General features: G+C 36.2%; 8 protein-coding genes across 12 annotated transcripts; 4 read left to right on the top strand and 4 right to left on the bottom strand.

Annotated features, from left to right (window-relative positions):
• Positions 1 to 28,607: 28,607 nt before the first annotated feature.
• On the bottom strand, positions 28,608 to 35,575 carry LOC106131134 (calumenin-B). Its single transcript, XM_013330130.2, has 7 exons — positions 35,355 to 35,575; positions 35,055 to 35,279; positions 32,356 to 32,515; positions 31,517 to 31,643; positions 31,139 to 31,260; positions 30,513 to 30,628; positions 28,608 to 29,916 (listed from the first exon to the last, which is right to left on the bottom strand). Exons 2-7 carry the CDS (start codon positions 35,270 to 35,272, stop codon positions 29,691 to 29,693), a joined length of 969 nt encoding a protein of 322 aa, XP_013185584.1. The 5' UTR covers positions 35,273 to 35,279; positions 35,355 to 35,575; the 3' UTR covers positions 28,608 to 29,690.
• Positions 35,576 to 35,657: 82 nt separating this feature from the next.
• LOC106131146 (ubiquitin carboxyl-terminal hydrolase 46) lies at positions 35,658 to 39,677 on the top strand. Of its 2 annotated transcripts, none has more exons than XM_013330142.2 (8): positions 35,658 to 35,895; positions 36,071 to 36,151; positions 36,225 to 36,441; positions 36,810 to 36,890; positions 37,598 to 37,791; positions 38,051 to 38,308; positions 38,694 to 38,852; positions 39,368 to 39,677. In XM_013330142.2, the coding sequence occupies exons 1-8, from the start codon at positions 35,851 to 35,853 to the stop codon at positions 39,476 to 39,478; spliced, it is 1,146 nt and encodes a 381-aa protein (XP_013185596.1). In that variant the 5' UTR covers positions 35,658 to 35,850; the 3' UTR covers positions 39,479 to 39,677. The 2 variants fall into 2 exon arrangements, with proteins under 2 accessions (XP_013185596.1, XP_013185597.1); XM_013330143.2 differs by having other exon boundaries at positions 35,659 to 35,895; positions 38,709 to 38,852.
• Positions 39,678 to 40,930: 1,253 nt separating this feature from the next.
• Positions 40,931 to 42,190, bottom strand: LOC106131155 (large ribosomal subunit protein eL21). Of its 2 annotated transcripts, none has more exons than XM_013330153.2 (3): positions 42,035 to 42,190; positions 41,701 to 41,838; positions 40,931 to 41,307 (listed from the first exon to the last, which is right to left on the bottom strand). In XM_013330153.2, exons 2-3 carry the CDS (start codon positions 41,827 to 41,829, stop codon positions 40,957 to 40,959), a joined length of 480 nt encoding a protein of 159 aa, XP_013185607.1. In that variant the 5' UTR covers positions 41,830 to 41,838; positions 42,035 to 42,190; the 3' UTR covers positions 40,931 to 40,956. The 2 variants fall into 2 exon arrangements, with proteins under 2 accessions (XP_013185607.1, XP_013185608.1); XM_013330154.2 differs by having other exon boundaries at positions 41,987 to 42,093.
• A 781-nt stretch (positions 42,191 to 42,971) lies between these two features.
• On the top strand, positions 42,972 to 50,511 carry LOC106131229 (uncharacterized). 2 transcript variants are annotated; one of them, XM_013330245.2, is made up of 8 exons: positions 42,972 to 43,159; positions 43,235 to 43,710; positions 44,368 to 44,445; positions 46,213 to 46,335; positions 46,906 to 47,029; positions 47,214 to 47,333; positions 47,747 to 48,000; positions 48,338 to 50,511. In XM_013330245.2, exons 1-8 carry the CDS (start codon positions 43,076 to 43,078, stop codon positions 49,485 to 49,487), a joined length of 2,409 nt encoding a protein of 802 aa, XP_013185699.2. In that variant the 5' UTR covers positions 42,972 to 43,075; the 3' UTR covers positions 49,488 to 50,511. The 2 variants fall into 2 exon arrangements, with proteins under 2 accessions (XP_013185699.2, XP_013185700.2); XM_013330246.2 differs by lacking the exon at positions 47,214 to 47,333.
• A 1,156-nt stretch (positions 50,512 to 51,667) lies between these two features.
• Positions 51,668 to 54,034, bottom strand: LOC106131228 (nitric oxide synthase-interacting protein homolog). Its single transcript, XM_013330244.2, has 2 exons — positions 53,197 to 54,034; positions 51,668 to 51,919 (listed from the first exon to the last, which is right to left on the bottom strand). The coding sequence occupies exons 1-2, from the start codon at positions 53,886 to 53,888 to the stop codon at positions 51,733 to 51,735; spliced, it is 879 nt and encodes a 292-aa protein (XP_013185698.1). The 5' UTR covers positions 53,889 to 54,034; the 3' UTR covers positions 51,668 to 51,732.
• A 993-nt stretch (positions 54,035 to 55,027) lies between these two features.
• On the top strand, positions 55,028 to 57,746 carry LOC106131227 (uncharacterized). Of its 2 annotated transcripts, none has more exons than XM_013330242.2 (2): positions 55,028 to 55,130; positions 55,709 to 57,746. In XM_013330242.2, exons 1-2 carry the CDS (start codon positions 55,046 to 55,048, stop codon positions 56,986 to 56,988), a joined length of 1,365 nt encoding a protein of 454 aa, XP_013185696.1. In that variant the 5' UTR covers positions 55,028 to 55,045; the 3' UTR covers positions 56,989 to 57,746. The 2 variants fall into 2 exon arrangements, with proteins under 2 accessions (XP_013185696.1, XP_013185697.1); XM_013330243.2 differs by lacking the exon at positions 55,028 to 55,130 and adding an exon at positions 55,221 to 55,546.
• A 780-nt stretch (positions 57,747 to 58,526) lies between these two features.
• Positions 58,527 to 60,900, bottom strand: LOC106131226 (large ribosomal subunit protein uL15). The gene is made up of 5 exons (XM_013330240.2): positions 60,766 to 60,900; positions 60,536 to 60,599; positions 60,276 to 60,373; positions 59,444 to 59,596; positions 58,527 to 58,685 (listed from the first exon to the last, which is right to left on the bottom strand). Exons 1-5 carry the CDS (start codon positions 60,766 to 60,768, stop codon positions 58,557 to 58,559), a joined length of 447 nt encoding a protein of 148 aa, XP_013185694.1. The 5' UTR covers positions 60,769 to 60,900; the 3' UTR covers positions 58,527 to 58,556.
• Positions 60,901 to 62,546: 1,646 nt separating this feature from the next.
• On the top strand, positions 62,547 to 67,933 carry LOC106131225 (protein SPT2 homolog). Its single transcript, XM_013330239.2, has 9 exons — positions 62,547 to 62,766; positions 62,969 to 63,365; positions 63,811 to 63,921; positions 64,417 to 64,612; positions 64,980 to 65,080; positions 65,394 to 66,320; positions 66,710 to 66,830; positions 66,965 to 67,053; positions 67,406 to 67,933. Exons 1-9 carry the CDS (start codon positions 62,710 to 62,712, stop codon positions 67,489 to 67,491), a joined length of 2,085 nt encoding a protein of 694 aa, XP_013185693.2. The 5' UTR covers positions 62,547 to 62,709; the 3' UTR covers positions 67,492 to 67,933.
• The last annotated feature ends 2,329 nt before the right edge of the window (positions 67,934 to 70,262 follow it).

Genomic DNA, 70,262 nt, shown 5'->3' with positions numbered 1-70,262 from the left:
TTATGAATTTTTATCAATTTCATTTCTTGATCATGAAAAATTGTGAAACCTCTTTTTTGAAGCTGGTCAAAACGCTGTGACGCGTCGCCTGCTGTCCGCCGCTTCAACTTTTCTCGTTTAAACTTATTTCCTTTTATCTGGCCGCTCGAGGTGCCGCGGGGGAACCAGCAAGGGCTGGGAACGTTTCGTGCATGAATAATATTTTTTAATAAATAGTTGTGTGTGTGGAGTACACGCCTGTCACACTTTCCATCATGTCTCTTATATCGGCTCTGGTGGAAGAAATGATTTCTTTTTGAAATAATCAGAACCTACTCGTATGTAATTTTGTTTCTAGTGTTTAACATTCTCGATGTTTTCTGTGTACATAAATTAGTAAATAAAATAAAAAATTGTTTCTAGTTTATGCAAATAGGAGAAGTAAAAATAAGTAGTTGATTGCAGTAGGAATACAGCACATATTAAATGAATTGCTTGTTTTATGTGAGAATTACATTAGATTTATAGAAAGTGCTTAACATATAATATTGAATACTAAATTTAACATCTGCATATAAAATTATCTCATCGAGTCTATCGCCAGATACATTGGATTAAATTTCGAATGCACGAATCGCTCTCAACCTCAATGATGTCCATTCAACTTATCGTCGCTTTATTAAATTACTTGATAATTCCAATCCCTTACGCTTCCATGCTGCTTTTCTTTAGTAGCCTAAAACATTTTCACGATTTTTTTACTCTTTAATTTTATAACAAAATAATGTCAACAAATATTTAAACAACAGTATTGTAAGTCGAAATTCAACTGTTTTTTGCGACAACAACAAGCTGAGTAATGCAATTTATGTAGACAAGTTACACGAGTACTTGACTGACGACAAAAAAAGAGTGTCGTGCGTTTGTTAAAAATGTCGACGTATTTTCAGCGGACACAGATTAATGTTCCCATGTCGCAGAAGCGGGGCGGGAACCATGGCACAATTAGGGTTAGAACTTAAGGTCGAATGCAGGTAATGTCAAAGCTTTTTTCACATTCTATCGTAATCCTACGTCATTAAAAAATGGAAATGTTATGAAAACATGGCCGCCGTAAAATTCGGTTCCGATTACTTCTTGGTTACCACTGGAACTGCCTTCATGACTGACATCGACGACACTCCCGTAAAAAGAAAAATCCCGTTAATTGCATTCCCGCGAGAAATTCCAGTTCTGTTCTGTTAGTTTGTTTTGTTCTGTTTATTCTGTTAGTATACCCACCAAATAAGGAGCTCACATGCCAAATTTAAATTTTCTAGACCCAGCGGTTTGGACTGTGCGTTGTGTGTAAATCACTCAAGAACGGAAGAGTTTTGTATATATTTCTTAAAAAATAACAATATCTACGTTGTTGCATACCTACATGAGAAATCGCCTTACGCGTCGCAGCCATATTTTCTACGTGACTAAATTGATTTGCATACATTTGACAAATCGGCTTCCATAACGACGGAGTCGGGTGGGAGAATACGAGTAGATCTAGTTTTCCTAAGCTTGCACCTTATATTATGCAGACACGACATTTTCTACATACAATTTCTATTCTAGCATAACTTTGAATTGTGATGTATCTATTTGCACAGAAATCCAAATAATAAATTAGATTTTTGTAAGTTACACAAATAATGGGATATTACAATTGTTTACAAATTACTTGACAACATTAATTAGTTCCCTAAGCTCGTGTTTCCGGTACTAGCACTTAAATTTGAATTTTTTGAGAAACAATTCTTCATCAAGCAAAAAAAAATTGTACCGAGCAACACAGACAAGGTTATAGAGATTTGATACCAACTCAACTATAGAATTTTTACAATTAATATTGATATAGATGAACAACCAAAACCAAGGGCAATCAGAAATAAACCGCCACAATACCAATAGATTTTGCTGATATAATTTGTCATACACGAGCAGATGGATGGAACCTGCGACCTTCCGAGGCACGAACACAACCACTGTGCCAAACACAATGTCAAGTAGTTCAAAAAGAAAATTCAACATTTTTATTCATTATTTATTCATTATTAAGGAATGCCGTGTGGTTCCCGGCACCATTACAAAAGAATAGGACCACTCCATCTCTTTCCCACGGATGTCGTAAGAGCCGACTAAGGGATAGACTTGGGATTCCTCTTTAATGTAAATCCCTGCCAATCTAAGGTCTGCCGCGCCGATGGATGCATGGCTAGGGGCGAGCCTAGTCTCGAGCGTGCCACTTCCGCCATGGGGTTGGGCGACCCCCAGGTAATGGCTAGCCTTACCCTGGCATGCGGGGCTCTGCTGGGGCGGACAAAATTTTTCCCTAGCGTCTCGTGGGAATCGCATTATGAACCTTAAAAAGCATATAAATGGCGGCGATGGTGTCCGCACCCCATCACGTCTCGTTCCCGGCGGGAGCGGTATGCGGTCTGCTGAAAGCCGCTTTGCGACGATGAATGTAAGAGGAGGAATGAAGGATAAGATTGAGGAAGTATGCCAGATGATGGATGAAAGACGTTTGGATGTGTTGTGCGTGAATGAAACGAAGCGGAAAGGATGCGACGCGACGCAGCACGGCCCTTACACGGCGTATTGGTCTGGAATTTCCAGTACCAGCCGAGGCTGTCAAGGGGTCGGTCTAATTCTTTCTGCACGAATGGCTGAGTGCGTGAATGAGTATGAGTGTGTCAGCCCTCGTCTTCTATGGATTAGGCTGAAAGTTGGAATCACTCGGATCTTCGTTCTAGGTGTTTATGCACCTTGGGATGTGGGTTCGAGGGGTACAACATCAGCAAAAAGCGAAAACGAGGAGTTCTGGAATAGTGTAAGAGAAGTATTGAAAGTTACCAAGCCAAATGAGAAGATTATTATGTTAGGTGATTTTAATAGATGGGTGGGTGTAAAGCGTGATGGATATGAAAAGGTGCTTGGTGCGTTTGGTGACGAAAAGGTGAATGATAATGGAAGAAGTGTATTAGAAATTTGTCTAGAGTGGGATCTTTTTGTGTCGAACTCAATGTTTCAACATAAAGAGATCCACACCTACACAAGAGTGGAAGGTATTTTAAAAAGTATGATAGACTTTGTGATTGTAGATGAAAGATTGAAGAACAAAGTGCTGGATACCCGTGCATATCGCGGTGCTGGCATTGACTCGGACCATTTACTGGTGATATCCCGGATAAGGGGTATCTTCAATCGCTGGCGGCACAGGGTAAGGGAGCAAACCAGCGCTTTGGAAAGAGTAAAAGTGGAAAATTTGCAAGATATGGATGTAGGTAAGAAGTATATTAATAGACTGAAGGATGAATTTGAAGATTTAGATGAAATGAGCGATATTGAAGATGGATGGAAGGAACTTAAAGAAAGAATTGTGAAAGTAGCTGTTGAAGTGTGTGGTGTAAGTAGAAGAAGGAAAGGAAAAAATCACAAAAATGCGTGGATGAGTAAAGATGTGCAAGAACTTGTGCGATTAAAGAAGAAAGCATGGCTGGATTTGTTAGCAGCAAAAGCTAACTTAAGAATGCAAGAGGTTATAGATGAAGATGTGAATGAAGCACGTAAGGAATATAAGAAAATGAAAGATTTGGTTAAGAAAGCTGTGATTAGAAAGAAAGAAGAGTATAAAGAGGATTTTGATAAAAGGCTATCAGAAGACTTTCAGTCAAATCTGAAAGTATTCTGGAAATCCGTAAGGTCAGCCCGAGGAAATACTATAACCAGAGAGCTGACTAGGATCAGATGCCAGGATGGTAGCGTTGTGAAAGGAGAAGAATGTGTACTAAAGATATGGAAGGACTATTTTGAAAGTTTATTTGAAAAAAAGGAAGGAAATAAGAAAGATTTCTGCTATAGCGAAGAAAAAGAGAATGAGATGGAAGGCGAAATTGAAATGTTCGAAATTGTGGAAGCACTTAAGAGTATGAAAGCGGGAAAGGCTGCTGGGTGTGATAGAGTGTCGGTCGAGATGCTTAAAGCAGGAAAAGGCGTAGTAGCTAGTCAGTTGTACTGCCTTTTCAATTTGTGTTGGAGAAGCGGCCGAGTACCAAAAGATTGGTGTAAGGCTGTTATCGTGCCACTTTACAAAGGAAAAGGGTCACAGCTGGACTGCAAAAATTATCGTGGTATAAGCCTGCTTAGCGTCGTCGGCAAATTGTATGCTAAGGTATTGATTAATAGAGTCAGGAATGAAACTGATGACAAAATATGGGATGCTCAAGCGGGATTTCGAAAGGGAATGGGATGTACTGATCAGGTCTTTTCCTTGCGGTGCATAGCCGAAAAGTTTTTGGCCAAGAGTCAAAAAGTCTATTGCACATTCGTAGATCTGGAAAAGGCCTATGACAGAGTTGAGAGGAATGAATTGTGGTCAGCACTTTCTATGCATGGGGTGAGCAGTCTCTTAATACGAGCACTGAAATCCTTATATGAGGATTCGAGTGCTTGTGTCAGGATAAACGGAGCGCACACTGAGTGGTTTAAGATTGAGAAAGGCGTTAGGCAAGGATGTGTTGCGTCACCGTGGCTGTTCAACCTATTTATGGATAGCTGTTTGACAGATTTGAAAGAGTCTAAAAGTGGATTAAGGATGAATGAGTTACTCGTCAAATGTCTGCTCTATGCCGACGATCAGGTTATACTGGCGTCATCAGCGGAGGAGTTACAGGAGATGGTAAACTGTATGCACGAAGCTTTAAAAGAGAAAGGAATGAAAGTGAACGTAAGTAAAACTAAAACACTGGTTTTTGAAATGGAGAAAGAAATGACAGCATGTAATATTTTGATTGGAGGAGAAAAAGTGGAGCAAGTGAAAGAGTTTGTATATCTAGGATCAAAGTTTACATCAGATGGCAAGTATGATAGTGATATTGAAAGGAGAGTGAACGCGGGGAACATGGTGAATGGAGCTTTGCATGCCTTTATGAGCAGTCAGAAACTATCCAAAAAGGCTCGACTGGCTGTGCACAGGGGCGTGTTGGTCCCGACATTAATGTATGGGAGTGAAAGTTGGGTATGGCAAAAGAAGCATGAAAGCAGAATAAATGCAGTGGAAATGAGAGCGTTAAGGAGTATGATGGGTGTGAAATTGAGTGACAGGATAAGGAACAGCGTGATAAGGGAATGTTGTGATGTGAAAGAAGATGTAGTTACAGGAATAGAAAAGGGTATGTTAAGATGGTTCGGTCATGTGGAGAGGATGAATGAAAGCAGGTTGACTAAGCAGATATACAAGGAGAGTGTGGAGGGAAAGGTCGGAGTGGGAAGACCTAGACGAACGTATCTTGATCAAATTAAGGACGTCCTGGTAAAGGGTCAGGTCAAAAGTACCCGAAACCGCCGAGCTTGTATGACGAGAGTTATGAATGTGGACGAAGCGAAAGAAGTATGCAGAGATCGTGGCAAGTGGAAAGAGGTAGTCTCTGCCTACCCCTCCGGGAAAGAGGCGTGATTTTATGTATGTATGTATGTATTAAAGGATACTCCATATCGCTTAATAATTGTCATATCTTTTGGTTTCACATCATTGGTTGACGTTAAATAAATTACTTAAAACTAACTTTACTGCCGCTTCCAAAGCGTCAGTGCACAAGAAGCGGTAACAAACGGCACTGCAGCGTTTTCTTCAACGTCAACTTCACAACTATTCAAACTTAGAATAGAAATGCGGACCAGAGAATACATTGTTCAGATTAATTTATTTATGAGATTTTAATAATAAATAATATAATAGTAATATACTCGTAATACCTGCCAATCTGACGATTCCAAAAGGCTCAATTAGTTCCCCGATTATCTTTCGATCACAAAGTAAATCCCTCGATATTGAAACGGAATTTTATCTTCAACTCTTAAAGACTTTATAATGGGACTTCGCGAACTCAAACGATTGATCAGCCCACAATTACAGTATGAGCAAACTTTTAATATCTCGCTTGTCTGGACTCTTTTGACCATCGAACTGTTTGTACGATAAATGGTATGACTTTTCAACTAGTTGGAATTTCCGTTTCAAATTCTCGACTCTGTGATAGTATTTCTTTCTTAATGAAAGTTAAATTGAGTGATAAGAAAGAGCCGTCGGCGCTTGTTGTTATTGGTTACTTTTTTAAAGTCTCATATTATTTAGTTATATACTTATATTACACTGAGTAGATTCTTTCTCTCTCTTTCATTTTTGAATCGTATGCCTTAAGTCATCGAACCCTATGTTTTAATGGGATTTGAGTGCGATTGACCTCAATCTACCTGATAGTAAGTGGGATAATATTTGAGGTCAAGTAATGCCTGTTTCAATTTTTACCGTATGGGTTATTGGTTATTCGTTCTTCCCTAGATGTTTCTCTAAGCATTTATTAATTTTTATCAAAAATACATACATACATATAATAAATAATATATCCATTGCGGGGTAATCAAAGCCGTCTTCAAAAGACTAATAGGCCACCTTCAGCTGTTTGGCTTAATGATACAATTTTAAATTCAATTATTGTCAGGTTGCAAGCCCATCACCTTCAAGAGGAAACAAGTAGTCCTATTATTTTTTGCTGGGAACCACACGGCATAGAACAAAAATACAATCACAGAAATATAATAATACAAACACTATGTCTTTAATAATATACGTATAGAGTGATTATATAACATGGAGTATGATATTGCAGACCTACAGCATTACGCCCAACTTGATATGCGGGCTTAGTAACAGATTACAGATAATATCCATTTATTTCCCTTGACCTCCGTTTATGCCGCTTCGTGACTACAATGATGGAGTTCATTTCTCTTTACATAGTCCATCTTTTCCCTCATTTATAAATACTTTACGTGGGTGTTTCGACTTATTGCCAAGACAATAGATTCTTTAGCCGAGTGCAAAGAAACAACTAAGAAGTGCATTGCATACATCACGTCTATATTGTAAAGTACTTCAACTATTGTAGTCAAATTGAAATAAATAACGATCACTGTGTATTCCTTCCTCCTGAGTAATCCCTTTTAATCCCGGTTACATCTTCACCAATCTGGAGAGGAGCCCCGGGTATGCCTTTGACCATAGATCCTGGATTGGGTGAGTCAGGTTTTTACACGAAGCTACTTCCGTCTGACCTCCGCAACCTTTGCAGGGGAACCTCACGCGTATTGAATCGGTCATGGTAACACATCCAGTTGCCTGAATGTGCAGGTTTCCTTACGATGTTTCCCCTCACCGTAAGAGCATCGGTTTGTATTCAAACTAATTTACATAACTGCGAAAATAGTCTATATAGGTACTTGGCCGAGGTGGGATTCGAACTTTTGCCTTTTTGCACCACACGCATTTTGACCGGGCACCTTACCGACTTCACCACTGACGCTCTAACTGTATGCTCTAAATATTTTTTCATAATCAGCTTTCGTGAAAACACTGCATAACCCAATTCCTACATAATCCAGATTGAGTACTGTCATCACAGAGACTAAATACATTCAGAAAGAATTCTCCAAATCGAATTACACTTTTTCCGACAGTGTTTTTTAGATTGAGCCCGTCACAGGCGTCGGATAGTAAAATTAGAGCATACCCCTTAATTGTTTGAAGCGAACCCGTTGGTGCCAACCCTATTCAACTTTGCGGCATAGAATATTCTTACTTACGCCTTCAATAATAAGGTGTAGGTTGAGTGAAAGGTTAAGTTGGTGTTAGCAAACAGAATTAGAACAAAGGGTTGTCACCGGTAGGACGCCGCTCAATAAAGTTTAATCAGGGGCGACAAGCAAGTGTAGAGTTCCAAGTACATACGTAGTACTTATTTGCACTGATTTGAATATAATACGCTGGTTGAGATTTGTCTTCGAAATTTAATTTTATGCACCACACCGATACTGTAGTTAGCAATGTCAATAAGGGCATTACTTTTTGTTTTATGGAGCAGTGCTCCAGTCAGAAAATCTCTATTTTTATGAAATTACTTTAATAATAATGGAAAAACAACTATATTTTATACACACCAAGTAAGTAACCAAACTGAAATGACTGAATACCAATGGTTTGTTCAGCACATGTGAATTATTCAGATCAGTGTAATTGCCTACAGTTTATATAATATCACATGTTGTATAATTAAGCAAAATGGCTCATCTGGTTAAGATGACGGAGACATTTAATTAGGCATATCTTCAGCCTTTATTTTATTTTCTATTACAATCGGACGCAGCTGTTTTCTAAATTCTATTTGTTCTTTAGTCAATGTATTGTTTAATTTTGTTTAACACGTGTGCGTATTATGTAATATATGTACATAATACGCACACGTGTTATTGAATTACATCATCAGGCATTGATATTATGACCATAAGACCAAGTAAGTAAGTAAACCTGTATTCTTAAAATTTTTAAAATCCACTCTCACATATTCAGCACACACACACTCAATATATTCAAGCAAGATAACAATTATTTCACCTAAATGTGGTTAGCCTCAAACCAAATAAAGATATCCACAAACCAGCGGTCAAAGCCCTTCAGCGAGGCGTACGGCAAACAGAACCACATCAGACATTCACAGGGACTTTGTCAACGGCTACAAATGTCGTTACCCAGTGGTAACCAAACATAGCACGCAAATTGACATGGCATGACAGACCTTGTGTATTCAAGGTGTAGGGTGTGGTATGATTTACGTAGAATTATTTTTAGGGAAATTACAATTATTCTAACTTAACCATTGTTGGTATGAAACCTAATGAAGATAGCCACAAATAGTCATTATGCAAACAGAACTACATCAGACATTCACAGCGACTTTATCAACGGCTACAAACGTCGTTACCCAGTGGAAGTTGGTTTGGACATGGCACGCAAATTGACATGACGTGATAGACCTTGTGTGTTTAAGATAGGGGGTGTGGTATAACTAACATAGAATTTATTTTAAGGTAATCACAATTATTCTACAATTACCATGGTTGTTATGAAACCTAATGAAGATAGCCACAAGTAACTGAGGTAGCCACAAGTACTAACTTAAATTTATATTTATAGCACATAAAGACAAAAACAGATCAAAACCCATAATTGCGACCAATCCCCATAATATTCAAAGTCAATACGAGTAATAATTTTTTCTCCTAGATTTCAATAGAAATAGTTTAGTTCACTTCTAATTAGCCATAAGTCGAAGTAGAAACAAACTACTGATTTTAAGCCACCACTTTTTTAAATATTGCAAATAAGCCCAAGCCCTATATCACGAAAGCACTGACTCTGTATTTGGACTGAAAAAGGTCATCAAACTTCATCGATTCACTGCGGTTACTTCACCCAAGAAAGCAAAAATAGAATATACTCGGCGACTACAAAACATCGACCAACCAAGATATAACAAAAGCCAATTTCCAAGCGAATTGTTCCGAATGAGAACTTCTAGATACAGATGATTAATTAAAATTTTAATATAAGTTCGCCGAGTCGAAATCTCCCATCGAGGCGGAGCGGAGGTGGGCGCAAAAGCAATCAGATACTGATTTCGCTCAAACAATGATGGAAAATTAGAAAGCGATTCGTGCGTGAAATGTCGACCGTTTCGGGAAAATTCGGGGTCGCCGATAGGTGGCGGTGGGATCGCGCACGAAAAATGTAATGATAGGATTTTTCGGCATGTTTTGTAATGGAATTCGCGGATAACTGGCCGGAGTTGATACGGAATTTAGTTTGGGAATAAGTGGTCTGCGTCGGGGAAATTGTATGATATTTTTTAAAGGAATTCCCGTCTAACTTTGATTTATTTACAGAGCTTTTTTATGTGTTTTAATATTTATACGATTTTGTACTTTAATAAATCGAGTAATTTTGTGATACGAGGTTTTGTTACACATAGGTAGGTACTTTGTTTCATTTTGTTCTTACTTAGATACTCGTAAAGAACAGTTTATCTTGAGTGGACTAAAATACGCCCCTTTATTACTTGTATGACAATTATATTATGCCAAGATTTTGAGTAATGATAAGGAATGCAAAACTTCTCGTTACAGCTAATATTTAAATAATGTCAACAACGAAAAGCAATCAACGCCTGCTTTCCTAACTGCGCTTGATCGATTTTTCCACAATTTTTAAGAGACACAATTTTATCTTTCCTCGCAGACCTTTTTAGAGAAATTACAAGTTTTCGAGTAATGATAAGGAATGCAAAACTTCTCTTTACAGCTAATATTTAAATAATGTCAACAACGAAAAGCAATCAACGCCTGCTTTCCTAACTGCGCTTGATCGATTTTTCCACAATTTTTAAGAGACACAATTTTATCTTTCCTCGCAGACCAGCTTAGAAGAATAAATTGATCGGCTCGGGTTGGTCGTTGTGTTGAGTCGAGCAGAATGACGTTGTAAGTATATAAGTTACGCCGCTAAGCTCAAGTTATGAGCGCAAGTTAGCTCCACTTTGATTGGATTCGCTCGCTTTAGCGGCAGATTATTATATCTTGTCTGCGGGCTTTAAGTACGACTTAGTCGATTCGGCAATACCGCTTGTATTCAACTATCGAACTTAGTTTTGGTGAAGCTGGTTTAGCTGTTGTATTGGATTTAAATATAAAATAGATTGAATTGAATTGTTTTGTACCAATACAGGCGAATCTCCGTAGCCTTTAGAGTCAGGATAACATCGTTCATGTACCGATTTTCAAATAAAGCCCCAGACCCGAAGCATGCAAAATGAGGGAGAACACCCATTTAAAAAAAAGACCGATATAATTTATACAAACATTTGATCGCCATAATCATCAAACATCAGGCTATTTTCATTAATATTTCTTACGCAAAATGCTACTTGTATAAGTACGAATTTGAATTTCATCATTAAGCCATCCAGCTGAACACGGCTTTCATCTATCTTGTGACTTGGATGATGATGAGAAGAATAAGAATTTAATAAAGTTCTGTTCGGTATCTCTATGCCTATTTGTACACGCCAATCCTTGGTAAAAATAACTATCTACTTATCGGATTTTGATAAAATTTCCTTGATACATGCCTGAGCAACATGTAGGGTACAATTTATTTAGCAAGTAAAACACGACTTAGGGAATGGCTCATAAACACGGGATTCATCTTGTAGGCGATGGGCTTGCAACCTCACGTCTTTACAAGACGGTAGGCCCTGTCTACCCCGCAAGGAATTTACACGTGATTGTATGCATGTGTCCTTGGGAAAATTCTTGTTAAATCGCGGATAACAGCCAGTATAAAATTACAATGAATGGACTATCCTAGGTAAACTACAATCTAGACACACTAGGTAATCCCCTATACTGTGTCGTCCTCACAGCCTGTTTCACAACAATTTGTACTCGGCCTATCTGATATCAGTGGCTTCGTCTATTGTACGTCCGAACTTAATCTCACAGAGTAACAGAAGTACAGAGATTTAAATTTAAGTAGATAGCGAATAGATTTATTATGAACAAGTTTAATGTAACTTTAAGTCATAGAAATCATTATAATAATTAAGAATCTAATTGATTAAAATGTAATTAACGTTTTGAATTATTTCGATTCTTTGGTTAAAATGTTTTAATTTGTATAATATTCCACATCCATATAAATCTTAGTATTTATGTGGCAATATATCGCGATAACTTAAATCGCTAAATCGCGGCGGTGAAGTTGTGATACTTGTAGCTCTGTCTACTCCACAAGGGGTAAGCACATGATATTTGTATGTATGAATTTATTCGGGTGGAAAGAGAAAAGTATGGAAGCGGACCCTAGACCCCGAAGCTTGATAGTGGAGAGTGCTGAGAGAACGCCAAGATTTTGACACCATCAGATATTTTATTCTAAGAGTTTGTCCCAGTTGCGTCTACCTGGGGGAGGAGCCCAGGGTCCTCCTGGGACCTATACGACCACAATTCCCATCCGAGATCTATTTGTAAACACATCTATGTTTTATATCTATGCACAGAATTCCAACAGAAGATCCCTGATGTTCTAAATGTTGATGCTGCCATAACCTTTGAACACCTGGCTTAGACAAATTCTCAAAACCAATTTCTTTTATATTGACAACGAGTTGTTAAGACTATTATCCAATATATAGGGTAAATCCTTTAATTTATCCATTCCATCCATATATACATATATATATATATATCTTATAATTATAGGGTATCCTTTTAACGGTTTAAGAAAAAACGATGCAATAAAAGGATTTGTTAAAAAATACAAATTTTCTCTTAGATCAAATTTCGTAGCATGTTCGTAGCACTGTCGTAGAGTGTCTACGAGACAGAGAAAGAAATTTATTTAATCGATTCGCAATCATTGTAAATTCAATAAGTTTCCGTTTATTTTTTAGGTTCGTTAGCCCATCTGTCACTGTGAATCTCAACTCCGTCGTTAAACCATCCAACTGAACATGGCGTTCAAGACTATGAGACTGTTAGCTCTGCCTATCCTGTAAGGGATAAAGACGTGATATGATACATATAATATGTATTTATTTGAAGACACTCTTACTTCACCCACAAGTAAGCAAGGAAGCCCTCAACCCACCACTTCAAATAAATTTCAGAAATGTATGTCCTACTATTCGCACCTTTATAAATATGTATAAAGTGTACCTTAATATTATATACATTTTATTTTTGTTCTGGTCTCCGATGTGTCACCCATATCATCTAAATGAGACTTACCTACAGGTAAGTCTCATAAATAGGAATACATTCCTGAATATTGCTATAAATTGTCGCAGTTTCTTAGCATAACGCAATGAATTTAAAAGAGTCATATCTCAAAATTATTGATAATGTATCATTTCTACTTTACAAGGGATATAGAAGTGATTATATATACGTATGTTTACTAGAGAAATATGAATTTAAAGTTCTGCGTAATAAGCCGTTTGGAATTGACTTCAAGTCACAGTTGAATAATAATCAGAAAAAAAATTAAGTACATGGTTAAACTTAAGCATAAATACAAACTGATTTCAGGATTTTTCGACGAACAATACAAAGTAGACAATTCATAATTTGATCACTGAATCGAAAACACCACACGTCTAAAAACTTTCAATAGCTTTATATTTTGCAACCTTTACCGTTCATTGAATAAAGTATGATTTGTCACGAGAAATGCACGTTTTTCGACGTGACAACGAAACTCCATTACCAGATTACTTGGAACGTTTAAATAACCATATTAATTAATATATTTTAATTGCGCTCGACTCCGCCGCGTCATTTTTGTCATCCCTCGGGCCTTGGTGGTGCATTAATTTAATAACTTGTTCGATTTAATCAGTCTACATCATTCACGTTTCCGAATATATGTTATGATCATTATAACTTTAATTCATATATAAAATCACGCCTTTTTCCCTAGAGGGGAAGACAGGAACTCCATTTCTTTACTTGCATACTTTCCCTTCAACCACGTTAAACTCAAGTCTTCTTGTGAGCTCGTAGAGAACATTGACCAACGGGAATCTTAAATCAACACTTTTAAAAGAGTCATTTGTTGTATACTCATTCTTACAAATCATTTAAAAATATATTAAATCTGCTAAGAAAAATCTTCACCGGTCTTTCACTCCACGACGGCAAATTCATATAATTATTTTCTTTTGTTACATACATACATACATAAAATCACGCCTCTTTCCCGGAGGGGTAGGCAGAGACTACCTCTTTCCACTTGCCACGATCTCTGCATACTTCTTTCGCTTCGTCCACATTCATAACTCTCTTCATACAAGCTCGGCGGTTTCGGGTACTTTTGACCTGACCCTTTACCAGGACGTCCTTAATTTGATCAAGATACGTTCGTCTAGGTCTTCCCACTCCGACCTTTCCCTCCACACTCTCCTTGTATATCTGCTTAGTCAACCTGCTTTCATTCATCCTCTCCACATGACCGAACCATCTTAACATACCCTTTTCTATTCCTGTAACTACATCTTCTTTCACATCACAACATTCCCTTATCACGCTGTTCCTTATCCTGTCACTCAATTTCACACCCATCATACTCCTTAACGCTCTCATTTCCACTGCATTTATTCTGCTTTCATGCTTCTTTTGCCATACCCAACTTTCACTCCCATACATTAATGTCGGGACCAACACGCCCCTGTGCACAGCCAGTCGAGCCTTTTTGGATAGTTTCTGACTGCTCATAAAGGCATGCAAAGCTCCATTCACCATGTTCCCCGCGTTCACTCTCCTTTCAATATCACTATCATACTTGCCATCTGATGTAAACTTTGATCCTAGATATACAAACTCTTTCACTTGCTCCACTTTTTCTCCTGCAATCAAAATATTACATGCTGTCATTTCTTTCTCCATTTCAAAAACCAGTGTTTTAGTTTTACTTACGTTCACTTTCAATCCTTTCTCTTTTAAAGCTTCATGCATACAGTTTACCATCTCCTGTAACTCCTCCGCTGATGACGCCAGTATAACCTGATCGTCGGCATAGAGCAGACATTTGACGAGTAACTCATTCATCCTTAATCCACTTTTAGACTCTTTCAAATCTGTCAAACAGCTATCCATAAATAGGTTGAACAGCCACGGTGACGCAACACATCCTTGCCTAACGCCTTTCTCAATCTTAAACCACTCAGTGTGCGCTCCGTTTATCCTGACACAAGCACTCGAATCCTCATATAAGGATTTCAGTGCTCGTATTAAGAGACTGCTCACCCCATGCATAGAAAGTGCTGACCACAATTCATTCCTCTCAACTCTGTCATAGGCCTTTTCCAGATCTACGAATGTGCAATAGACTTTTTGACTCTTGGCCAAAAACTTTTCGGCTATGCACCGCAAGGAAAAGACCTGATCAGTACATCCCATTCCCTTTCGAAATCCCGCTTGAGCATCCCATATTTTGTCATCAGTTTCATTCCTGACTCTATTAATCAATACCTTAGCATACAATTTGCCGACGACGCTAAGCAGGCTTATACCACGATAATTTTTGCAGTCCAGCTGTGACCCTTTTCCTTTGTAAAGTGGCACGATAACAGCCTTACACCAATCTTTTGGTACTCGGCCGCTTCTCCAACACAAATTGAAAAGGCAGTACAACTGACTAGCTACTACGCCTTTTCCTGCTTTAAGCATCTCGACCGACACTCTATCACACCCAGCAGCCTTTCCCGCTTTCATACTCTTAAGTGCTTCCACAATTTCGAACATTTCAATTTCGCCTTCCATCTCATTCTCTTTTTCTTCGCTATAGCAGAAATCTTTCTTATTTCCTTCCTTTTTTTCAAATAAACTTTCAAAATAGTCCTTCCATATCTTTAGTACACATTCTTCTCCTTTCACAACGCTACCATCCTGGCATCTGATCCTAGTCAGCTCTCTGGTTTCTTTTGTTACTTTAGTAAATTCTTTGTTATTTCTTAGAATCCTTATTCGAAACTCGCTGATCACCAATTATCTACTCTTATTAATTAATTACTAACGCAGTAATAATTATTGGTTAGTTAATATTATGTCGCCTTTAGCTTTTTCAATACTGTTACACTGTTAAGGACATAATTATATAAAATGTGGGCCGTGTGGTTCCCCGCACCAATACAAATAAGAATAGGATCGCTCCATCTCTTTCCCATGGATGTTATGATGTAAAAGGCGACTAAGGGACAGGCTTACAAACTTGGGATTCTTTTTTAGTCTCAATTCTATAATTAAGTCAAATAGCTGAACGTGGCCATTCAGCCTTTTCAAGACTGTTGGCTCTGTCTACCCCGCAAGGGATATGTAGGACGTAACCATATGTATTTATGTATGTATATAAAATGCATGTATGTATAGACTACATATAATAAAATTCCCACTGATCCCTTGATCGAGTTATAATATAAACCGTGTTAGCCTAACCATAAGAATACATAAATTAATATCGTTAAGATCACCCGAAACATTGCACTTCAGTTGGGATGATTTTTAATCTAAATTCCTCCAGCCTCCCTTTGTTCCAGAGCCCGTGATCAGTCCACATTATATTGGATCCGATGAATTCGTTCCACCCGACTGATTCTCCACACTTTTAAGAAATTTCGACCAACTTCAATGGTTGAGATTGTTCCTTTAAATATCCCATAGAGTTGAACATCAAAGATGCGGTTTGAAAGAAGTATAAAAAAAATATTTTCCTTTGATAACCTACTAGCTTTTGCTACGGCTCTGGCCCGTTTAAAACCTTTATATCTTTAAACTCGTCACTATATGTATGCTTGATGTATGTATGCAACATTTCGTGACGATAGTATTAATGATATAACTGTGATAAGACAAACAAATAAACTTTAAAATTAGTACAGATTTCGTCCACTACGTGTTATTGTCATTCAATGTATTCCAACTTCGTACACTTTGGTTCGTAACCTTTTCGCAAAAAACAAAAACGAATTCGTTTTTGTTTTCAGATACTGTACGTTCATACTAAATTGTTTTTTGTACATAATTCTTTTGTTGTACATTAAATTGCCATAGGTAGAACAAAAATTCCAACAGGGGGCGTTGTGGCAGAGTACAACATTAATAATTGGGTTGCCTAGCTTTTAGTAAAAAAAAAATACCATATGTACTCCTTAATGTATTTCACAGTGTATTTTATATTTAAACGAATATTTAATTTTTCACAGGCCATGCCCCACTACAATGTCCAAACTTGTATTCACAAAACAGCAAAATAAATAACTTTGCTGCAAATGCACACTGAGTTTAATTTCCTAGAGGAGTTGAAAAATAAAGTCCACGCTCTAACTTTTCATATTTTCATATACGAAAATTGAAATATTTATTTACGAGCGAAAGTTGGGAGTGAGTGACCTCCGTCAAAACCTAAGGAATGTACAGAACTAATCTACTATTAATTCTAATCTATTATAAAAAAATGTTCGTATTGCTGTTGCAATACAGCGCGGGAATGCTCTGACTGAGTGGTATTTTAAAAATAGATTTAAATAATATTTTTTTCGCTCATATTTAAAAATAGTTTTACAGTGGTTATATACTCTTTCTAGGTTTCTTTTTTTCCTTTAGTTTATTATATCGTTCGCCCATAGAGACAGTATTTTGTACACTTAGAATGAAGATTATTAATGAAAGTTTTCTTTTTGCATTTTACAAGAATTTGAAGAATGTGATGTTACTGAACTCTGTCATTCTATCGTCATAAATTTCGAATAATATATGAAAATATTCCAATTTCTATGCACACAGAAGCCTCGTTATTAAGGTTTCGTCGTGATTATTCATTAAGTAATTACAATTGATCAAATCTGAGACATCCTTGCAAAATGTCAGGTCAATTTACATGAACACACATATACATGTAACAACGTCCTTATCTCATGCGGGGAAGACAGAGCCAAAAGTTTTGAAAAAAGGCGATAAGCCACGTTCAGCATTTTGGCTTAGTGAAAGAATTGAGATTAAAATAGTGATAAGTTGCAAGTCGTTCCCATCGCCTAAAATAAGTATCCCAAGGTTATGAGCTTATCCCTTAGTCGCCTTTTATGACATCCATGCGAAAGAGATGGAGTGGTCCTATTCTTTATTCTGTTTCTGCCGATAACCTCACGGAACAACTTGCATGAAGAGAGTAATAAATGTGGGTGAAGCGAAATAAAGTATGCGGGGATCGTGGCAATAAATGATGAAGTCTCTACCTACCCCACAAGATGGCGCGTCATTTTGTATCTTTGTATAATAATAATTGAGACGTCAAAGCAAAGTAATTCTTCTTAACCCTCACTATTTTGTCTCTATCTTAGAAATACTTGAGGGAATGACTTGAAGACGTTACGAACAACAATAAATTTTAAAGTAAATGTGGTGGTTTACTTTGATAATAAAATCTATATTTAGTTCATTGCCGCGATGCTATTGTTTGTGAGGAGCATGAAAGATATTGCTTACTTTTTCCCGGGACGTCACTTTTGGGGGAATTTTCACGCTATATCATCATAACTTTCTGTGTGAATATAGCCTAGATTTTTTGAAGTAAGAGTAGTCCTTTAAGCGATCTAAGCGTGCACTAAAAAGACCGTACGTAATTTGGTTAATCATATTCATACACAATTTTATCAACATCGGCCTTACGGTTTAACTGTGAAATCGTAACAGACTTTCACATTTTTAAATATTAATAAGAAATATGCAGGTCTAGTAAATGGAATTATGTAACTACCTACTCCTCCAGGAAAGTGGTGTAATTTCATGTATGTAAATATTAACAAACATATAGTATGTTTTTTTGTACAAAAAAAGTTAGTCAACACGCTTTAATCTGTTTCCTCATTCATTTTCCAGTTTCAACAAACTAAGCTTCGCAACGAAACATTTACGCAAGAATTAAATTTAATTTGGCGGGCGAGGTGTTCGTAAACATTCGCTGTAATGAGTTCCCAACTTCATCTCTTTGTAAGATTACCCCAAAAATTGTGAAGTTCGCGCTGCCGTCCCTCGGGGAGTGTCGTTTGACATACATACCAACTGGGCCACTCGCCGGAGAAGTTTCTTGTACTTACTTTTTACTTATGTACCTACGCTTATAGGATACTGGAATACGCCTGCGGCTCCGCTTGTTATTTTGGGGTAATCCTCTCTCAGTGCGGCCCTAGACCACATAAGGAACTAAGAAGACAAAATTTAAGTCTCTAGAGCCAGCGATTTGGATTGCGCGTTGATATATCAGTCATTAAGTAAGTGAATAAATGCTCTTACTAAGAAGTAAATTTGCATTTCAAACATGGTTCTAATTTAATTTGCCATTCAGAAGTTCAGAAATCGATCATTTAAAAAAAATTGTACATTTAACATATGTTAAATATTTAAACAACCTATTTTAGACAAAAGAGACAAAAGCAGACAAAGAATTCTTTCTATACTTTATAACTCTTTTTCTTTAATAAATAGAGATAATAAAAAATAAACTGTTTCTATGTAAGACAATATCCTAAACTTAGATTTCTCTCTATTCCAAAATACTTTGTCTAGAAGACATTCCAAAGAAAACGTGATTGCGTACTAAACGACGACGCCTAGACGTTGTATTCTTAGCTTTTCAACGGCTCCTAGTTTAGCCTTACTGGAGCTGAACTCTAATGTGTTTCAGCTAACTTGATTTTCTTCACCTAACTTAAAAGTGTTTTACAGACGATATCTTTGTATACGTTCTTACATACGTTACCCTTGCAGGATAGACACTGTATGGCTTTTGAGGTTCAAATAGTGACAGGTTGCTAGCCCATTGCATGTCCACATACATACGCACACATATCTGACAAGTTAGTGAAACAGAACAGATAGTCACAAGACTCAAATATGGATTTTCATCTTTTGTCTCAATTTTGAGATCAAAGAAAGAAAGTTGCGTGTAATGCAAGAATAAAGTTCTCATAACAATCTGGAACTTCTATTGTCTGGAAATTCCGATTTCTATGCTTCGAACTAATTCGGGTTCACGCTTGGCAGATACACTAACTGTTCTGAGCAAAACCCTATTATTGGATTACGTTATAGCTCATTTAATTGAGATAATTAACTGAACAACGTTATTGCATGCCGATGTTGCAGTAATAATCGTGTTATTAAATTAATGCCGTAATACGACTTTATCATTACGGGTACACTTTGAGAGTCATAAACCAGAATAGTGCTTTAACCCTTGACGCAAATAGTGAAGTTAAATAATATACCCCTCTCTTCATACTGGATACAACCTGAGTCTGACCTTTCTGAAGATGAGCCTAGGGTAAGTAGGGTTTTTACACCCCAGCAACCTTGTTGCAAATAATGTCACATGAAGCATATTTCACCTTTAATTGATTTTTTTCATTCCAGATTGTTACTTAAAGGAGAAACTAAGCTTAAATTACCGAACATTTTAACTCAAACTAATTAGATTTTACAGAAACAATTGAAGCCCAAATGCATGGTTAGGTTGAACAGCGAAGTTTTTGTTTGGGTTGGGAAGTTTCATAAAACACTATTAAATTTTATTTAGCAAACTTAGACTTGAATAACCACTGACAGCTGAATTACGAGCAACGCGTTATTTAATTAAATTTGGGACCCGGAACATACAAGCTCGAATTATGAGAAATGAGGTTCTAGCAAAATTACAACAGAATGTTTTAAAATCCTTTAGGCGAAACAAATATTTAACGTTTACTGGGAGATTTCATTAAGGCTTGCTAATTAAAAGGAGTGTTGTGGGCAAAATTCGCGAGAATATAAGGGTCAGTTCTGTTGGTGCGCATGGTACAAATTATATATCTGTATTGCGCAACGACTAAAGCGCATTTCAAATGGTTTGTAGATTGGGCGAAAAGGTTAACTTAAATGTAAAATAAAGCTTTTACTTATCTTTTTTAAAATAAAGACTTTACTTATTTATCTTTACGTTTCAATTTCTCCTTTATAAAATTCATGGAAAATTTGTTCCTTTATTTGAGAATAAATGATTTCTTGTCTTTAGCAGTCTTTAGCGACAATATTTATTATCATACATTTGTTAATCGTTAAATTTCCATTTCAATATACAGATAAATTAAAAATTTATACATGATCTCTATGAAATCTTTATACATGGAAAAACTTAACGACATAATCTCTGCAGCAAGCCCGTACAGATTGTAAGCGGCTACGGATTTACACCTTAAATGCGGAACCATAGCTACTGCGGCTACGGCGGCTATGGAAACAAACATATTCATGTAGTGCTAATGAGAGAACTAAAAACGGCTCTGTCCGTTACTGTTTCAATTAGGTGGCTTTATGCGATTTGTGTCCAAATTAAGTTACCGTTGTTTCGTTCACTAGCGCGCACCCGCGTTGTTGTGACTTTAGTATAAGATCGGATATAAATAAGCGAGCTTTGGTGGAAGAGTGGACAAAGTATCGGACTCATAAGTAAGAGGTATCCGTCTTCGAATAAAATTTTTATTCTTTACGGTGTAGACAGGGCCATCAGTTTTGGAAACACCCAAAGGTCCTTATGGCTTAATTATGGATTTAAATTGGAAGATGCGAATTTGTAGTGATTTTAGGTATATTGATGATGTGTTACCCGCCCACGAAACTGAAGTCTGAATTGGCATTATTTGCATTAAGAGACGAGCTTGCATAAAAAGAGAATGTGGTTGAAGGGAAAAAGGAAACAAGTAACGTAGCAAGTGAAAAAATGTAGTCTCTGCCTACTCCCAGGAAATAGTCGTGAGTTTATTGTACTTATCAAGTACACTAAGAAAACATTTCAAAAAGATTCTGTACACTGATTCTTCCGTCTGAGCGCCTGAAGCACGTATCTGGTTAAATTGCGGCGACAGATATAAATATAAAGCATAACTCTTGGAAAAGTAAAGCGATCTCGTACAACAAAGGGGATTTAATTTCTACACAGTGGAAATTAATTGTACAGCTTACTGCGAGCTTGGGAGGACTCGTGTTTTCTATAGTTTTCTGTTCATGATGTAACTAACTCAATGAATATCAATACATATAGGTAATAAAACAGTTTTTTTGTTTATTATATAGCTATAAAACTAGGCAATATATAGCGTAAAATACATTTTAGTAACTTGAACACCTGATGTTACTGCCATGATATACCTACTCTTTCACGCGTACCAAATCGCAGGGAACAGTTAGTGTGAAATATTTTGTTATTTTAAATATTTTATGAGTTAATGAGATGATATCTAAAAAGAGTAGCGAAAATTTTAACATTACAAATAGGTATATGCTTTCTTCAAGTAACGGATATGAGCATTTCTGACACACATTATTAGCATTGAGTTATTTATTATTTACTGTTCCTGCTTTTTGATTCTTCTAAACGGGCAACCTATTTGTTCTGTCTAATTCTATTTACGTCTGCCGCATTAGCTCACAACGCTAAAATGCTTGCGTTATTAGCGAACGCTCTTAGGGCAGGGCAGACGTGATATTATTAGAACCGTTCACCAGAGATTTTGAGAAAGGTTTGCAGAATAGTAACAAGATTTAATCTAGGTGAATGCTGATCAAGCCGAGGTTAGGTTACTAAGTTTTCTAGTATTGATTCAATATTTTTAATGAAACGGAAGACGCTCCTGTAGCTCCTGACTTAAAAAAAAAAGAGGGAAGTTTAGAAGATTATAGTAAGAAGTCTAATGTAAGACCATTAATGTCATTACCTCATTATCTCACTGAAGAGGAGCTCGAGGTACGCCTGTTACCACGATCATGAATTTGTTAAGTCAGATTTCTCTCATGTTGTCTCCGCAACCTTGGCAGAGAAAGCTAACCCATATTGGCATATTGTTTCACTGAATGTGCAATTCTTCATTACGATATCTTCCGTCACCGTAATTGCATCGGTCAATAATCATACCAAATGTAAGTAAGTAATAAGTATCTTTAGCTCCAAAATCGCATAAAAAAGTGGCATGTCTACCATAACCTGTACTTGGAGTAATAACTCTGAAGTTGTCTCTCATTGTGCACTCCGCAACTTCACACTCCGGCGCTCCCAGGTGGGAAATTGTGAAGTTATAACTTGAAAACTTAGCGCTACCATCAAATTAAAACGGACTTTTGATTTATGAATTGTTTCTTATTTGTGTTGATGCTAACTGGTTACCTCAGCCGTTCAAACTTCCTGCGAGGCTAGGCCATTAATTAAATAAAATGTTAAATGAGAAAGACGTTGAAAGTTGATGACAGTTGGATAAAGGTAGCTTAAGAGTTCTGCTTCGATTTATTGAATAAATTTCGACGGTTGTTTCGAGCGGTAATCAATTAAAAGTCTTCTACAAAACTGGAAGTCAGTTTCTTAAGATATAATACCACATATCTAGATCAAAGAGGAACCTAGGAAACGCCTTAACTACTAAACTATTTGCCGAAAACGTTTCCGATGTAGGTATGTTACCAGGGATGATAATGATACTAAATCTTAACAATCGCGCTGCTTTTGTGGTATTGAACCTATGTGGAAATCATTGAAGTTTATTTGTATTTGAGTTGCTGAAAAAGTCGACAGAGATTAATTAGTTCGATCGTAAATAACTCGATTTGCCGGTTTTGAGTCACGATCCCAAAAATATAACCCCTGGCGATAAATGAAAGACGGAAAAATTAAATTGTACCGCAACACAGTTCGCAAACTCGTCCATTTGACGTGGACGAGTCTGGCAGTTGTAATTGTATTTCACAGGTTTGCAACCTAACCGGCTATGTTAATTTTGTTTACAGTGGACCAATGGTGGAACGAGTATGTATTAGCAGTATATCTGTCGAAAACAGAAATCAGAAGAATACAGGGCTAATTATTTATACTTCTAATATCGTAAACTAAAGTAAAAACATTTCGAAACACTTAATTAATGATTTCACAGTCGCAGTTTGATAGGATTACAGATTTTTACAATCTATTTATTATCATAGGAATAAATTATAAAATCATAAATATGCTCCTGGCGTTATCCTTTTTTTGTTAAATCCTTTTTACGGACTACCCCCCGGGTCTTCACACGAGAGAGTGTGTGACTCCCAGCACCTAATGTACCAGCCTACTCACTAAAACCCCTCCGTGCGCCCTTCTTGCCATATTAAGGGCATCATGGGATCGCAGGCATTTCACCACGATTCCCTCTGGCTCCTGGCTTTAGCCTGACATGCCATAAACAGCCTATGAACACGATCCTCAGGTTTTTATACGAAGCGACTTCCGTCTCACCTCCGCAACCTTTTGCAAAGCAACTTAAACCATATTTAATCATGGTCACACACACATCCAGATATCATATCAGAACATGCAGATTTCATAAGCATTTTTCATTGATCATCGATTAGCTAAAACGAAAATTAATGTAAATATATAACTTGAAACAGTCGTTGGTATAAGGCTGTAGTCAGATTTCAAATTTTTTAAGCTTTTTTTTCTGTTCCACCAGCGACGCTCTTAAGGTTTCAGAACAGGTTAACTTCAGAAAAAAACTGGTGCGAAGTGATAGAGATGACAACGACTTTCAAATAATAAATACTATGTTCTTAAAAAAAGAAAGTTCACTGTTTCATGTTCAAGAGACGAACCTAATTTTATCTGTCCCGTAATTTTAATGAAATTACTCAAAAAACATTACAAATATGATTTTGACCACAAAATTGATCGCACCGCCAGTACCCCGACTTGAAAATTGCGTTTCTGATCTCCTAAGCGTGTTATCATTGACTTTGGTAAGTTAATCCACCCTTATTAAGTTAATAGAGGATCTTGGAAATGTCCCCCCACCATAATCAAATCAGGAAAAAGTTAAGATGATCAAGATGAATGCGTGTTGACGTTTTGTTAAGGCCTGATTCTCACTGGTAAATTAAATTAAATAGGTAGATAAAACATTTTATTTTTTATGAAAAATGCACCCTGATTACATTAACATATACATATATACATGTAATCACGTCTATATCCCTTGCGGGGTAGACAGAGCCAAGAGTCTTGAAAATACTAATAGGCCACGTTCAGCTGTTGTTTGATGTTATGATAGAATTGAGATTCAAATAGTGATAGTTTGCCAGCCTATCGCCTGAAAGAAGAATCTCAAGTTTACAAGCCTATCCCTTATTCGCATTTTACTACATTCATGGGGAAAAGATGTAGTGGTCCTATTCTTTTTTGTATTGGTGCCGGGAACCACACGGCATTAGAAGCATGTTAAATACAGGCCACAGCGAGACTGACCAATTACACCCTTGTTAAGCCTTTTTGTTGTTACATTTTAAAGTTCTTAAATCGCTGCTTACGGCTCTAACTAGACCCTTAAATGACATGCTGTCTAACGGCTCGTCAAAATATATTTATGGCCTAGACAAACGTACCTCTATCAAATCGGAGACGTCCTAACAAGAGGTCAGGTAAAGTGTACCCGAAACCGAGGCCTTGTATGCAGGAATCGTGGCAGTGGAAAGATGTAGCCTACCTATCCCGGAAAAAGGCGTGATTTTATGTATGTACTTAAATTATGTATAAAAATGTATGTATTCACACATATATTCCAAATTCCAATCTGCAATAACTCTTGTTAGTCTAAAGAAATAGTTACACCCTCTTAACAGGAAATCCCGCGCCTCGCATAAAAAGAAACAAATGAATCGACAAGCGTGGTTTACGACACAGTGCCTAGATAAAAAAAATGGCAAAGACATAACACAGAAACCGCCTCGGGGCTTTCAGTTAAGCAGCTCATATTTACTGTTACTGATATTGATATAGCCGAGACAATTACCTTCTGTATGTTTAGATATTCTAGAAGCGATAAGTCAAACGGTGTGATGTTTTTTTAGGGTTCTGTACCTATAAGGTAAATACGGGACCGTATTACTAAGCCTCCGCTATCTGTCTGTCCATCCGTCAGTAGGCTGTATCTAATAAACCGTTATAGCTATATTTATTTCCCTTGTCGCTAAAACGACAAATACTAAAAATAGAAATTTTAAATTATTTCCATTCAACAAAAGCAATTTTATTATACCTAGACAATGCTACGGAACTTACCACCACTCGCACTTGGCCGGTTATTTATTTAATGAGAGCTATATGGAATTAAAGAAAATGTAGAACAAAACACATAAACCAACTAAGCATAGTACAGACCTGCGTTACTTAAATCAATGCACGTGAACTTTTCACCATCAGTCTATCTGTTTATTGTGTAAACATAGGTACCTACTTCTTTCATATCATAACATGAATGGTATGAATAATTGATATACCCTACAACCCACTTCTAGGACTAGCATCCCGAACTAGGATCCCTGTCACCTCCAAACCGAGTGGCAACGCAGCCGAATTTCCCAAGAGTGCTATCCACAACACGCCACAAGAAGAATAACCTAGCGAATGCAAAATGAAAATTATCATACAAATTCTCTTTCTTATATGAACCGAGGTATTACTGTCGCAGGATAAGTATGCAAAAATATGGAACGAGCGCCTCCTTTGCCTTCCCGGTGTAAAGACGAAAATACGCGCCGAATATTGGCTACATATTTCGCACCCGTAAATTTTGAGCGTTCGTAATTTGCATTTGTTATGTAAATAATTTGCGGATGATTTCGGTGATTTCGCCGCGTTACTGGATTAATTCAGACGTTTTATATTTTTAATAAAGTGTGCTGGCAACCCGAGACATTTTAAAAGGGAAAAGAACAAACATGGAACGAATAAGAAAAACATGTTTTGTCTGTTACGGCTAAACCCCGAAGTGCTGCTAAACACAGGTTGTTACACTTAGGTATAGCCGCCTTGTCTCCGGCTAAACCTAGGTTCAGCCGTCATCAGTGTCAGATTAATAATTTTTCTTATAGTTTCTTATGCAATATAAGAAACTATAAGAAAAATTAATAACGCCTAAGCGTTACCTAATTTTGGCATAATTTGGCATAATCTAGTTCTCTGTAAGACTATCTAAATAATAATGATATGCCCTCATCCACGCCATAACATAAGGTATGTATAGATAAAAAAAAATATTAAGAAAATTACAGAAAAAACAAAAACATTAAGCTCCCGGTTTAGTTGACATACCAATAATAAACTATAGCAGCAAATCGATCACGGGAGACCGGAAATGGGACCAGTATAAACCTATATTGTACGTACTACATGATCCGGCCTCCGCCAGTCAAGATCGGCTGTGCGCTTGACTGGGCCGTGTGCCAGGCCGTGTGCCAGGGCTGTCAGCACGTAAACCTATAATAATATTAAGTTTTCAAAGGACTAAGTAGAAAAATCTATATTGTGCTATCGATTTAATTACTAAATTTACTCCACACAATTCACTGAAATTCAATAGTGAAAGGTAAAACGATTAATAAAAGCAAGTTTAAAAAGCAAAATGGCCGCATTCAACCAGTTTTAAAAAGTTGGCACACTATACAATCAATAGTTATCATCCTTCTCCTTAGCTTGCTGCTAAGGAGAAGGATGTTGATGATGACGTTACGTAAAAGATGCGGAGAGGATAAATGAAGGCAGGTTGAAATAACAAACATACAAGGAGAGGCGTAGACGACCGTACCTTGATCAAGAAGTTGGAGAGGATCCCGGTAAAAAGAAGTTCAAAAGTACCCGAAACCGCCGAGCTTGCGTGAAGAGAGTTATGAATGTGGATGTAGCGAAAAGAGTATCTAGGGATCGTGGCAAGTGGAAAAATGTAGTCTCTGCCTACCCCGTGGGGTGATTTTATTCATGTACGGTCGGCTCAGGCAATAGCTGAGCCCCCTTGCCTTGATTGGAATAAGGGAGGTGGCCCAGGTATCTCCTGAGCCGTGTGTACCACACGCCAGTCCTCCTTCGTAGCGAGGTTCATAAATTTTTATGTTAACCAGTATATTTATGCTGGCTAACGTTCGCTTCCCTCTTCTTTGGTAGAGCTGCCAGCCCTACTCGAGCGAGCAAATGAGCGAGAAACTCGATAGTGGAATCAACGAGCATACAGAAACCTGGCGTCTCCATAGCTCCGCTAATGGTGATCGCTGGCCTGAGAAATATTCAACATCAAACATTAATTAGTGCTGTTCGTTTGATGTCGAGTCTGAGGGCCGCTCTATTAATTTTCACGCTTGTTTACCGTGATCAAGAGTCTAGGTTTAACTTTGTACGTAGGTTGAATATTAAATACCTGCGTATACCGAGAATTGTTTTTGGTGCCAGCGCCATCCTCTCTTATTATGATTCCCAACTTAATTTTCAATATTTCAACGGTAGGTTGGAGTTAGTTAAGCAGCCGACCAAAAATACCATATACCTAATACCTACATTTTTCCAAATACTTTTAAGCATGTTTTCCATGCTGACTCAATCTTATCTCTAATCTTTTGTGTATCTAATAATTTAAAGCAAACGGTTCGTTGAATGATACTTCAACGAACCCCTCTCGATAATTTTCTATAGACCTACTGAGTTATAGTTATGGCAGCAAAGGTACTAATAAATTATTAAAAGGAAAATCTACCACGCACACGGCTAAACCGCTAAACCCTTTTTTATTGTGAATATATTAATTACACCAAGTCAAACAAAAGCTAATTTTTTTCTTAAAATTCCTACGAGGACAGGAAAATGGGAATTGGCTACGTGAAAAGACTAGGTACATAAACGAATACTATTGCGAGGTCATCTAATTGTAACTTCTATAGATAAGAAAATACGTGAATATTTTCATTTGAAGACTGGTAATAAAGTATCAAGTTCCAAACTGCTGACAATTATAAAGTATAAAGTACTTACTAGATAACCCACCATTTTTGACTACAAGAAGAATCCCAAGTTTAATAGTCATTCAAATGCCAAAAATAAAAGAATTATTCTTGTAAAAACTCATTTATTAATGATCCATAAAGCTTACCTACTACATTTTATTGCAACGAAGTAAATTACCACAACTTTTGTAATACGTTAATAAATTTTATACAAGAATATCGAAAAATGGCCGTTAAAAATTTATCAATAGGCATATAAGTACATTTTCGTATTAAAATAAATGCAATTAATAATAATAATCACTTTAAATGTTACATACGTCTGGTACAAATGGAAGCATTAATTAGATTTTTTAATTTTTATATAGACTATGTTACCTATATTAATATCATATTGGAAAGGATATAAACGGAAATAGCTTTGGTATAATCTATAATCACTAATGTTAAAAACTAAAATATATCTTAAATAATTACTGATGGAGAGATTCTACGAATATGGCAAAAGACATAGTTAACATGAATATATCTTAAAAATAACTTTAAAACAATGTTGCCAGGTTAAATTATATTGAACCTCATAACCAATGTATGTATATGGGGGAATACAAAGTGTTTAAAGCCTGTCTTATAAATACCAATTCAACCCAAAAATTTAGCAATTTTAATGTTTGTTTATTCCAATTTTGCTTGTTTTGTGCGTCTCATTTATCTGAACATAAATCACTACACCAAAAGGTATCATGGCGTTAAAACTTTTTAAGGCAACCAGCTAATGTATATATAAGAAGTAGCTAATCATGTAATGGCAGAACTTTTAAAAAATAACACCCTATACTTTTTTTTTGTATAGTATTTTTTTCTGGATAGTCGTGTTAACTGATATAACACCAATTCAAAATTGTTTTCAAGTACTTTTTCAGCTACTTTTAATAGCGGTACAAAATTATTTTCTGCAGCAGGTTTTAAGTAAGAAATTAATAAAATATGTAAAGAAATACTTTAGTACTTAATGTAGGTAATTAATAAACAGACCTACATATTGATACTGAAGTCAAATGACAACAATGAGACGGCTAAGAGACATTCACGCGGACCAAAAAAAAATTAAGACTATTGTATCCTTTACCGTAAAGGATACAATAGTCTTATTTTTTTCTAATGTCTAATGAATTTCTCATGTGTTTCTCGCATACATATCAAATTTAAACAATAAATTAATATATATGACAAAAAAATAGTTTCACTGGCCCAAACCTAGGTTATGATAAAAATCCATTACCTGGAAAGTAGCAAACCAGTTCTTATTTTCTCCAATCCTCTTTTATTTTCTTGTTAACATCGGAGCCTGCCTCAAAGCTGTCACTTAAGTTAAAAATGTTATACTGAACGTTTCAATATTAACATCGAAATAACTAAAACTCATCATGCCTAGCCAGCGCCTCGCCAAAGTCCGTCGCTTGGGACCCTACGAAGAGGTCGTATTTGTCCAGAACTTCTGCTTTTGTGAGTTTCTCGTCCGCGTCGGAGTCTGCCTCGAAGATGAGGTGCCTCGCCTCGGCCTCGGCGTGGTCGAACTCCGGGGGCGCGATCCAATCGCGTACCTCGTTCTCGTCCATGTAACCGTTTTTGTCTGTATCTCTGGAATTAAATGATAAAAGTCGATAAATAAATTAGACCGACATAGCCCAGTGAAAGTGAAGTAACCAATGAATCAAGCAAAAAAGGGTCTCGTCCTTTTTCGTCTTAGCGTCAGTACCGGTTATATTGTCACCTCTCTGGGAGGGAGCCCGATGTGTACTTTTTGACCATGACCCTGGATTAGATAAGTCAGGTATTTACACAAAGCGACCTCCGCCTGATCTCCACAACTTTCACAGGGGAACCTACCCCATATTGGATAATGGCAAAAACTGCGCTAGATGACGGCGCCTATTCCCTTAATAGCTTTATACGACATCCGTGGGCAAGAGATGGAGATAAGCACTTTCAACTATATCAGCAACAGATTCCGATGACAAGAAGGTCACGGAGGTCAGACGACAGTCTCTGGTAATCACCAGTTTTGGCCCTTACTTTTGTTCCAGGTAAATCCGTTTTAAATAAAGAAGATAGAAAACACCAAAAATACTTAAAGATGCGATGCCCGTTGACCACATTTTTTAATATTGTCTTATTTTATTTACTAAGAAACAAAGATTTATCCCGTTTTTAACTAGGCAAGAAGGAATCCTCACCTGTAGCCGGTGAACTGGTCGCGTTCCTGCTTGACCCAGTCTGGTTCCTCGCCGTCCTCGCCGTCTTCGGGTTTGTACATGTCTCCGATGTACTCCTCTAAAGATATCTTGCCGTCCTGCCGATAATATAATAACGCAGGTTTTGATTTCGTGAAAAAAAATCATTTTCACGATCGATTCAATATTTTCGAAGATTAGCCTTTACAAACAGCAATTAAATATACAAACTTTATATCTTTATAATATTAGTATAGATTATTCAATGAGTTTGAAATGTTCATTCAATCATCAAACATATGATCTATGTATTGTTACAAACCCATAAACGTTTCGCCAATGTCCTTAACCCATAATAGGACGTGAAGGGGGTAAAGATTCTGTTTTTCAACAATACATGGATCAATCGAATGGTGATCAAAAAATTTCACTCTTAGTCAATATGTCTAATTATATAATATAATTAATATAATAAATAATAAATACCCTTTGATTTACAGTGGGCTACGGATTTCCTTTATCAGAAAGAGGTATGAAGCTTACTCGATTTTACAGTTCGGCATTTTCAGTACTTTCATCTTATTTCCATAAAAATGCGCTTTTATTTTGTTAAATACTAAAATACTAACATTATCTTTGTCGATATCTTCCAACGTCTCCAAGACGACCACGTTTCTCATCTCGCCGTGGTCTTCAGGATGAAGGAACGCAGCAAACTCAGTTCGGTTCAACGCATCATTCTGATCCGCATCTGAAATCGAGGAATTAAAAATATAAGTTTAAAAATCACACTCGCACTGGCCATTATGGCACAAAAAAGAATAAGAATGGTGCGATTTCAAATTATATGAAACAAAAGACAATTTGGTGGAGCTTGCCAGTAAAAAGTTTTTATTGATTTAACCATGAAACGCACACTTCACTGCGTCGTTACAATATGCTACCACCCGTGACTTGACAACCTGTCAAGTCTTATCTATTTTTTTAAATATTTCTGTGGTACCAACCAGCAAAATGCCACCTCCTTCTATCTCTCTTCATAAGAGCAGCGAATGTGAACGCTTCACTGTCGTGTGTCTTCAGGTCCTTGTGGTCCATGTCATCCATGAAACCATAAACATTTTTCTTATAATCCTGAAAACAGAAAAATAAGTAAATTAAATTTTATCAAAGGGTTCTTTCACCTCTGAGGTAGACCCCTCATGGCTGTATGAAGCATTTCTTCAATGGTCCAACTTAGTTTTGCTTACTTTGCATGGTATAGCTCTATAGCTACTCTACTATAGAGTTTAAACATTATGTGTGTGTGTATGTATCCTCCATACAACTAGGTAAAGAATGCTAATTACAGTGATATTTGAATGGTACAAGGCGTAGGTGACGCAATCATTGACGGACGTTTAACCGGCTACGGGGAATTGGTTTTTAAAACCAAATCCTTTGGGGGCCTAGTATATCTGCAGGCGACTGTACGTGCAAGGGAGAGATAACGAAATTACTGTAACTTTTTAACCGACTTTTCTCTAATATCAAGAGAAAAGTTTTTCAGCTCTAATAGTTTAATCGTAGAAACGGCCTCTGAGGTGCAGCGGCAGTGTGCTTGTCTCTGACATAGTAAGTCCCGGGTTCGAATCCCGTCCAAGGCCTATAATAAGATACGATCTTTTTCTGACAAGCCTAGGTCTTGGAAGTTTATCTATATAAATAGAAAGTTATTATAAAATATAGTACCTATCGATGAGTTAGTACGTACGAAGTTAGTTCGTAACGAGTCTCGCAATTACTTGTAATTTGCCCCGTACATACTTATAAAAAACTACCAGCCACAATGTAATCTAATCCTTACCTCCCACGTAATAGTGTCCTCATTATTAGGGTTGTGCTGCTTCCAGTGCCGCTCGACATCCTCATCAATATACCGCCTCTGCGTGTACCTTATCCAGTCTTTCAGTTCCACCGGGTTGATGTACCCATCCTTGTCCGCGTCGATTTTGTCCACGATGATTCTGGAAGCCAATTTATCGGTTTAGTGATAAATAAGACCGCTGACCTCCGGTAGAATATGATTTTTATAACGTTTATCGAATTTCATTAAGCTGAAGTTAGTCTCTCAGTATTTTCGAGACTGTCGGCTCTGCCGCGTAAAGAGGTGATTATAAAAAGTAGGTTATCGTTATCTCAAACTAATTATATATTCGCTGACTGATAAATGAGATATCTCCATTCCATCTGACAAAAGCACTTTCAAATTCGTTACCAAAACTATTCATAGCACTTTATTGTTACAGAAAAACATCTAATATTTTTATCTAAAACAATCGAGTAAATGTTCCTATTCTTCTCTACCGAAAAGGTCAAATACAAATCAACAACTACAAAACATTTACAAATAAAGGGCAATATTTTTTTTTATTACATTAATTAACTAGAGGATAGTCCTCTGGTTAATTAATCTAATAAAAAAAACAGAACTTCGCAAAATCTCAATAAAAATCTTGTCTTAATAATAAGACTTTCAACCCAGATTATTTAGAGAAAATATTTGTTTAATATAACTCACGCACGTTGTGTTATTTTAGGATTTTTTTTGTATAACAAATTAAAAATATGCTAAACAACCGTCATAAAGGATTAAGAATTGATATTAGTATTAGTGTTTGGGTAAATACTATTAACTATCATTTAAAAACCGGCCTAGTCAGAGTCTGACACGCGCACGATGGGTTCCGTACCATCATCATGATTGTTACTTAAATATAAATTTACTTACTATATTTGCGTTTGTACCTGTTTATTAATAATATGGGCCCTCTTGTAATAATTACTTTATTATTTATTTATTTTGAAAGATAATATACTAGGAGGGAAAGGTCGGAGTGGGAAGACCTAGACGAACGTATCTTGATCAAATTAAGGACGTCCTGGTAAAGGGTCAGGTCAAAAGTATCTGAAACCGCCGAGCTTGCATGAAGAGAGAAGAGATTATGAATGTGGATGAAGCAAAGGAAGTATGCAGAGATTGTGGCAAGTGGAAAGATGTAGTCTCTGCCTACCCCTCCGGAAAAGAGGCGTGATTTTATGTATGTATGTACATATGTATAATAAACAAGTAAATATTCTGTGAAAATTTTAAGCATATACCTATAACAGTCAGTCAAAATTACTTTCACATGTAGGAAAAAAGGGATAGTACATACATACCATCACGCCTGTTTCCCACTGGGTCAGCATGGATTTCTACTTACTGCGATACTTACAGACCTCAATGTAATAATACATTATCATAATTATTTATAAAAGGGATAGTAAGGAAGTATAATAATAGTTACATACATATTTGAACCATTCCAACTATAGATCCATAAAACAATTTACCCTAGCATTTTATCTTAATAAAGCTATTGTTCAGTTTATCTAACCCACAAAGAGTGGGCAGATAACACCACTAAGATGAAGGAAATTATTTCATGTTGATATGGCAAATATAGGATGTAGGTTAATGACGCCTAGTTAGAGTTCACTGAAATTTTATTATGCCACACAATCTTCTAGAAGTTCTACTTATATGAAGGAAACTTTGAAAATTAGTATCATATTTATTTTTAATCAAGGGAAAAGCTAATAAACTTGTGACTCTTCTTTTAGGCGATGGGCTAGCAAACTGTCATTTAAACTTATCACTGCCTATTTAAATCTCAATCCCATCATAATGATATACAGAACAGCTGAATATCAGTCTAATCAGCACATGGCTCTGACTGGCCCATAAGGACTAATGATGTATTCACATGTATGTAATATTTTTTTTTAATATAAGTATATTTATTCAAACAAAATAAAAACTACAACCCACTATTAAAGAATGCAATTGTTAAATTATTAAGTTCAAATCAATGCAAAAGATTTTTTAATTTATTATGGAGAGACCTTAGTAAACCATAACAAATATGTTGTGTATGCCACAAAGCTTCCACTACTGGCCATAAATATTAAAAGAAATATAAAAGAAACAATACAGAATTACAGCAGTATTGATGAAGAAAGCTAAATTAAGTGTATTTAATCAGTTGTACTCATTGAGTAACCAATATGATTCAATATGGGGTTTCATTAAGAAACATGAATATAAAGCATGTACAGTCAACAAACTTTCAAGGATTGAATATGGTCACCGTGTAATTGATTTGCATTGTCTACTAATGATACAGACAATACAGCAAAATTATTAAATATTTATTTTAAAATATTACAATGAAATGATGATGATGAATGATACTATTTTTAAATACTACAGAGATATTTTTCTTTATACACTAAATCATTTAGGTGTGTATGATTATATTGAGAGTACATATTTAAATGTTCCATTTCCACATAAAAAACATAACATGGGAAATGATATGAAATATTGACTGAGATAGTATAGTGGGCTCAGGAGATAGCTGTGCCACCTCGCCCTACTTGGTGTATGAAGGGTGGCCCAGATATCTTCTGTACTGTGTGAACCATATTGTACAATAAATATTAAAGTAATAGGTTACTTACCCTAGTCTTCTTTTACTTTCCTCAGGAGGCAATTGATCAAATGTTTTGGCCTGATCTTCACCAAGAAAAGCATCATGGTCAAATTGTTTATTGTGGTGTTCATTCTTGAAGTGCTCGGCGTCCGAAAGATGATCCATCATCCTTTTTGTCTCCTCACTTGTAGGCAATCCGGCGAAAACGGTGGACACCGTCAGCGCGACAAATAAAGACCTCAACATTTTACAGCTGCAATAAAAAAGCATTGATAACTGAAAAGCAAAAATGATAAAACAACTACATATAAAAATGGAACAAAATTACCTTAAAATGTAATCAGTAAAGAAGTGATGAATTTGTGATAATTGTGATTTCAGTGCTGAAAACAGCCACGTCAACACTGACCACGTAAACTTCCTACTTCCTGAGTAGTTCAGATAAACGGGGACAATGCCGGGAGACGGGCGGGATGCTGGATATCTAAAGAGAGGAGGAGGACGGAGGGACGCAAAGAGGGACGGAATGAGAATTGAACGAGACTCAACCACTACTGAACTGAACGAGTGAGCGATTCATGCACACGTACCATCAGAAAAGAAAATTGTATTAGTTTGTGTCAAGAAGCTGTCACTGTCACTCTGTCACTACTCTTAACGTCTATGGTTAGAACGTTGTGCTTGTTTTGCCCAATTGGTAATTTCTAAATTATTAGATTACATTTACTAATTATGTTTCTACTAGCGACTGAAGTTTGAATAAGAATCGTACTTGCGGTAGCAATTGCGTGTCCTGTATACAGGTTCCAGCAAAGGGATTGCAAATGTCAATATGTCAGGATCTCGGCCTTAATTTCCAACAGAGAATGGTGAGAGAAGTGCATACTAATTTGATGTTCGGTTGCTAATTCAAGTAAAAATGTAAACTAAGCTTTCTTTTCATAACGTTCTTAATACATAAAATTACAGGGTGTTGAAAGTTTTGTAATGTTTAAGTTTCATTTATTTCGCTAACTAAATATAAACGAAAACTACCCGTTTCAGGGCGCAAATATATCACAATTGGAAAGAGATATCGGGTCAGAGCAGTTTCCCCCAAATGAACATTATTTTGGATTAGTCAATGTAAGTATTTCATTCGAACTTTGAGGTTAATGTCGAAAAACTGGTTCTTATTACTGTTCACTTTTTTTTTCAGTTTGGAAATACCTGTTATAGTAATTCAGTTCTTCAAGCACTCTACTTCTGTCGCCCCTTTAGAGAAAAAGTTTTAGAATATAAAGCCAAAAACAAAAGAACCAAGGAAACACTGCTAACATGTCTAGCAGACCTTTTTTATAGCATTGCCACACAAAAGAAAAAAGTAGGCTCTATTGCACCTAAGAAGTTTATTGCTAGACTGAGAAAAGAAAAAGGTAAGATCGTTCAGAAATTGTAATACCAAAAGTAGAAAAGATATCCTATAACTGCATGTTTGGATAAAAAGGAGTAAGATAAAAAATAACTGAGCTTACAGACAGATTTTTAATAATTTACTCCATTTTAAAAGCTTAAAGGGTCAATTTTCATTCAATTTGCTTCAAGCAAGGTTCTTAGAATAATTTAAAGAAATATTGTATAAAATTGTGTGTAAATTTTAATTCTTATTGGATAAGGTGTATTTTTGTAATCTGTTGCCAAAAAATTAAATTACATCCGTTCACCTTTTATATCAATATTGTGAACACCACAGAGGGAATGTGGGCTATTGTTGTAAAAAAGTACCTACCTATTTATTTTTCAGAGGAATTTGACAATTACATGCAACAGGATGCCCATGAATTCTTGAATTTCCTTATAAACCACATCAATGAGATTATTTTAGGTAAGATATGATAAGATTTGATAAACTATATGGTAAGTTACATTTGATATCCCAGTTAATTGTGTGATGATGTCACAATGATTCAGGTGGCTTGAGATTGATTCTCATCACTAATTGATAAGATAGATGAGCAAATACTCATTTTTTTAACCAAAAAAAGAAAGATTGAGAGAGGATTCATTGCACTTTTTAAGACTCTTTTAGAGATTTGATGTTCAAATTCTATCACCACCTATGGTTCTACTAAACTTTTTTCTATACCAGCTGGATCATAAGAGCAGTGTGGTGCTCATGCATTTGCTTTCCGTATCAGCTCACCCTTATTTGACTCCCTACAAAGTCACTTAAGTTTCCCTTTAGTTCTGTATTACTCACCCACTAATCTTTGAAGCTGAAAATACATGTTACTTCTTGCGTAACCATGCCTATATGTTGGAGAGACAAACCTCTTTAGAGTTTTAGAGGCTTTTGCTCCTAATTTCATCTTTGAATTGATTCTATGTATTGATAGAATTTGTTTTATCTTTCATTTCATGTCTCTCATCTTATATGTAACTTAAAATAAAATATCTTTTATTTACCGAGTTCTCCGTCATTTTAATTAAACCACTACTCTGCTAAATCTCTAATCCAAACCTAGAAGTATAGTAATACTATACCATCAACAAATAACCAATATTCACATACTTTTAAATTTATTCTCACAGCCGAGCGCAATCAAAGTACACTGAAACTGCAAAAGAACACGACCGGTGAGAATGTGACATGCAACGGCACGCTGCCACAGAGCACAGAACCGACGTGGGTGCACGAGATATTTCAGGGCACCCTTACCAGTGAAACGAGGTGTCTCAATTGCGAGACAGTGAGCAGCAAGGATGAGCATTTTTTTGATCTTCAGGTAAATAGCGGCCAGAGAACCCACAACATGGTTTTTAGTTGTCGTATTTTTAATAAAGTTATATCTCTTAAGAATAATAAATAGCTTCTTATTCTTTGGTCTTGGATTAATTATTAAGTGGATTATTACCTCATAACTTAATTTGAGGCTAGCTCAATGTGGCTATAAACTTGTGTAAATAATCATTCAATTTAGCTTTTGACATTGTTTGCCTTCTAACGTTCTCCTGTCTAAATCTAAAGTGACATTTCACATCCAGGTTGACGTAGGCCAGAATACGAGCATCACGCATTGCCTAAAATGCTTCAGTGACACCGAGACCCTGTGTAACGACAACAAATTCAAATGTGACAACTGCAGCAGCTACCAAGAAGCCCAGAAGCGCATGCGCGTGAAGAAACTGCCACTAATACTGGCATTGCATTTAAAGAGATTCAAGTACATGGAACAGTACAATAGGCATATAAAAGTCTCGCATAGAGTCGTGTTCCCGTTGGAGTTGAGACTTTTCAACACTGTAAGTAATGTTATATCTACATATAACAATACGTCGCCATATTATGGTTATTAAATCGCCACTTTAATAGATCTTGACCCAACCCTTCGTAAAATGTCCTGGGTCTACTTTACGACCGCGATCCATGAGGAAATAAGACGGGTCAATTTACACTTCGCAATGCCCATCGCTCCTTATTCCGTGGTCTTGGGTAATTCTAGAATTCCTTTCCTGCTCCCCTTGATGCCGTCTCAGCTTATCACAACCAGTAGTTTGACATCAGGAAGTGCCTAAATACTGTATAAACGAAAGATTCAAAAGACACCCTTATTTGCATTAACGATAACGTTGTCCTTATACTCTTTTAATTTACATAGCAAAGATAAAAAATTAATAACAAAACTAGGTGTTTCCCTTGCAGTCCGACGACGCTGTGAACCCGGACCGTCTTTACGACCTGGTTGCCGTTGTAGTACACTGCGGCTCGGGGCCCAACCGGGGACACTACATCAGCATAGTGAAGAGCCACGGCTTCTGGCTGTTGTTCGACGACGATATGGTAGATGTGAGTATACAAATGTATACATACATATATAAATTCACGCCTCTTTGGGTAAGCGGAGGCTACATCTTTCCACTTGAAACGATCTCTGCATACTTTTTTCGCTTCATCCCACGTCACTCTTTATGTAAGCTTGTCAGTTTAGGCAACTCTAAAATACTCAGGATGGAGGTCCACCCAGCACTGGTCTTCCATTGTTCTTCCACTGAGGTTGACATCTGCATAATATATAGATAATCTATATAAGACAAATCACATAGACTTACCAAGTCCCAGTTTTGTTGCCTATTTGTTAGGACCTAGGGGCTTGTGCACAAAGATTGATATGTCTTATCTTCCCTCTCTTTCTCTAAGCGTGATAACTGAATAAAAACAAGGGTGAACGTAAGTCATTTGTCGTGTCAATATTGAAGAATCTGGTCACTTTTTAGGTCCATCAATAGGCATCACTACAACTTGCACAGGCCCATGATTTAGGAATGACAAATAATTTTAATTATTTCATTTATTTCTTGCAGAAAATTGATGCGTCAGCGATAGAAGATTTTTACGGCCTAACTTCAGACATTCAAAAATCGTCCGAAACCGGTTACATATTGTTCTATCAATCTAGGGACGCTAGTTGTTAAGTTTCTTCATTAATTATAGTAATTTATATTATTTAAGATAGTCACTATCACAAATCATGTTATGCCGCGATTGTTAAAGTTGAAAAGGCATTATATTATTGACAAATTGTTTAAATTCAAATCATTATTATTCAATTTTTAGATTTAATTCGAGTGTATATATTTCATTTCATAATACAAAGTTGCGATTCTTCTCAGATTTTGTTGTTTTATTTATAATTTATATATTACAACTCCACGAAGGTCGCCTTGTGGTGGAGGGCTTATTAGCAAAGTAAACTATCAACCTGGTTAAAACCAATTAAAACTTTAAGTCACGACACGAGTATTTGTTTGTTTATGTTTATTTTTTTATTGCGTGCGCAGATTTACCTGCACTAGCACCTAGGTCATAACTGAAAATCAGCGTATTGCTCTATAGCAATAAATTCGTTGAGTTGTGACGTTTTTAAATTGCTGCAACTCACACCCTAATTAATTTGTTTTCCATATGAAATTGTAAATTGTGTGTTGCAAATCAAACAAATAAATTATCTTTCTATCTAACCTTTGATCATGATCTTGGATAAGTCAGGTTTATACACCAAACGACTCCCCTCTCACTTCCTCAGACTTTACAGCGCAACTGAACCTATTTTTAATAGTGGTAAAAGAAACAATAGATAGCTTTTCCCTTAGTCGCCTTTTACGACATCCATGGGAAAAAGATGAAGAAGTCTTATTCAAAAGTGCCCGGAAAACTACATGGCACCTTCAGACCCGTCTAAAGAATCTTCACCTAATGCCTTGTGTGAGGTTTGCCCAATTTCTATAGGTTTGTCAATATAAAGTGCCCCATATATCGTTCTAACACTACAAAATTTTGCCAACATAGGCATAGAATTATTTTTACAGTGAAAAAAAACTACACGCATTAAGTATCTAAAAATCCGGCCAAGTGCGAGACGGACTCGCACACGAAGGGTTCCGTTCATTATAATCACACTTCTACATGTTTATTGCAATCGACAAAAAAATTGGTAAAAATATATGAAGAAATGCTATTTTTTCCTTGGGATTTTATGATTACGCCGTCAATACATACCACGTCGCTGTCGATAGAAAAAAAAGTTTGTAATATAAGAGCCCCCCCTTTTATAAGTACTTTTGTATTTATTTAATAGCTTATTTTTAAGGATACAAGTATAAATATTCTGTGAAAATTTTAAGGGTCTTCCTGTAACATATGTGTTGCATGGGAACATGCCTTAATATTTTCGTTTGAACCTTTTCAGTATGGATCCCCAAAAACGAAAATATAAACTATAAATGATGAAGCGCATGTATTTTATTGACCAGTTATCTGAACTATCTACATATGTATAAGCCATTATTGATTTCATTTGTATCATTAGTGGGTACCAGATAAACTGGAAGTGGGGCAATTTTTTGTTGTGTAAAATAAAAAATGAATCCTTAAAAATAATATATTTCAATTTTTAAGCAACGAATTCATAGGGAATAGGCGCTAACAGTACTGGTTTCTCCAGTCCACTGACGATGTGCGCAGCCTTCGGGGGCTGAGGTTGTCTCTTCAGCTTGATGATTTTGCCGGCAGCTTTCGCTTCCTTCAGGAGCCTTTCATTTTCCTTCACTCGCTTCAAGAAATCCTGTCTGCACTTTGAGTGCTTTACATGCTCAATGCGGATGTTGATGCGTTTAGGGATGATCCTGCCACGCACCCTTTTGTTCACAATGACGCCGAGAGCGTGTGCTGTGACGTTGTAGACGCGGCCAGTCTTACCGTGGTAGACTTTATGTGGCATACCCTTCTGTACTGCACCATTACCCTGTAATCAAAATAGATCCTATTTTAATTACTTGACTCGATATTATTTGTAAAAACTAGCTATCAATATAATATAGGTATGTTGCATGTCTCTATAGTTTGTTTAGTTTTAATAATGTATTGGCTCCTGTTTTCAATTGTAACTAAACTAAAAATATTTAATACTTCTTGACAAAACTTATGATACATTGATAGTATGATTACATACTTTATAAAAAGAGACAACTATACCAACTAAAAGGTAACCTTTTTAATAGTCCATATAAGTCATTCTACAGGACTACTCGTTTCAAATTGGATTATAGGTAACAGGACTTATGTTTACATCAACTGTAAAAATTCAAAACAAAATACGTTTATTTGAGATCTTCCTATGACCACAATAAGTACTTACCCTGATGTCAACGATGTCGCCGATTTTGTACACTTTCATGTACGTGGCGAGAGGGATAGTTCCATGTGTGCGGAACCTGCGGGCGAACAGATCCCTAGTACCGCGGCGATAACCCTTTGAGTTCGTCATCTTTTATGCCTGAAAGCAAAGCAAAACACCATAAAGGTAAGGCTTGCAACCGCCACACGTGGAACTCAGATTCACATACAATATTTCTAAATGTTTAAAAAAATGACATTACACTAAATTAGTAAAAAAATAATTTTAAAAACTATCAATAACATACTATTTTACACGTTTTATCAATTAATTCCTAAAATTTTAGAATAATCACCTTGTGATACAAAGCTTGACGGATAAAGAAAGAGGTTAGTTTAGTCTATGGTTTCCGAATAAGAATTAATTGTTGCCATAGTAAAAAATAATAAAGACAAGTGTAGTGTAATAGAAACGAACGAAACCGAAAGAAAACGATACAAACAGCACCGAGGAGTGGGCGTTACATTATATCATAGATCGTTTGTACGATGTTGTATCTACTCGTCAACGCAAACGTTGTGGCCGACTATGACAACAATTTATTTCTACAACGTCAAAGTCAATGTTGTCTCCCGTCGCGGAATGCCGCGACTTCTTCGTAATGACGAAGAAGTAAAAAATAAACAACGACAACGAAAGGAACGAACAAACACCTCTTGTGGCCGCTCGTCGAGCATAAGTTGAAAAAAATGAGCATTCAGTCTGGAAAAGTATGAATAAAAGTTAATTTTATTTTCTTACATACATATGATAACGTCTTTACCCCTTATGGAGTAGACAGAGTAAGTCTAAATCAACTGAAAGGCCATGTCTAAAAGAAGAATCCCCAGTGTATTGGCCTATCCTCTTTTTATGACACATTGATAAACACACGCCCATCTCATAAAGTACCGAAATTCACAGGGCCTTTTATTTTCGTTGTCGAATAATCCATCAAAGTTATAACTGATTGCGTCGCGTGATTTTATTTTTGTGACTTGTGGCGTATAGATTTCGCCACAATATACAATACAATAAGCTGTAAAAATGGTCAAACGCACACAAAAACACACAAAACGCTATCACAATCGTACGACAACAAACGTCAAAAATTAAATGAATAAGCTATCTCTACGATTATATTTCACTGCAGGCTGGCCCCACTAAGACTCTTAAAATCCAAAACGCATCCAAATCTATTTTGTCTATAGACATCAATTTGTTTGTCAATCAAATTGTCAAGTGTTGTCAATTCCGTACAATCAGTCAAAGGGAGATTTTGGTCTTGTGTTAATTTTCAGGAAAAAATTAACTAATGTGGTGTGTCATTCTTTATTAATATACTCATTTCGGAAACATGACCACACCGCAAAGTAGTATTACAGTAGACTCGTGTCAATTTACGCCTGTATTCTTAATACAAAATCCTGGCGCCATTCAGGTATTTTTTGTCCCATAATTCTTTGAGTGGGTATTGTTTGTGAGTTTATTTTTACAATGTCATTTTATCTTGCAGGGAAGATCTTTTGTGATTGCTCAAGATCGTGTTGAGGAACCAAAGCCAGTCAGTGATAACCTAAAAAAATTTTATGAAAGCAGTGGGCTGCTCGAAAACAACCTAGCTAATACTGCAAGTAATGTTACTAAACCCCCGATACTCAAGAAGGCTGATGGGAAATTGGTTGGGAACAACTTGAAATTCGGTAGCTTTTTCCTACCTAAGATAGAGAACACTCAAAAACAATATATAGCTGTAAATAATGTTGTCCTGAAGACTGCGCCAAAGCCGGTGCCACCGGTTCCGGCTCCGGCTCCTGCTCCCGTGATACACACCACAGTACCTCGAGTGGAAGTTGATAGGAAGATTGTAAAGATGAAAAACATCCCTACAAAAGTGAAGACTTCTCCAGAACGCATCTTGCAATTTTTCCCAGAACGTATAGTAAAGACTATATCAGACCGCCCAGCGCCTAAGACTCGACCTAAAGAAAAGTAAGTTACTATGGTATGAACTCGAATATAAAATTATTACTATAATAATTAATATCATTACATTTCTTTATCATGCTTCATGCAACTATTTTGTGTTTTGTGTGTATTATTCTGATAATCTCTTTGTCAGTTGGCAAATGTGCCCTAAAATCTTTTCCATTCCTGTCTCTCCACTCCACCTACCCTACATCACGCCACTCTACATCATGTCCTACCAGCAACTTGTCTAATGTCATTGTTCCATTACTATTGCTATACTTTTGCTACTGTTATGAAATGTATGTAATTAACATGGCATACATACATCACCTTTATAACATAGCCTATCCGCTAGTACCTGCATTAAATGCAGCCTGTTCTCATGAACTAGGGTTCCCATGTTATTTTGGGCCTGCTATCCGCCATTAGATTTTGTTAAATACATCACTTCATATTATAGAGAAAAGCCTTTATTTTCTCTGTCTGCATGTATGTGCTAACTCGAAAAGTTGCGGACGAGTTCGTTCTTGTTTCAAATGTTAGAAAGACGGATTTCTGGAGAATTGAAAATGATAACTGTGTGAAGCTGGGCTAGCCACTTTCTCTTCATCCACATTCATTACACTTCAAGCAAGCTTGTTGTCTTTACTCTAACAATTTCTTTATTTATTGTTACAGTGCAATTATCCCTTTGGCAACTAAACAAAATAAGCATACTTCAGTGCAATTATTGAAATTAGGTGAAACATACCACAGGTCAGTTGGAATTATTACTTTGTCTGTATCAAAATTTACTTAAATGTTACCATAAAAAAATTACATATTTGGTAACATACTTAATTATATTTTGAACTATAATGAATAAATAAATAATTTATTACTATCTATTGATTGGAGGAGAAAAAGTTGAGCAAGTGAAAGAGTTTGTATATCTAGGATCAAAGTTTACATCAGATGGCAAGTATGATAGTGATATTGAAAGGAGAGTGAACGCGGGGAACATGGTGAATGGAGTTTTGCATGCCTTTATGAGCAGTCAGAAACTATCCAAAAAGGCTCGACTGGCTGTGCACAGGGGCGTGTTGGTCCCGACATTAATGTATGGGAGTGAAAGTTGGGTATGGCAAAAGAAGCATGAAAGCAGAATAAATGCAGTGGAAATGAGAGCGTTAAGGAGTAAGATGGGTGTGAAATTGAGTGACAGGATAAGGAACAACGTGATAAGGGAATGTTGTGATGTGAAAGAAGATGTAGTTACAGGAATAGAAAAGGGTATGTTAAGATGGTTCGGTCATGTGGACAGGATGAATGAAAGCAGGTTGGCTAAGCAGATATACAAGGAGAGTGTGGAGGGAAAGGTCGGAGTGGGAAGACCTAGACGAACGTATCTTGATCAAATTAAGGACGTTCACCAGAACGTCCTTTACCAAAAGGGTCAGGTCAAAAGTACCCGAAACCGCCAAGCTTGTATGAAGAGAGTTATGAATGTGGATGAAGCGAAGGAAGTATGCAGAGATCGTGTCAAGTGGAAAGTGGTAGTCTCTGCCTACCGCTTCGGGAAAGAGGCGTGATTTTATGTATGTATCTCTTGATTAGACACCATGACCAGACATGTGTGTTTAAATTAATTTTGTATTCATGTTTACCATTAAGTTATGACTGTTATTTTATTATTTATTATTGAGATAATGTGTTTGTTTACTGATTACTGATAATGTAATTTATTTTAATGTTGTCTAGGTATTGAATTTTATTCCCATAATGATGACCCTACAAAATACATACATACATACATATAGTCACGTCTATATCCCTTGCGGGGTAGACAGAGCCAACAATCTTTAAAAGACTGAATGGCCACGTTCAGCTATTTGGCTTAATGATAGAATTGAGATTCAAATAGTGACAGGTTGCTAGCCCATCGCCTAAAGAAGAATCCCAAGTTTGTAAGCCTATCCCTTAGTCGCCTTTTACGACATCCATGGGAAAGAGATGGAGTGGTCCTATTCTTTTTTGTATTCGTGCCGGGAACCACACGGCACAAACAAAATGCATAATATATATATAAAATTGAAAAGATAAATAAATATATATTAAAAAAATCTTCTTAAGTACTGTACTTAAATTTTTTCTGGAGTCTTTGCTCTTGTAACTTTCTTCAAGTTAAGGAAAATACTGTTAGTACAGTTCATATGAAAGATAACCCATTACAAACAAATAAATATTCTCTGATATTCTTAAAGATATTTGATTACATCTGTTTCAGTTCAATTTCTATGGTCTTTGCAAATAACTTTTCCTCCCTCTATACTTGATAAGTAAAGTTTATATTATGTTGAATAAGAATAGCACGCACCACAAACCACAATATTTTTCACCACAGATGCCGTAAAGGGCGACACAGTTAATGATTAAAGTTAGGATTCTTCTTGTAGGCGATGAGCTAGCAAACTGTCACTATTTGAATTTCATTCCATCATTTCCATGATAGAAGCGTATGTATGTTGAAATAATAAATTGCAGCATCAATCAACTTAATGAACACCAGGTGAAGATGGTTAACCAAGCTCTGAAGATCTTCAACAATCCAGCCGCGGCCGCTGAACCCACCTATGACCCTGTCACTAATACCCGCTTTATATACAAGTAAGTTTGTACTTTCTTACTTACTCTTTGGTGTTATGTGTAACTATTTATAAAAATAGTATTTATGTTGCATCAAATAAATAAAAAAACAATTGCTGTATTTTTCTGTTGTAAAATGTTTTTGAAAATAAGGTAAGAACCTGCTAACCTGACACTGTATATAAATGTCATCTAAATGTAAGTCTTTACACATTGGATAAGATTAGTTTTAAATCTGTTATAGTTTGACTGTGAGAATCTTGATTATATGACAGATTTTAAGTGTATCTTAAGAAAGTAATTTCATAAATCAATACCTGCTCTTGTAGCATGGCTCGCAAGACGCCGTTATTATCGCGCGAAAAACTATCGCTGTCCCGTTTCACATTATAATAAATAGCGAAACTGCGATAGATTTTTCTCGCGATAAAAACCGTGTCGCGCGTATAGTATAGCGTATAGCGTACCACGGGGCTGAATAGAAAATTAATAGTCCTTTAGTCTCACTTAAAAGTAATAAGATTAATAAAGTTAAGACATTGTAATATTAAAATTACCTATGTTCTAATTATAATAAGTTTTTATTTTCAGGGTTGTATCGCCAAGAGATTTGACTGTAGTTGGCAAAAACAAACTGTTTGTGAAAAACAATAAAAAGGAGAAGAAGGTAGAAGCAATCAAAGAAGAAATAGAGCCCGAAGCTCCCCCTGACGAGGTATGTCGAGACTTTAATACTACACCGAAAATCCCCACTTTGGTTACTAAATAATCATTATGAACTTTCAATTTCTGAATTAAAAGCGATTCAGCACATTCCATCGCCTTTCAAAATTCTCTCACTTTCTGGTCTTCCACTACCCCTTCCACTCGGAGTTAACTCTCGAATATTGTTACTGCAGGTGAAAGTAACAAGGAGTGGCAGAAAAGTCAAGTTCCCAAAACAAATGGTGCCAGAGGACACACAGCAAAAACCAAGAAAGAAACGAGGGAATGTAGTGTCGTGCATCCAATGTTCTGCTGTAAGCACAATTTGCCTATATACATCGCAAAGACATAAACATAATGTCTTTGCGATGTATATAGACACACTCACACAAATGTCACATATTTTCCCTCATGCATGAGCCATGGTCACTTAACTAGGCGTTGACTTGATCGGGCCAATTAGACGGTAATTACAACGACTTAATAAGTTAATCTGTGTTTAAAACAATGCCTAATCACTTTCGATTACATGTTTTGACATTACGCTGCTTAAAGTTTTGCCGTGCCGAAACTATTTAATGAGATAATATGTTTACTTCAATTTTACTATGTAGAACAATTAAATTTAATCAGTAGCTCAACTCCAAATGAATGTTACCATCATTTCTGACCTAATGCAAGAAAATCTGTTGAGAAGTAATTAACAGAATTATTTATTTTTACCCAGGAATTTAGCAGCCTCTACAGACTACAGAAGCACTACGAGAGCCAACCCACACATATACCAGCTAAGATCCACTCCAACCTCTTCCATTGTCTGTTGGCCATCGTCAAGAGTGGCTCTGAGGAGGACCAGGCGAACATGTTCATACAGCAGTTGGAACAGCTGATTGAGAAGCTGAAATCGTTATTGCCATGCTTGCTGAAGAAGATTGATGGAAGTGAAGGCAACTCGTGCAATGTTAACGATGATATTGGCAGGTGTGTAGCATATTTATTTATATTGTATGGAATATTAAAAACATTTTGTTATGTTCAACTTAGACCAAGAGAGCTACAGCTACTCATAAAGTTAGATTGGATATTGAGTCAATAATACTCCCAATTCAAAGTAAATACATAATTTCAAATTCAATACAAAGTTTCTATAAAGAAAGGTCAGTTATAGAGAACCCGAAACCGACAAGTTTGCATGAAAAGAGTAATGAGTGGGATGAAGAGAAATGGAAAGATATGTAATCTCTGTCTACCCCACCGGGAAACAGGCGTGATTTTATTGAAGTTGTTCAGAAATAAGTTTCGTCCTTTTTTCTTTCAGATTATTTGGCATGAACCCTGGGAAATACAACCTCAACATGGATGCTCTTGCCTGTGTAAAGGACAAGGATGGGTATTGCTGCCACAATCCCCCGCCAAAACAAACTAATCCTGATCTCCAGTCCTCACAGTCCTGGCTGGGGCAACATGAAGACGTCCCAAATGAGAACGACAACGAAGACTGCGCGAGAATCAATGCGGTCGACAAATGGCCGACGGCAAGCAAAAGACTTTGGAAGATAAAGAAAAAGAATTCTGAAAATGCTAAAAGAATGCGGCTAGCTTCAGAGAATGTAGAAAATGCCGGCATAGAATTAGATGTCGAAGATCTCATTAGTTTTACTGTTAAAAAAGAGAAAACAAATGAAATGACTGATTCAAGTGCAATAACTATAGTTAAACCTGTTGTAAAGGAAGAAAGCATGCCAATTATACCTACTGAAATTATAAGTGACGATAATACACAAGAACAGGAGAATGGTTTACATCAGATTGATGGCATCAAACAACCAAAACTTCCACATTTACAATTCCACAGTACACATTTTGATATACGATCATCACCAATCAAACCGTCAGCAGCTGTGTTCTGCAAGTTTCAAATTGACCCTGAGAAGATAGCGCGGTTTGAGGCGCAAGCGATAAGACCGTTGGATCTTGACAATGAACAAACTAAAGTGCCCAAAGATATACAGCCTGAGATTATACATTCAGATCCTATACAATCTGAACAAGTACAGACCAATCATATACAAAATAATTCTATTACAGATGTAGATAGTGTAGACATCCAAAGTATATTACAAGATGTAGATTTATCATGTAAGGATACTAGTGTATCGCATGACATCAATTTTGAAACTAAAGACTTTTTTATTAATTCGGATAATGACAAATCAGATAATTTTATGAAGTGTTCGATAGAGCCATCATTAATTCATGTTAATCATATAGAAGATAAGTTACCACTGAGCAATGGGATAGATCAAACTTTAGACAATGATAGTGATACTCGATTGTTAAGCCAAGGACATTCAGTATTGAACTTTTTGGAGTCATTGAGCAGTGATTGCCTATCCTACCCTGAGACTGATATTAGAAATACAAATGTCGACTTTCAACTAGATTTATTTTCTTTTCACAATTCGTAGTAGTACAATTAAGATGAAGACCTGATTCCAACATACACTGTTAGCTAGTTATAAAGTTGTTACTTCTTTAAACGGGTCGTTAAAGTCAGTGAGTGTCCTCATCATGATCTAATGAAGCTTAATGGATCATTATTCTTAATCACTGCCTGCTTCTTCAACATATACTTATTCAACCACTGTTGAGCACATGCCTCTCCATTATCTTCACTACCCAAAGGTTGACTGGAAGGGATTGCTTAGCGATAAGTCCGCCTTTGCTCAACATATTCATAATGTATGATTCTACTTCATACATATGTATTTTTCTTTTTTTATGGGCTATAAAGATAATTTGTATAGAATTGTATCTTTCCATCTAGACGTCTGACCAGCGGGCTAATGGTCTGCCACTGCCATTATATTTCTTTCCAGCTATTGGTCGTCATTCCAGGACAGATTTGCTCCATCGAACATCTCCATGTCTGCACATATGACCCATGCCTACTTAAGTTTACAGTTTTTTTTTACCTTACTGCAAAGCAGTGACCTACGTCCACTTGCGCTCGTGAATGACGATGTTACGGATTTTGTCTTGGAAGAGATGTACCGAGAATACTCGTTCCATGGCTCGTTGGGTTACCACCAGTCGGTTATCAGATTAAAAAAAAACTTTAAAGTTACCTCCTTTTAAAACTGCAAGGTATTTTATTCTTTAAAGAACATTACCGGACATGACAGTTATTTTAAAAATAGCGCCAATAAATGAAGCAATATACATTACCAACTATGACTTTTTAGCAGGATTTAAATCAGAACGAATGACGTTAATGGTCTGTCCCCTCAACGGCCCAATTGAGTTAACTTTACTCAGTTGATCACTTTTATTCTTGTCTTGTGACCTGCAGATTTAACATGTTAAAATTTCTGTTAATTTAAAATGGTAGATTAGCTAACGCCTGGTAAATAATGGTGGAATCAGGTCTTAGTATAAAAGATTTATATGAATTATTATTAAGAATAATTTTAATAACTATTTTTAATTAGAACAAATATAGAACAATATAAGTATAATAATTTCTTTTGTCCTTTTTATTGTAATTTGTATTACACAGCAATGTTTGTTGTGAGGCACTATCCTGTTTCTCCTGGCGTAAGTCCTGGTTACAGTTACACCTTAACTGGTTGGCTTTCTTTTTTACTTTACGACCAGGACCCTAAATTGGTCGAGTCAGGTTTCTACACAAAGCGTCTGTGAGGCGCTATATTCATTTCCAAAGCTTTCACGCTGGTCTGGTAGCAAAAAAAAACATAGTGTGTGACAGCTGCTTCTATTCTTGTGTAAATTGTAAAAGTCAATTACTGGAAAGGCAAATAAACTTTGGATTCCTTGAGGCAATGGGCTAGCAACCTGTCACTATTTGAATCTCAATTTCATTATTATGCCATACAGGCTGTATGCTGTATACAGCTGAACGTGATCATAACCTTGAAGACTTGGCTTTGCCTAAACTCGGAAATGATAAAGACGCGATTATAATCTTCCTCCTCCCGGGTTAGCATGACACGCGCGACGTTTTTGTCACGCCATAAACTATTGCTGTTTCACTTTTTATTATGACGTAAAACTGGATAGCGATAGTTTATCGCGCGCGACGTAAGACAAAAGCCCCACTGGTTTACTTTTGGCTCTAGACATGATGATGTGTATATTTTTATTCCACCTGTGGTACAGTACTAGTGCTATATTTTGAAAACCTTTTGTCGGACCATTTAGTGTTTTGTCAGTAGTCTACATTACAAAATTTTCCCTATGTTCCTCTCCGTTCTCCAAAACTTTATGTATGCATATCTTCATGGAGAATCAGTGGTTTTTACTTGAAGACTGACAAACAAACACTTTGACATTTATTATATTAATATGGATGGGTTATTTTTGTTTGTAATGAATAAACTTGAAAACTACTAAACTGATTTCAACATTATTTGGTACAGAGATAGACTACACTTTAAGAGTAACTAAAGTGTAGTCTATCTCTGTACTATAGGCTATTTTTTCTGTAAATCCCCACAGAAGTGGAGCCCTAAATCACTTTATGAGGCTCGTAGAAACCATTAACAATTCAGTTTATAGGTCTTAACAAGTGGATTCATAGAAAAATAAATGATTCTTCAAATTGTAAATAAACAAACAAAAACACATAAATGACTTATTTACATTTATTAAACTATTATAAAATTAAATTAAAATATTGTATACAAAATACAACTACGCTTGTAGAACCGGCCTCTCGTTCTTTCCTTGCAAGTTCTGATTAGTGAGGGCGTACCCAGTGCCCCCCCTCTGCAAAGGTATGATGTCTTTCTCCTTCAGCTTCTCTCCAGTGAGCGGATGCAGCCAGTCTTTCTTGATGATTTTCTCAACACACTCCATTGTGACTACATGGCCAGTTGTCCTGAAATCCATAAAATGTAAGCTTACATAAAATTGAATATAATAAAATCATCTCCAATGTAGTTGTGCAATGTTAGTTGTACCTATATTGCAAATCCTATGGGAATACTGTCTTTTTCCAGGATAATATCTTGTGTGGGAGAATGGTAGGTCTATTGTGACAAAAAAGAACAGAGCTGTGATAAATGAAATATATTTTTCTTGTTCTGTTCAGTCTGTCCTTAATAGTTGACAGAGTTCAGAGGAATGAATTGTGGTTAGCACTTTCTATGCATGGGGTGAGCAGTCTCTTAATACAAGCACTGAAATCCTTATATGAGGATTCGAGTGCTTGTGTCAGGATAAACGGAGCGCACACTGAATGGTTTAAGATTGAGAAAGGCGTTAGGCAAGGATGTGTTGCATCACCGTGGCTGTTCAACCTATTTATGGATAGTTGTTTGACAGATTTGAAAGAGTCTGAAAGTGGATTAAGGATGCATGAATTACTCGTCAAATGTCTGCTCTATGCCGACGATCAGGTTATACTGGCGTCATCAGTGGAGGAGTTACAGGAGATGATAAATTGTATGCATGAAGCTTTAAAAGAGAAAGGAATGAAAGTGAACATAAGTAAAACTAAAACACTGGTTTTTGAAATGGAGAGGAGGAACATGGTGAATGGAGCTTTGCATGCCTTTATGAGCAGTCAGAAACTATCCAAAAAGGCTTGACTGGCTGTGCATAGGGGCGTGTTGGTCCCAACATTAATGTATGGGAGTGAAAGTTGGGTATGGCAAAAGAAGCACGAAAGCAGAATAAATGCAGTGGAAATGAGAGCGTTAAGGAGTATGATGGGTGTGAAATTGAGGGACAGGATAAGGAACAGCGTGATAAGGGAATGTTGTGATGTGAAAGAAGATGTAGTTACAGGAATAGAAAAGGATATGTTAAGATGGTTCGGTCATGTGGAGATGATGAATGAAAGCAGGTTGACTAAGCAGATATACAAGGAGAGTGTGGTGGGAAAGGTCGGAGTGGGAAGACCTAGACGAACGTCAAATTAAGGACGTCCTGGTAAAGGGTCAGGTCAAAAGTACCCGAAACCACCGAGCTTGCATGAAGAAAATTATGAATGTGGATGAAGCGAAGGAAGTATGCAGAGATCGTGGCAAGTGGAAAGAGGTAGTGTCTGCCTACCCCTCCGGGAAAGAGGCGTGATTTTATGTATGTATGTCCTTAATTTCTCTATCAGCTATGGAATCAAAATACAATTATTATTAAACTAAAGAAATTTACCTGATAACTGCACAAGGCACAGCATTATTTAAGATGTCATGTGTCACCGGGCACATGTACCGATTTTCTTTTGCAATTAGAGATTTTTTGTCATCAGGATCGTTAACCAGAGTCCACTTTACCTCAATAAGGTCCTTCATCTTCAATGGTTTCCCACTTATTGGGCAGTAAACAGTTGGATCTGGCTTCTCAACTTTTGATATCTTAGCATCTGGTAGCTGTGATGGAACCCAAAAACTAGGAAGTGCCTTGTCTTTCCCATTTGCTAAATTTGAGATTGAGCTTGATGTAGATGCACCACTTTCCGAGCCTTTGTTATTTGTGTTAGTTATATTTTTCTCCCTGTTCATAAACTTAATCAGTTTAGCTTCTCTTTCTGCCGCCGCCAACTCGGCTTTCTCAGACTCCTCTCTTTTCAGCTGCTTTTCATACTGCTTCATTTTGCGAGTGTATTCTGTCTTTTTTGTAATTACATATTCTAGTATCGCTTCTTTATCGAATAGGTAACCTTCTTTTGTGACCACTGGATTTCTACAAGGTTGTAATGTGAGGCTGCAACAGTCGAAACTTTTAACGGAATCCTTACCTACTCTTTCGCTTTGAGTCCCATAGCCAGATGCTGCTGCGTCTTTTTTCTTTTCGTGATAAGTATATACAGCTCCCGCAGTACAATTCCGTGCATGTCTAGTCATTTTGATTACCTAGCTTTCATAGAAAATTTATTGATCGCAATAAAATCACAGAAGGAACTCGCAACCACAACAGAATAACAAAAACACAGCCAAAAAGAACAAAGAAATACACGTCACACTGGTCACACACCAAATGCAGCTGTCGAACTGTCAGCTAGTGTTGTTGATCGATAATCCACAATCGATAGTTGAATTAGAGGCAATAGTATCGATTGTATCGATAGCAGAGTTTCCATCAATACTTTTAACACCGAACACGCATATCGAATACACAATCGATATTATCGATACTATTTCAATAGCTATCAATACTCTCATTAATTGTTGTTGCCTATCGATAGTGAACTGGGTTCTTCCCTTCCTATCCTCTCCTTTCTTCCTCTTTCCATTTCATGCCCTCCTTTCTCCTTGAATTGATAATATTGAATCACAGGACACTACCGATAGTGCAAACTTAGTATCAATACTATCGATAGTAACTTTAATATTGAGCTTCTAATTCTAACTATCGATAAAGTAGATGATTACGAGGGCAATATTGATATTAAAACCAATGACTCCATTATCAGCCAATAAAGCCCATAACACACATAGGAATAGACTTATAAACTTGGGATTCTTTTTTTAGGCGATGGGCTAGCAACCTGTCACTATTTGAATATCAATTCTATCATTAAGCCAAATAGCTGAGCGTGGCCTATTGGTCTGTTCGAGACTGTTGGCTCTGTCTATTCCGCAAGGGATATAGACGTGACTGTATGTATGTCACACACGTAGCTAATTAACTTTGTTATACAATCGGTCCTGGCTAGTTGGTCGCCGGTACCGTTGTTGAAAGTTGTCTTATCTTCCTCCTCCTTCAAGGTGTGAAGTTAACTGGTGTGGAGTAAAAGATAGAAGATAAAAAATATGTCCTACAATAATAAAATTAGAAATTTGGAATATGTTTAAGCAAATAGCTGATAGTTTGCAACTTGCCTTGTTGATTAGCAATTAGGTTTTGATATCGACATGTCTCAGGGATAAACAGCTCATTGATAAAAGTTTTTATGACTTTTTGACTTAAAAGTTGAATGTTTTTGCTCGTATGCGGGTAGCATTCTTCATATAAATGTCATAAGTGTCATTTTCAGTACAACACAAGCTTTGATGTTAAAATGGCGGATGTCTCAAGTAATGAACGCAAAGTAAAACTCACGAAAAGTGGAAAAGTTGTAAAAAGACGTACAAAAAATCCCGAAGGTATGTCAATTATATGTTATTGAAATTTAACAAATCAATTAATTGTATGATCCCTCTTTGAAATCCTTCTTCGGCGTCTAATAAGGGTCGAATCCAATGAGACTTATTTGACTCTTACTACATTTTTGATACGCAAGTAAATATTTCAAATAGTTTGAATAAACTTTATTTTCACCAAATTAAATCAAATGTGAATTTGTTAGGCAAAATCTAGGGGCAGCATTCACAAAAGTATATGTTATAGATTTATATGTGTATACCTATATGTTACCATTTCCATAACTACATACCTAAAATACGTGAATGTATTTATAGAATAGATAGGATGTCGCGAGTGTTTACATTTTTTATGAACCTGTAATGTGGCTAATCCGAAGAGCTTGAAAAGAATTATGAATGGGGATACAGCACAATAAGTAAGCAAAGTTTGTGGCGAGTGAAAAGATATATTTTCTACACCACTACCTACCTACTACCTACACCACTTTCGGAAATAGGCGTGATTGTTATCTACCTATCTTTAAAAGTAATTATATGTGAATTAAATAATTGTTCTAATTAAAACATATTTTTTACAGAATGGCACAAACAAAAACAGAAAAGATTAAGAATTGCTGGACTGGAATACATAAATGCAAATGGAAAATTAGTTCCTCCAAAGCAGCCAGGCCCTGACTGCAATTGTCGGAGAGGATGTTTCCAAAAAGTTCCAGTAGATGTTCGCTTGAAAACATTTCAAGGCTTTTATTCTATGAAAACTCATGATGAACAAAATGCATATTTATTTGGCCTAATGAGACAAGTGGATGTTAAAAGAAAAAGGGTCAAAGGGAAAACAAGCCGACGAACATGTACTTTTGAATATTTTGTGAGAGTGAAGGGCAGAGAGACACAAGTTTGTCAGACAGCTTTTAAAAATATTCATGCTATTACTGAGCGAAAAGTAAGAGTGCTTTGCAAGAAAATGGATGATGGTGTGATGTTTCCTAGTGATAACCGGGGAAAGAATAGCCATAGACGCTCAGGGGAAGTCAGATTGCCAAGTGGAGTGGTGGAGCAAATTAAAAATCATATTTATTCTATTGTTCATACACACAGATTGAAAGACTTCATTAGATTGGATAAAATTGCTGGTCTAGAGATTAATATATCAAAAATGTGGAAGGATTACATAAAAACATATGATCCTGAAAACATATCAGCAACAATGCCCAAGTCTAAGCGAAACAGCACTGAAGTGTCCATGCCTGCAATTGTCCCAGAGCCAGCACCACAGCCTGCCCCTCCTCAGGAGCAGCAGCTGTTTGGTTCAATGACATATCCTGGGAGTGGCCATTTAGTAAATATTGCCGAAAATTACTTTCAAAATCAATACCCAACAACTACATTAACTTCCACCACTGCAACCAATTTTTACCAGCCTCAAAATGGAGGCCAGAGTATGGGGATATTATTGCAGCCTACTGCTGCAAGACCCCAGCATGCAGCATATATTGTGCTGCAAACAAAGCCTGAACCTCAGGGGAATGCAGGGCCGCTTGCAATTGATAATGTTCCATACAGTGCAGATCCACTGGAATTACATCCTCAGGATGCGATTAAAGTTGAGAAAAAGGTGAAAAAAGAAAAAAAACGGGGGCCTTTAGTAAAGCAGTGGAGATACACCAATATTTTCCATGAGGAGATAAATGGTGCTGCTCTGGCTGCCATCAAAACGCGTCTGGGCATGTATTATGCAGAGAGTGACGCCGCCCGAAAAAGGGCGAAACAGGCACGCCCTGTGGAGGCGGCCGCTGTACAAACTCAGACTCAGCCGGAGCAGATTCGACCAACACACACAGTTACTATTTACACGTAGAATGTAATACAATGTTAAACACCATTCAAAATTGACTGATCTGATTTTAATATACATATAGAAGTCTAGTTTTATTTTTAAGTAATAATGAAGGCTCGAAAATGTCCTTAAGATTAGGGAATGAAATATCGGAAGACAGATACTCTGATTTCCGCTATTTATCGGAATTATTGAAAGTGCTTTCTTTTTTTAACTTTTTTTTTAAGTTCGAATAATTCGAAGTAAAGATGTATTATTTACTGATTAATAATGGTTATTTAGTATACCGTCTCATCCTCATCTTCGCGCATTCTCAATTGCACCCTACACCATAGTGCTTTTCACTTGGTCTAGTGTTGTTTATCTTTAATAGCTTAAAGTAACAAAAAAATAATATTATGATAAAGTTCTGAGATTCCGATATTCGTGGCCCTACTTAAGATTGAATTTATACTTGTGCAGCATGATCTCTCTTGCTGCACAATATAAAAGTCCATCTTAAGTTTAGATCCTTAATGGTACAATTTTAAATGTTTTCCATTGTAATGGTTTCTTTATATAACTATTTACAGCTGGTAGAATAAAAGTAGATAATCAACATAAAAGGTACATAAACCAGTGCTTGCTAGTAATCTGCAAACTGTGTAGAACTGATTTTATAAGGAGAATATGTAGAGGTATATAGGTATTTATTAACTTTTTTAGTTTAACTTTCACTAGGGAGAAGTAGTGATGATCAAGGCATATTATTTTATTGCAATATACAACTTTATAAACAATTTAGTTTCATTTGTATACCCTAAACCAACCTGGTGTCCCTAAATAAATAAATAAGTCCCTTTTGAATAAAGTTACAAAATGAATACTGCCTATTAGTAAGGGATATCGAGTCACAGAAGAATTTTGGTCATTTGGTCACCTATACATAACCAGCGGGGTTAGCACGGCAGGCCCGACGCCGGTTCACGTCAATTAGTTTATCGCGCGATAAAAACGGCGTTTTTCCCAGAGGGGTAGGCAGAGACTACATATTTCCACTCTCTTCATGCAAGCGACGGTTTCGGTTACTATTGACCTGACCCTTTGCAAGGACATCCTTTATATGATCAACAGGAGGAAGTCGGTGGAAAAAAGATTACTGTTGCTAGCTCATCACCTCAAATAGATACATACATACATACATACATAAAATCACGCCTCTTTCCCGGAGGGGTAGGCAGAGACTACCTCTTTCCACTTGCCACGATCTCTGCATACTTCTTTCGCTTCGTCCACATTCAAATAGATAATTTAGGAATTACAAGCCTTTCCCTCTTTAAGGTCACTGTCATAGTTCGTTGTTGAAGTAATAAAATCTAATGGTTACTATTCAGCCGCCGGACGCATCCCGCGACAGCAATAAAAGACGTGTACCTACTCAACCTCGAATGACTAGACTTCTCGCTGTTCTATCTCCTTTGCACTGTGCGTCAGCCGTAAGAACCCGATGAATACCGATAGTTCGCCTATCTTTTGTTTTAGGAATCTGTGAGGCTCATATTGTAATTAAAACTAAAGTATGTTTTTACAATTTTATTTTATACTTAAAATTACGCAGATAGAACGCAAACACCACCAACTTCCTTGATTTTCCTCTCAGCTGATTTTGAGAAGAATTTTGCTTTAACAATCACAGGCTGCTTGGGAAGTTTTCCTTTGCCCAGTAATTTGTAATATCCCTGAAAGAATAAAAATATTTCTGCTTTCAGTTGATTCCTAAAATAAAAGGTGGCAATACTCAACTTTAAGAAGAGAACCATGGAAAAATTAGATGGAGCATAGCATTAATAGTGTAAGATAAACCAAGTTACTAATTTTACTAACTAAACTGCAAATTATTTTTAAAGATTTTCACTAAGGGGTTCTAAAAGCCTATTTATTACCACTTTATAAAAAAAAGTTCTAATTTAATAAATAAATCTCAATTCAGTTGAAGCAATGGAATATGACATGAAGGTATTTATTTGAGTGTTTATTTGTCCCATGTATAGGTATTTTATATACCACTATAGTTATTTTAATAAAAGAAAATTTAGGACAGTACAAATAGTAATAAGTTGAGTAATTTTTCATGATCATGCTGTCTATTACTAAATTTGGACAATTTACTTGTTCAGTATATATTTTCAAATAAAATTTTTAATCTATCTTTATGTGTGCCTTAATAAATAAAATAAAAATGATTTATGGGAAATGATCTTATACTTCTGAATCCTTATTAAGGTGATGGGCAAACCCGTCTAGCAAACTTAATCACAATTCAAAGTGAAGTTTAAGTTTTTTCAAGACAATTAACCCTGTCTACTACACGAAGGGTCTAGTCTATATCCTCTGCAGTGTAGACATAGCTAGCAGTCTAAGACTGAAAGGCCATGTTCAGCTGTTTGGCTATCATGAAATTGACTGAAAATGTGACATAATAATATATGAAACTTACAGCCTTAACAATGTTGATGACTGGAACCTTGCCGTCAGTTGCACTGGCGTACTTCAGGCGAGCTTGCTCTGACACCAGGCTCCACAGCTTGTCTAGGTTCATGACAGGGCAGAAGTCCTTGTTCTTACGGAGATGGTAATTCCTCATACCAAGCTGTAATATAAATCACACACGTTACAACTCTCAAAAATTAATAGCATGCAAATCTTATGTAAAAAAATTTAGTTCCAAAACACACAAGTGAAAAAAAAAAAAATATTTGGAAACACGAAAAAGAACAATTAAATAACATGGGATAAACTGTGTGGCAGATGTCAACACCCACCTTCGGAAAAACATTCATATAATGTGTTTTGTTAATCTTAACACCTGATTAATTTAATTTAAAAAAAAATGAAGAAGCTTTAATGTTTACTATATTGTGTGCAAATGTGTAGTGTGGGAGCTTGATGTGTGAGTGTTGGTAGAAAGAGATTTGAAACATCTAGAGGATATTTAATATAAATTTAATTATTGTATGACAAAAAATACCTATCAATTTTTTTAAAGGAATCTATTTCTATGTAAAACTGGGTTTGCCAGTCTGAGCCTGCATCAAATACATGTTCACACTATTTACTTTTATAAATAAAAAAAATACAATGGTTCAACACTATCTGATCAGACAGGATAATTTCAAACTCACTTCTTGATAAGAAAGTCTGATAGGTAGGTACTCATTGCTTGTTTCTCATATAAACTTTATTTAGTTGGTACATCACTTTTATCATATTTTTAAATATTATTCTACAGATATGTAGACACCAAGTCAATGAAATTAAAAAAAAATTACCTTCCCAAAGTATCCAGGGTGGTACTTGTCCATATTGATTCTGTGGTGGTGCTCACCTCCAGCGTTACCACGACCTCCAGGGTGCTTGCGGTGCTTACCTGTAATCAAAAATCTAAGGTTATTATTCATAACCATAGCTATAACCATCAAACTAACAAAACGAAATAAACATTATAGGTTAGGTAGGTACTTCACAACATTTGTAACCCCCAAAGAAAATTTTATAAGCAGATAATGATAACTCTATATAGACAACTTACCGATGCGTCCATGTCCATGGCTCACATGCCCTCTTAACTTCCTAGTCTTCTTCTTTGAGGTGGCCTGCAGAAAAACAACAAATCATTTAAATAACGAATGTAACACTATGTTCATAAAAATATTTCACAATATAGCACTATTGAATATTATGAACACTGAATCATATGTTCAAATTACGACATTTTATAGGATTTCTTTATAAAATTAAGATAATTTAAAATATACACACCATTTTCTTCTCGACAAGGTTTGCAAAAGAGAAAGAAAATGTGTCAACTGTTGATGTTGAGTGTCAGAGTGACATTGACAGGCTAGCAGTGTTGCCGTTGTAAGTTTTATGTTGATCGTGTTCCTTTTTTCTTTTGTTTTCTTCGTTTTGGCAATCAAACTTCATGAGCTTATTTTTGCCAGTATCGAGTAAAACAGTTTTCTTACGTTTTTTCCACCTCCAGAATGTTTTACAACAATAATATTTAATACTAGCTGTCCCGGCAAACGTTGTGTATAAATAATAAATAAATACATTTTATTTATTCCAAAAAAAAAAGTATTACAAATCACTGTACATAGTTCAATCAACTACAGTGATTTGTAATACTTTACACCTGTGTTCGGCACACACCGCTCCTCCATTAACTAGGTTCACTATTAGAATATTTAATTTTTTTTTTTAAATATTTCTTATGTTGTATATTAAACTAATTAATAAGTATATATCATGTAAAGTCAAAAATTCTTCTTTAGTTTCAATGTTAGGTCTGTCTGTCCCGTCTGTCCTCTCTCTGTCAGTAAGTTTGTACTTTTCTTTTCTTTTCTTATACTTGTTTCAACAATTCCTGCGCCTTTTCTTTACATTGAATACTTCACCTATACGAGCGAAAGTCGTATTAGTTGTCGAGACCGTTGCTACTTTATGTCTACGTCTTTTATTTTGTGTGTTTATGTCATACGGCAAAGATTTATGTTTATTTAATAATATGTTCAATAAATATAACTTTTTTACAGAAAGCAATCCAGTTGTTTTATATAATTCCTCCGTAGACTAACGTCTATTTTTAAAATTTGCTACTTTTGTTAGCGCTCGCTGGAATCGTTCTACTGCAAGATATTTAGTTTTTAAGGCACCGCCCCAGACCGGTACACAGTAAGCCAATACGGATTGCATCACAAACTATATATATTTGAGGGAAGACTTTTTGACGTTACTGTGTTGTTATTATCAGTTTTAGGGATTACGTGTCTTAGTGTACCTAAAATCCATATTAACTTCTTTATTCTGTTTTGCCATATTAATAAATTTTTAGTAATTTCTAGTTTAAAAAAAATTTAAGGGTGGACAACCTTTATCACTAAGGGGTATGAGAAATGTTGGCCGATTCTCAGACCTACTCAATATGCTCACAAAATTTAATGAGAACCGGTCAATTCATTTCGGAGGATTAGGGGAACGAACATTGTGGCACGAGAATTTTATATATAAGGTTAGATAAAAGATAGGTACCTACTCGGTGCATATTCTTTTCGTCCTGGTAAAGGGTCAGGTCAAAAGTACCCGAAACCGCCGAGCTTGCATGAAGAGAGTTATGAATGTGGATGAAGCGAAGGAAATATGTAGAGATCGTGGCAAGTGGAAAGAGGTAGTCTCTGCCTACCGCTCCGGGAAAGAGGCGTGATTTTATGTATATATGTATTCTTTTCATGACTATGAATCATAGACAAGAATTCGTTTCTTCTTCAGTGAACTAGAGCTATTTAACACGGGCATTTTCATTATTATGAAACCACTTCATTATTCAACTGTCCCTTGAATAAAAAAATGTTTAAAAAAAATATTATAAACCTTATTAATTTTAAATTTAATTGTATAATATGTAACAAGGTCTTATTATGAGTACTTTTTTAAGAAATTGGCTGCATGAGCTAATACCATTTGCCTCTGCAATTAAACGAGGAATAAAATAAACCAAAAAAAAAAGACTATGATTTACATTTGATACCATCAATGAAGGTACCATAGAGTATTTAGTACGTTTCCAGAAAATGGTTGGATTGTGTGTTGGATTTAGCTCTGACACGTATTTTTGTAATAGTCGTTAATAGTTTGTGAAAATTGCCCGATGTTATCAAATTATGCTTTGTAATTTTATGAGGATTGTTAATAATAAATAAAACAATGGAGTTCCGTGAGACTTTACTGGCTGCTCAACGAAATCAACAAGAGAAGTCATCTGTAAGTATTCTTAGTACTATAAATTTTACGTGGTGTTTTTCTTTTATTCTGTATGCTTCCAAGCGCTCATAATCAAAGCTCGAACATATAAATCGAAAGTTTATTGTATCATGCTAATAACAAAATACGTAGCTTGTCTTTGAGTTAAATAATTACTAGGTACCTTTTATATTGTTGTCAACGTATCGCTTTCGTTTTGTAGGCCAGTTTGTATTACAAGGCGCGGTTTGACCCTCCGAAAAAGGAGCAGAAACAAAGGGATCGGCTGTCTGCAAATATCCAGAAGTTTTTGGCTAAAAAAGATGAAGAGGAGAAACAGAAAAAACTAGAAGCTCAACGAAAGCGCGAGGAGCTGCTTGCTATGCGTGACCCCAAAGCTCTCAGGAAAATACAAAAGACGTTAAAAGTGATTAAATCTGCCAACAAGTCAGTTTTGGAAGATGCCATAGATCGGGACCACACTGCTATCACACTGCAGGGCCCAGAACAACCGGACCAAGATGATTATGGCTATGAATCACAGGAGTCAGCTGCTCTCTATCAAAAAATGATGCAAAAGTACAGCAAGATACCAGATGAACCAAAATTTCCAGTGGCAAGTAAGTAATATTAGTGGTTTATGCTGACTACTTCGCTTACAAAATTTTTAAGATAATCACTTACATTTAACAAATGATCCTGAGCGTTGGTGATCGAATTGGTAAGATGCCCAGTTAAAAATGCGTGATGCTCAGAAAGGCACTGGTACAAATCCCACCTCAGCTATGTAGCAATGACTATTTTCCAAGTTATTTACATCAGTTTGAATACTAACCGATGCTCTTACAGTGAGGGAAAACATTGTGAAGAAATCTGTACATTCAGGCAACTGGATGTGTAACGATGTATCCAATACGGGTATTTTTTAAATTATTTTTAATTGCGATATATCTTCTACTAGTAATCTTGTAACTATGGTATTTTAATATCAAGACAGTGATATTGTCATTTTACAATGTAGGTATTAATAGGCACCAAACTAAATTAGTAAATTGATACTTTTAGATACAACTGTAAAGAAGGACTTGAATGGTACAAGAGAAAGAGTCAAGCAAGCGTTGCAACACGAAGATGACCCTGTTCCACATAAGAGGCGGAGAAAAACTGAAAATGGAGGTAAGCTAAATCAAAGAATAAAAAGTTTAAAAATAATATTAATACCTTAGTTGGTTCTTTCTCAGTTTCTTATTCCCCTATAGTTCGAGAAAGACATACTGTTTTTGCTATCTGTATTCATGTGTTGTACCTAATGTGGTCTCCACTTGAGAATATTTCAACTGAAAAAGTTCTCATCATCGAAAAAACATTGGATGCAAGGTGCTTCCAACAGAGTGAGATGGAAGTAGTTGGGGAGGCCCATTTTCAAGCATGGATGTCGTGATATGATGATTGCTTTTGTCACTTTGTGCCTGCTCATATAATTAATATTAATGTATTAATATTGTTATTATTATAACTTAATGGGCTGAATTGCTTAATATCTGATTGTATAAATTTATTGGTATATGTAGATGTCAGCTCTTTAAAATTTTACAATATTAAGAAATCTAATTTTTTCTAAGGCATTTACTGGAAACACTCTACAACTGTCAATCAACTGTTATTTTGTAGAGAAAGATCCGAGCCCACCACCAAAAGAAGGGGAACGAAGGAAAGAAGATCAATCGAAACCTGACAAACCCAAAGTCAGGAAGCCCATGCCGCCACCCATGGACTTCAATCAACTGTTGAAGTTGGCCGAGCAGAAGAAGAGTGAGCCGATAGAAGTAGCCGCTAAAAAAATGATAGCAGAACAGGAGGCAGAAAGGTATTGTATTCATAGTTATCTTAAAATATTTTCTTAATTTGTATTTAAAACAAAAAGATTATTCAATATATATTTTTTCATAACAAATTTTTATATCCAAATTTATTCACTAGATAATCCAAAATGCGGGACAAGGCTGGGTTTTGCTTTCATAAAGTAAATTTTATCAAAACATTATGTCCAATGGGGGTTACTCTTGATCATTGACAAGACATTGCCTTATTGTCTCTATATTTATCTAACTTTAAGGTTACACTCATAAGAAGAATGAGAGAGAAGACCAATAGACCCTTTAATAATATATTTTAATTTGGTAAGTTTAGCAGGCAAAGTGATCAATTTTATTAATATTCGCAATTCGCATCAGGTTGATGACGAAGAAGCAGAAACGCGAGTATGAAGAAGAGATGGCGCGCCGGCAAAGGCGGCTGGAACGACTGGAGGCCGAGAAGGCGGGAGGCACAAAAAGTGAGTAATGACACAAATACAATATAATTTTTGACTTTGATGATTGCTTGTTTATAAGTTACCTCCTTTTCAGTACAGTGATTTAAAACATTGACATTATTATAATTAGACTTAAGTTGCCAAGTATGATTAATGTTTAATTGTAATTGTTACTAAGTAAATAGTTATTGACCATCATTACCTTAATAGTCCAAATGATGTCATTAACAAATTTCTTTTCTCAAATATTCATAATGACATGCAAAAATTATTCTAAGTAATAATTTAATTTCTATCGATGTAAATCACTTATTAAAAAATATTTTTGTTTCAGTTCAAAAAGAGGAAACAGTTAGGGATAAGAAACCTGAATCTGGAGGATTTGGAAGAATTCCAAAAGTAAATGACAAAATGTCTAGCAACCAACTAAATGACCGATCCAAAGCATCAGACAGAGACAAATATGAGTTGGAAAGGGTGAAAGAAAGACAACGACAGGAGAGAGACAAAGCTATACGAGACAAATCAGACAGAGAGCGATCAGATCGGGAGAAGTTCAATAGAGAAAAATTGGAAAAGGAAAGGTTAGACAGAGAGAAGTTAGACAGAATGAGAGCAGAAAGAGAGAGATTAGACAGGGAGATAGAGCGGTTAAACAAAGATAGGGAGCGATTAGACAAAACAAGAACTAAACTTGAATCCAAATCATCATCAGTGGAAAGAACAACTAAATCTGATAAAGGTATTTCTAGTTCTAGAGAATCAAATAACAAACAAGAAATCAAGAAAAATATTGATCTAAAGAGCCAAAACACTTACAGGATAGATAAGAATCCAGAGAGGAAATTCACAATACCAAGTAAGAATGATGGGAAGTATTCTAATGGCCAAAACCCTAATGGAAAACCTATTCCGAAAGTAGGTAAAGACCAGTTACAGAAGAATGATAGAGATAAGGTTGGAATGATAAAACAGAAGTGTTCACATGATGGATCTCCTAAACTAAATGGTAGAATAGAGAATGGCAAATGTCTTCCAGAAAATGGTAAAGTGCCTTTAAAGAACGATAGAACTGTGCAAAGTAGCAAGTCTGTGCCTGGATCTAGTAAAGAGAAAATTAGCAATAGTTTTGATTTTGATAAACATGTCAATTCGTTGAAAAACACTAATGGCGGGAAGAGGCCCGACGGTGGTCGACAATTTCCTCCTAGCGACGTGAGGCGGAAAATGCAGGCCAACGGGATGAAGGGAATGCCAAAACGTAAGTACCAAAGGCAAAATATATTTATTTTATGTACTGAAAAAAGACCAATTATATCATTATTTCAAAAGCATTTTACAAAGCTTAGGCCATCAGCAAAAGCATTTCTAAAATTTGCTAGTTTAATTTCACACATAAATATTTAGTATTAGTTTAATTGTTGGTAAATAGTAAGTTATAGGTGTTGCATTGTTAGATATTGATATATGATCGCTAAATTATCAAAATAGTTGTAAAAATGTCCAAATTTATATCTGGAAACCCCGGAGCACTACAAGGGTCTTTCCTGTCGAAATTTATTTACGAACAGCACAGAGCTGTTCGTGAATAAATTTAAAGTGTTATAGGTATTTGTATAGTGCAAAGCTAACATATTTTTTTATTTTAAGGTCGCGCCGTTCCTTCGGATTCTGAATATGACTCTGAAATGGATGATTTTATCGACGACGGCGATGAAAATATGGACTATTCCACGCACATTAGGGAAATATTCGGATATGATAAATCAAAGTAAGTATAGTGTCCCTTCCGCTCAGATTTGAATCTTTACTTAATTTTAAGCTTAGATTTGTTTAATAATTTTTATAAAGTTTAAATTTCATTTAAAGTTCAGAGTATTAAGTAGTATTTTTTTTTTTTATTAGATACAGAGACATCGACGACGACGATGACCCAATGATGGAATCCAGTTTTGCTCGGCAGCAGCGAGAAGAATACATCAGTAAGAAAATTGGTAAGTCTTTTTTGTTCTAAACTTGTAAATAAGTCACCCGACGCAAGTCAAGCGAGAGTCGTATCTTTTCCTCAGTTTGTGCGAATGCACATTTATTAGAATTAATAGAAACTAAAGTTGTCCACATTTTTCAAGTATAGTATTGTCCGATTAATTTTTCCGCGCGATAAAAACAGCCTCGCGTGTGGCATACTACGGGGGCTGGAGCATAAAAACGCAGAACATTGTTATATTTTCCAACCATTTTTCCTCTGAGAAGTTATGGATTGCAGTGTTGCACCATATAATTTTGTTAACATCGCCTACTCAGTCTGAAATTTCACATATCTTTATTGAAAATTTTAATTTTCAGGCATAATGGAAGATTTAGAAGATATGAAGATGGAAGCCATGGAGAAAAAACGAAAAAAGAAAACCCGCCGGCTGAGCGATGATTGATGATTATATATAACGCCTTATCTCATAACGGACCAAGATTACGGTTGTATATTGCGCATGTAAAAATGTTTAAAGTATATTGGGATATAATTTGTTTTTATATAAGTGTTTTGTGTATATTAAATACATATATAGTTGATTTGTGATGTGATTTAATTGAATTTAATAATTATTTAAGTCTTTTTTTTTCTGTTGTAATTTCGCTTTAAGTCTACTGAGAAAAAATAATGCCATCGCAACAATAAAACTTAGTTACTGTGGTTAAAGTTGGATACACTAGCAATTTTTTTATTATTAATTTTGAGTTGTTATTCTAACAATAATAACAAACCTCGTTCTGTTAAAGTACGAAAAAAAGTCTACCTACTGTGACAATATTATTAAGTCGAATCAGTATAACTAAATACAACAAACTAATTTTAATAGTTGAACAATGTAAATTTGTTAAACTTTCTTCGCCCGTGAACTTGATTCTGAGCAGACGTGTCGCCACATTTTACTAAAAAAAATTAAAACAGTGCAAGCTAATCACCCATTACATAGTGTTCTCTTAAGTGTGATAATCCCCTGCATTAACTTCAAGCGAAAATAAAATATTTTTGCAAACGCGATCCCCCACCCGGCGGCGACCAGTTGTAGCGAGTGCGGGGACAGACTTCACCTCCGCCACGATAAGAGACGGCTGCTATTTTTGTCTCTCTCTACGACGCGCCAAGAAACGACGACTCCTCGCTACGGGCCCGAGCGGTCAGTGCTACGAGCTGCTACGATCGTGTGACGCAGGAGCTACGAAACTCCTGCGAACGAACTTTTCGTAGCAGACTGTTGCTGACTGGATCTTGTGTTATCGATAACTGGCTTTTGCGGTAAATATTTTATAACCAATCTTTGTTTCCAAGACGAATTTGTGAACTTTGAAAACTTTGAAACTTTGTGTATTCGAGGATATATTTAACAGTAGTTCTAGTCAGCTCACGCTAAATAATTATGTCATTGCATCGCTCACCGCCTAGCACGGCGCCTAGTCCCAACATTAATAAACTGCCGGAATGCTACGGATCGGACTCCGCGCTTAATATCTCATACCTAGACAATGAGACTAATGAGACTTCTACAAACGTAACAAAGCGTTTTAAGCGTAAAATTGGTGAACTAGGTCACAAATCTGATAGCTCAATGACTGAAATCAAGGAGATGTTTATGACAATCCAGCAACAAAATCAAGTTCTCATATTAAAAAATGATGAGCTCCAAAGATCTGTTAATACTTTATCGGACAGACACGATGCAATAATAACCAAGGTCGAGGCTCTTGAAAAAAATAATACGATTCAAGCTAAACGTATTGAACTTTTAGAAAATAAAATTGAGGCTTTGGAAAAGAAGTCTATTTCAACTACAATTGAACTTCGAAATATTCCGAAACAAAACAAGGAGTGTGAAAATAGACAGGCTTATATTCAATATGTTTCTGAAGTGGCCAAAGCCGTTGGAGTAGATACGAGATTAGATAATGCTCAAATCAGAGATGCTTACCGGGCCAGATCGGATGCTATAATAGTGGACTTCGTTACCACCACGACCAAAGACTTACTCATATCGGGGGTCAAGAAATTCCACAAACTTAACAGCCAAAATAAAAAGCCACATCTAAATACTCTGCATGTTGGCCTTCCAGGGCCGGCGCGCCCGATTTATGTTGCTGAAATGCTCTCTAATAAAAACAAAAAGCTGGCTTTCCTTGCCCGATGTCTAGTCAAAGAGCATAAAATTCACTCTACTTGGTCGTCGTATGGCAGAATTTTTGTCAGGAGACATGAAGGTCAAGATCCAATCAAAATCACAGATGAAGAGGACTTCAAACAATTTGGACCATGACTAGTCATGCCATTATCACGTAATTATTTAGTAATTCGGCTTGTCTATCTCTTGTTTCATTATTACTATATTTTCTTTATTAGCGTATTATCTAGTTGTAAAACCGTAGAAACATTCACCCACACTTATTCACACACAAACAAATCAAATCAACATAAAGCACATAAAGTTTCGTCTGTCGCTTGTTTTCTATCAAAATTCATACATATTCCAGTTACTTTTTACTCCAAAATCACTTCACTGTTTCCCAAATATTCCATACATTGCTATAAAATCAAGATAACCACTGAGAATATACTGACGATGTACTTGTTTGTCACAGTCTATCTACAGAAAACATGGACTGGAACTTGAGTTCCAGTCTCGACTCTCTGTCTGTGGCAGAGAGTTTCACATGTGATATAGATAATTTAAATTCTAAATTAAATATAAACAAGTACAATCTCAAAGTTATATCTCAGAATATTAGAAGCATCTCGTTCAACTGGAGTAGTTTTATAACCCTATTGACTCGTTCTCAAATAGACTGGGACCTAATTGTCCTAACTGAGTGCTTTTTACCGTCGACAAACATTATTCCTACCTTAGAAAACTACAATTTTATCACGTCTGATCCATTATCTCATCTAACCAAAAATGAAGGTGTAGTTATTTATTACAAAAAATCGCTCAAAATACAAACTGAACAAATAATGATCTTAGAAGCTAATAGTACATTAATACGAATAAATGAAGATACATGTCTAATTGGTATTTACCGTCCTCCCCATCACCTTAATGCTACTAAATTTATCAATTCCCTCGAACTCCAACTTAAAAAACTCTCACGTTACAAAAACATTATTATAACTGGCGACATTAATCTAAGTATTTGTCCGTCTAAATTCGATACC

The sequence above is a fragment of the Amyelois transitella genome, chromosome 6 (genome assembly GCF_032362555.1).
Source record: "Amyelois transitella isolate CPQ chromosome 6, ilAmyTran1.1, whole genome shotgun sequence".
Lineage (NCBI taxonomy): Eukaryota > Metazoa > Arthropoda > Insecta > Lepidoptera > Pyralidae > Amyelois > Amyelois transitella.
Note: the sequence above shows the minus strand (reverse complement) of the source record. Positions and strands in the feature narration are given on the sequence as shown.

Excerpts from the sequence above, each read along its gene's own strand:
- LOC106131146 (XM_013330142.2), top strand. The coding sequence starts at position 35,851 with ATGTCAATATGTCAGGATCTCGGCCTTAATTTCCAACAGAGAATG. Across the intron at positions 35,896-36,070 it reads TTAATTTCCAACAGAGAATG|GGCGCAAATATATCACAATT; the intron begins GTGAGAGAAGTG and ends TACCCGTTTCAG. Across the intron at positions 36,891-37,597 it reads CATCAATGAGATTATTTTAG|CCGAGCGCAATCAAAGTACA; the intron begins GTAAGATATGAT and ends TTATTCTCACAG.
- LOC106131225 (XM_013330239.2), top strand. The coding sequence starts at position 62,710 with ATGGAGTTCCGTGAGACTTTACTGGCTGCTCAACGAAATCAACAAGAG. Across the intron at positions 66,321-66,709 it reads GATGAAGGGAATGCCAAAAC|GTCGCGCCGTTCCTTCGGAT; the intron begins GTAAGTACCAAA and ends TTTTATTTTAAG. Across the intron at positions 67,054-67,405 it reads ATACATCAGTAAGAAAATTG|GCATAATGGAAGATTTAGAA; the intron begins GTAAGTCTTTTT and ends TTTAATTTTCAG.
- LOC106131155 (XM_013330153.2), bottom strand. The coding sequence starts at position 41,829 with ATGACGAACTCAAAGGGTTATCGCCGCGGTACTAGGGATCTGTTCGCC. Across the intron at positions 41,308-41,700 it reads GCGACATCGTTGACATCAGG|GGTAATGGTGCAGTACAGAA; the intron begins GTAAGTACTTAT and ends TTTTGATTACAG.
- LOC106131134 (XM_013330130.2), bottom strand. The coding sequence starts at position 35,272 with ATGTTGAGGTCTTTATTTGTCGCGCTGACGGTGTCCACCGTTTTCGCC. Across the intron at positions 30,629-31,138 it reads AAGATATCGACAAAGATAAT|GACGGCAAGATATCTTTAGA; the intron begins GTTAGTATTTTA and ends TATTATCGGCAG. Across the intron at positions 29,917-30,512 it reads GACCAGTTCACCGGCTACAG|AGATACAGACAAAAACGGTT; the intron begins GTGAGGATTCCT and ends ATTTAATTCCAG.
- LOC106131228 (XM_013330244.2), bottom strand. The coding sequence starts at position 53,888 with ATGACTAGACATGCACGGAATTGTACTGCGGGAGCTGTATATACTTAT. Across the intron at positions 51,920-53,196 it reads GTGCCTTGTGCAGTTATCAG|GACAACTGGCCATGTAGTCA; the intron begins GTAAATTTCTTT and ends TATGGATTTCAG.
- LOC106131227 (XM_013330242.2), top strand. The coding sequence starts at position 55,046 with ATGGCGGATGTCTCAAGTAATGAACGCAAAGTAAAACTCACGAAAAGT. Across the intron at positions 55,131-55,708 it reads ACGTACAAAAAATCCCGAAG|AATGGCACAAACAAAAACAG; the intron begins GTATGTCAATTA and ends TATTTTTTACAG.
- LOC106131229 (XM_013330245.2), top strand. The coding sequence starts at position 43,076 with ATGACCACACCGCAAAGTAGTATTACAGTAGACTCGTGTCAATTTACG. Across the intron at positions 43,711-44,367 it reads AAGACTCGACCTAAAGAAAA|TGCAATTATCCCTTTGGCAA; the intron begins GTAAGTTACTAT and ends TTATTGTTACAG. Across the intron at positions 47,030-47,213 it reads CCGAAGCTCCCCCTGACGAG|GTGAAAGTAACAAGGAGTGG; the intron begins GTATGTCGAGAC and ends TTGTTACTGCAG.
- LOC106131226 (XM_013330240.2), bottom strand. Across the intron at positions 60,374-60,535 it reads CCATGGACATGGACGCATCG|GTAAGCACCGCAAGCACCCT; the intron begins GTAAGTTGTCTA and ends TTTTGATTACAG. Across the intron at positions 59,597-60,275 it reads ACCCTGGATACTTTGGGAAG|CTTGGTATGAGGAATTACCA; the intron begins GTAATTTTTTTT and ends TTTATATTACAG.